Source organism: Solanum dulcamara, chromosome 9 (genome assembly GCF_947179165.1).
Source record: "Solanum dulcamara chromosome 9, daSolDulc1.2, whole genome shotgun sequence".
NCBI classification, from domain to species: domain Eukaryota; kingdom Viridiplantae; phylum Streptophyta; class Magnoliopsida; order Solanales; family Solanaceae; genus Solanum; species Solanum dulcamara.
Genome location: NC_077245.1, coordinates 66,309,148 through 66,381,236, shown reverse-complemented (window position 1 = coordinate 66,381,236; position 72,089 = coordinate 66,309,148). Strand labels below are relative to the sequence as shown.

At 36.2% G+C, this 72,089-nt stretch overlaps 1 protein-coding gene and 1 long non-coding RNA gene across 4 annotated transcripts in view; both read left to right on the top strand.

Moving 5' to 3' along the window:
• LOC129903107 (uncharacterized) overlaps positions 1–5,287 on the top strand; it is an 11,041-nt gene extending 5,754 nt beyond the window's left edge. The window contains exon 3 of the mRNA XM_055978599.1: positions 4,755–5,287. Coding sequence (XP_055834574.1) covers positions 4,755–4,978 — 224 coding nt within the window. The 3' untranslated portion in view covers positions 4,979–5,287. The remainder of the gene's footprint in view (positions 1–4,754) is intronic.
• A 23,642-nt stretch (positions 5,288–28,929) lies between these two features.
• Positions 28,930–46,099, top strand: LOC129903164 (uncharacterized). 3 transcript variants are annotated; one of them, XR_008770215.1, is made up of 5 exons: positions 28,930–29,132; positions 33,185–33,249; positions 38,755–38,819; positions 39,256–39,533; positions 45,803–46,099. It is a non-coding gene; the product is annotated as an uncharacterized LOC129903164 (long non-coding RNA). The 3 variants fall into 3 exon arrangements; XR_008770213.1 differs by lacking the exon at positions 28,930–29,132 and having other exon boundaries at positions 29,227–33,249; XR_008770214.1 differs by lacking the exons at positions 28,930–29,132; positions 39,256–39,533 and having other exon boundaries at positions 29,227–33,249.
• The last annotated feature ends 25,990 nt before the right edge of the window (positions 46,100–72,089 follow it).

Here is a 72,089-nt window from a genome sequence, read left to right as displayed (position 1 = left end):
TACTTTGAAAGGGACCTTCAGCCTCCAGGTGTGTTTCTATAGCCGGAGCCCTTGTTGGTGTACTGAGCTTTTTAAAACCTTATATGCATATTTTACAGTTTTTTTTATCTCATGACAGTCTATCCACTTGCTCAACTGGTCCCTACTCCCTTGTTGTTGTCCAGTATCTTGAGGAATCCAGTTATTCCGATTACCTCCCAGTCATTTAGTAGTCCCCTGAAGCTAAAATTCCAACCCTGCTGGCTCTATGTTACAGCAATAGAGGCATCAGGCTGCTGTGCTTAGTAGTACAAATCGGGGAAGCTGTCTTTGAACGGACAATTCCTATCCTGACATCCTTCCAGAAAGAAGTCTTTGCACCGCACCTTTATGCTGGTGTTGGGCATGAGAGTTTTCCATAGAGTTCTGATGGATCTCCACACCAACTCCATAACTACTGCACCTGAGATCCACAATCCCTCCCAGTGTTACCAAAAGGAAAAAGCGCAAAAAAGCTCTAAGGTCTGTTGGGGCTTTAAGCGCGAAGCGCTAATAAAGTGTGGGCTGTAATGAAAAAAAACATAAAGGGAGAAAAAATACAAATATATATGTTTAGTCTAACATTAATAACTTATAAGCATGAATGACAAATATATGAATAAAGAAATTGAAAAATAATTATAACAAATTGAAATATCAATTGTTTAGTTTATCTCTTCAAAAGAGGTTCATTGGCAAGGAAAAGTATGTTTAGAACCTTGATGATGACATTGAAGTGCACATTAAGCGAGGCGAAGCGCACTCAACACGTATTGAGCTTCTCTTCAGGGCTTATGCTCGTTGTAAGCGCGCCTTTGATAACACTGATCCCTCCACCCCATAAGTCCACATATCACTTTCCTCCACATATCACTTTCCTCTATTGAAAATCTCCTAGGCCATTTCATAAGTAAGCTTCTGTTATGAAGTCTGTTATGAAGTCTTAAGTTTCTGATTCCCAAACCTCCATCCCTCCTCCTAATTGTGAGGATTTTCCATTACTCATTTCAAGTTTCCAGAAACCAAAGTGATTTTTCCTATGTGAATGACCTAAAGCTATCAACTTTGATCCATTAATGTGTAACCCGCCCAAGTTTTAGAGGGTTGGGTCAGTAATTTTTTTTATTGGGTCAATTTGGGTTATAACCCAAGGTGACCCATCTTTTTTTTATGACAAGGGAAATCCGCGGCCGCTACCTTTTGGGTGCGCACAGGGTAAAACCCCCTCCTATGCAATAACTTGTAAATCACACAGAAGAGGTACCACACATTAAGCAAGCCCAGTGCGGCGAGTTCGACCCAGAAGACAAACCCCTTACTTTGGCTGGCAAGGAGTTTCGAACTTGAGACCTCCAACATGGAAGTCCCAAGCCCAAACCACTGGATTACCCGAAGAGTAGATGACCCATCTTTTAGATGGAAGATGGGTCAACTTGGGCTACCTAATGGGTCAATTAATCAACCTGTGAAAAGTAATGCTTAAATCTTCTAATTTTCGATTCCTGTGTGTTATACAGTGTTATCAAAGGCGAAAAGCGCAAAAAAGCTCTAAGGTTTGTTGGGGCTTAAAGCTCAAAGCGCAAATAAAGCATGAGCTTTAATGGAAAAAGGCGCAAGGGGACAAAAAAATATAAATATATATGTTTAGTACAAGATTACAACAACAATAACAACCCAGTGAAATCCCACAACGTGGGGTCCGGGGAGGGTAAAGTGTACGTAGACCTTACTCCTACCAAGGTAGAATGACTGTTTTCGAGAGACCCTCGGCTCAAAAAAAGCATAAAAAAGGTTAGATACGGCTAACGAATAACGCAAATAACGAAAGCGACACAGATAAAATAGAGTAATCAAAGTATAAAAAGTAATAGAGAGATAATAATAGAAGTCAGAGCACAAGAAATTATAGTGCGCTAATGCGCCTACTAATACGGAAGAATAACGAGACTATGTACTAGCCTTCTACCCTAATATGGTTCCTCCACACCCTTCTATCTAAGGTCATATCCTCGTTAAGCTGTAACTGCTCCATGTCCTATCTAATCACCTCTTCCCAATATTTCTTCGGCCTACCCCTGCCTCTTCTAAAACCATCCATGGCCAACCTCTCACACCTCCGCACTTGGGCATCTGTGTCTCCTCTTCACATGCTCAAACCATCTCAGTCGCATTTCTCGCATCTTATCTTCCACTGAGGCCACTCCTACCTTGTCCTGAATAGCCTCATTTCTAATCTTGTCAGTCCTGGTATGCCCACACATCCATCTCAATATTCTCATCTCGGCTACTTTCATCTTTTGAACGTGAGAGACCTTAACTGGCCAACACTTCGCCCCATATAACATAGCCGGTTTAACCACCACTTTGTATAACTTGTCCTTAAGTTTTGGTGGCACCTTCTTGTCACATAGCACATCGGAAGCGAGCCTCCATTTCATCCACCCTGTCCCAATACGATGTGTGACATCCTCGTCAATCTCCCCGCTGCCTTGCATGATAGACCCAAGGTACCTGAAACTACTTTTCTTTTGGATGGCCTGGTCACCAAGCCTAACTTCCGCGCCAACCTCCTGAGGTGTCTCACTAAACTTGCACCCTCATACATGTCCTTGATCACCCTAATGTACGTCACAGGTATACCTTTAGCCTCCAAACATCTCCATAGTATCTCTCGTGAAACTTTATCGTAAGCATTTTCTAGATCGATGAATACCATATGCAAATCCCTCTTCCTCTCCTTATCCACCAGTATCCTCATAAGATGGATGGCTTCTGTAGTTGAGCGTCCCGGCATAAATTCGAACTGGTTCTCTGAAATAGACACGCCTCTCCTAACTCTCATCTCCACCACTCTTTCCCACACTTTCATAGTATGGCTTAGAAGCTTGATACCTTTATAGTTGTTGCAGCTCTGGATATCCCCCTTGTTTTTGTATAGAGGGATCATTATGCTCGACCTCCATTCTTCGGGCATCGTTGCCGTCTTAAATATGACATTAAATAACCTAGTCAGCCACTCCAAGCCTACCGAGCTCGCGCTCTTCCAAAATTCTCCAGGAATCTCGTCAGGTTCGGCCGCTCTTTCCCAGCGCATCCTACGCACAACACCCTTAACCTCTTCGAGCGTAATACTCCTGCAACACCCAAAATCGTGAAGCCTCCCTGTATGTTCCAAATCTCCCAACACAATCTCTCTGTCCCCCCTTCTTCATTCAAGAGTTTATGGAAGTACGACTGCCATCTCTGTTTAATGAGGGTCTCCTCTACCAATACTTTTCGATGCTCGTCCTTAATGCACTTCACTTGATCCACATCGTGCGCCATTCTCTCCCGTGCCCTGGCTAGCTTGAATAATTTCCTATCCCGCCTTTCTCTTCTAGTTCAGCATAAAGGCATTCAAAAGCTGTCGTTTTTGCCGTCGAGACCGGCGACTTCGCCTCATATGACCAAAGAAATTGAAAAAAATCTATGATAGAGTGAAATATCAATTGTTTAGTGTTAGTTCTTCAGAAGAGGCTCATTGGCAAGGAAAAGTTTGCCTTAGAACCTTGATGACGACACTGAAGCGCACATAAAGCGAGGTGAAATGCTCAAACACGTTTTGAGCCTCGCTTTCAGGGCTTAAGCGCGCTTAAAGCACTCCTTTGACTACACTGGTGTTATATACTGACGACGAAGCAAGAAATCCAGAAGTATGCAATATTGTAATCATCATTTGTGTCCTTTTCCCACTCTCTCCATCTCTATGTAATTTATGAGCATATATTAGTCATATAAAATCTTTACTTGTGAAGAACGAGAGAAACATAAGTCACTGTCATAATCTTTTCTCATTTTCAGTTTTAATAAGTAATAGACAGTTAATGAACTAGCTATATTTGAAACATTTATAAAAGAGATTAATGTAATGCTATATAATCAGTAATAATAATTGGGCAGAGAATAAAAAGTATTGCAGTTGAAATTTTGTAATTTGGCCACAGAATTACTCAAATCAGAACTTGTGAATAAGTATTTGGGTTAGTTTTATAATTTGGTCCATTTATAAAGAAAGAATACTCAGATTTTGTTAGGCGGGTTGGGTTATGACCCCGTTATTTTATACATATCGACCCAAGCCATATTGACCCAAATAAAATTTGGGCGAGTTGGATTATGACCTGTTCATTGACTTGACCCATTTCGACGCGTCCAAATTTGACCGAATCCGCCCGTTTGCCACCTCCAGAATGACTGGTTGATACTATTATGTAAATGTAAAGAATAAGCACTGGGTTTTAGATGGCTTCAAAGTGGCTTTTTACCACAAGTGTCAGATAGCCACAAAGCAGGACCTATTAATGCATCAATTATTTTCACCAGGATGAAAGATTTGAGAAAAGCTTTAATGCTTCATGCATTGTTCTAGAGAGAGATCTTTCAACTATACGTCTGATGGGGATAGTATGAGGTTTGGGCCTAGCTATGAAATAGTAAATAGTGTCATCGTTATCACAACTATATTACATCTAAGGTGTATTCCCCTGACGTGCATTTCTAAGTGCTGGCAACATTGTTCTTTTCTTGCTACTATTAGCACTACGATTACTATCTTCTTTTCTTGTTGCATTAGAAGGCTGATATCTTCATCAGATAGCTTACTTATTATGCTTTTCTGCACTGATATTTTTTTCCTTGGTAGTCTAAGTGGATTATGAAATTATGATTCTACACTAACCATTATCAATTTGGAACAGGTGTGACCGATATGTCTCCCCATTCTATGACATTAGTGAGTGGATTCGTTGCTGTCATATCAGTCAATGTGGTTATTGCATTTTATATTTGTCTAGCAATGAGAGAACCCTCTGATAAACACGAGCCTGATCCTAAATTCCTGGCAGAGGCCCAAGCTAGTGTAAAGCAGTTGGGGCAAAATCAAGATGCGGACTTGTCGGACTCCCGAACAAAACAAGAGTGAATGAAGCATAAAGGTAGGCCGTTACTGTTCTTGAGCACATTGGAGTTTGGACACACAAATGCCACAATTGGAAAAGAAGGCAGAAATTTCCTTTTTAAATTAGAGTACTGCTAAGATTCTTAATGGTACAAAACTTGCAGTTAACTTTGTGGGAGAAAAAGGCACAATGATAAATTTTTTGACCTGGCTGAATTATTTAAAGATTTTGATCGTTTGCAGGGAGGACTTTGTTCCTAGTTTAAGTTGGTAATGTTGGTTTGTTATGAAGTACAAAATTCCTTATATATTTGGCTTGTCCTTTATCTTCTTCCTGCAATGTTTCTCTTGTTATTTATTTGTATTTATGCTATATCTTGCGCATGAGTATTTGTTTTGTCAGAATATAAGTAATCATTTGATACTTAACAGGCTCTCTTCTCTTGATCCATATTTTTGGTTACTGTGGCTACTTGCTTTATTTTTTGTTTGTAAAGGCATGTTTTCTGTTACATTTTTCTTCACTCAGTTGCTATCTTTCTGTAACATTTTTCTTCACTGTTGTTCGTAGCTCGTTTGCATTTTTAATGAATTGTGTCCAAAAGCTGTTGGTTTCTTCTTATTATAAATCGGGAAAAGGGCCTAGATCCTACACCCTATTTAGGAAAGGTATCTCCTGGAACATAGGTCATGGTAACAAAATTAGGCTCTGGGAAGATAAATGGATTGAAACTACATACGAGTACGGGAAGCTATCCAAGGGCCTATGGAAAAAAAAAAGAAACAGGCATAATGATAAACTGTATCCTCAAAAATAATTCCTGGGACTTCTCTTGCATATCCTTCGATATCTCGAGAAACATAAAGAATTCCATAGAAAGCACTTATATACAAATGTCCTCACTTAGAATAGACACTTGTTTTTGGAACAATAGCAACGATGGAAACTTTACTACAAACAGTGCATATAGATTATACCTCTTAGATAGTAATGAAACGTCCCTGAATACAACTTACTCCATTAATTGGATATGGAAAATAAAGGTTTTAAACAAAACAAAAGATTTCATATGGCTACTACTAACACAAGAGGCTCCCAACAGCCACATAATTAGAAACAGGAGAATTTCAAACTTTTAGAACTGCACTTCGTGCCCCAACATGGAGGAAAACACCCACCATATCTTTGTAAAGTGCCCGGATGCAAAGTATATCTGGAGTATTTCTTTAATATAAGCATTTCCTCTGATAATTTTAAGGACAATATACATAAAATATGCACCTCTACAACTTAGAGTACTACTACTTACCACCATCCGGTGCCCACAGCTATTCTAATGCCAATAATTCTTTGGAATATTTGAAAGAATAGAAATAGCAAACTATATAACAATAAAAACATTAATAGAATCCCTAGCACCATTCATAATATCTCTTTTCAAACCTTGGAATTCTATCATCTCGCTCAAGCCCCTAGCTCTAAATTCCCTAAGAAGAAAATTCCGATAACTTGGTGTAAACCTCCTGAAAGTAACTTTAAACTGAATATTGATGACTCTTTCAAACTGCAATTTTCAAACGGAGGGATAGAATGAGTAATTAGGGATTATGTAGGAAAGTGGATTGTGAACGGGACAGGATGAGTAACTAGGGATCATGTAGGAAAGTGGATTGTGGGGTTCATATGCAAAGTCAAGGGACAAAATGTTCTACACAAAAGCCTTTGCCTTGCTATATGGACTCAACCTTGTAAAAAGTAAAAATATAAAACACTTGCTTGTGGAAACTGATTTTCAGGTACTAATAAATACCTTATATAGCAACAACCATAAACACGCACCTATATGCAATGATTGTAGGTCACTAATCCTTCAGATGGAAGGAACTGTACTGAAGTTCAGTCCGAGGGAGGCTAACTCTGTAGCAGATCTACTAGCTAAATACGGAAGGAAAACAAAACGTATGGCCAGTAAGTAACAGCTCAATATTTTTGAAGCATCTCCTTCTTTTCTAATGAATGAACTCGAAAAGGATGCCATTGAAACTCTTAAGTCTAGAGTAGTTCCACTTTTGTATGGTTGATCCTGATTATTAATTAAATAAATTCTTCCGTTTTGAAGCAAAAAAAAAACTATGTCATTTATAGCTAATATACCCCTCGTTATGAAAATGACTCATATATATTCTTACTGTTACACAAATGATTCACATATATCCTTTTCCTCTAACGGAAGTGAAATAATTAATTTTAAATTTCTTTTTAAAAGTTTTTTATTTAAAAAATAATACATATAAAAGTATATTTGATCCTTCTCACACATACTTTATTTTTTTTGATTTTTTTGATTCAACGGCTAATTTGAATTTATTATTTTGATGGTCAAATTTATTTTTCTCACTACTTTTCTTGTGAAATTTATTATATATATCCCAATTTTTTTTATAGATAAAAAAACTCAATTACAATATAGCAATAAAAAAAATTAGTTTTAAATTACAATATAACCGAAAAAAATAGTTTAAATTTTTTTTCTTACTTTTTTCTCTTTTTTGCATTCACACTTCATTTTTTTTATTTCTCTTATTTTTACACCAAAGAATGAAAGAAAAAATAAAATAAGAATTAGAAACTCAATAATAATAATCAAAGAAGTCAAAAAATTATTCATGTGTGAAAAAGATTAAATATACCCCTAAATTTTTCTATAAAAAAATTCATGTATGGATATATTTTTTTTTTTTTTTTACTTTCTCAAAAAATAATACCCCATATATGATTTTTTTTTAAATTAAAAAAAAAGAAGTAATTTTTTCAATTTTTTTTGATGGAAAGGGTATATGTGAACCATTTTTGTAATGGTGGGGATATATGTGGGCCACTTTTGTAACAGTGGGGGTATATGTAAGTCATTTGTGTAATGATAGGGATATATATGAGCCACTTTTATAATGGGGGTATATCAACTCTAAATTACAAAATTGAGGGGTATATCAAAACCTTTTCTCTTATAAATATAAAATTTAGCTCTATTTCAATCCCTACAAAAGGTTTTACATTTACCATAAGCCCATTTGTTTATTGTTAAGATTAAGATATTTAAATCTGAATGGACGACTAAATAAATTAAAATATTGTCTCTAGATCTGAATATTGAATGAATAAAATAGTTTGTTTTTAAACATATAAATGGGCATAATTTATTCGTTTCTATTATAAATCAGTATGCATTTTAAATGAAACGTGAGTAGTTAAATATTAGAAAAATACCCCCTTCATCTCATTTTATGTGGCATCATTTGATTTGGCATATGTTTTAAAAAATATTTCTTTTAAAAAATTTGTGGTCTAAAACAATCCTTTGGTATTTGTGTGACATTTAATTATTTTATTAAGGGTAAAAGAGAAAATTTAAAGTTGAATTGTTTCTAATTATAGAAACATGACATTTTTTTGGGGATGGAATAAAAAAGAAAGGGTGCCACATAAAATGAGGCGGAGGGCGTATATATAATGAAATCATTATTTGAAAAAAAAGAAACATTTATGTTCTCTAGTGATGGTGGAGATAGTTTGATAGTAATGGAGGTGGTTGTGATCAGTGGTGGAACTAGAATTTTGATTTAGGGGTTCAAAATTTGAAGAAGTAGACACATGAACTTGACGAAGGGGTTTCAACATCTACTATGTATACATAAAAAAATATTTTTATTATGTATAAATACTATAATTTTTTTCCGAAGAGGATTCGAATGAAATCCCTGAAAAACATGTGGCTCCGCCACTAGTTGTTATGGTGGAGTTGGTTGATGTTAATAGTTGGTAATTGAAGAATGTGTGTTAATTCCCAATGATGTTGGTGGTGTTAGTTGCTATGATCGAGGTAGTAGGTAGTAAGGATTGGTTACAGTGGTGGTAGTGGATAGTGATGGCGGCTGTGACAGTTGGTATAACTATAATGATAGACGTGGTAAGTGTTGTAGCGACTGACAGTAATTGTTGGTAACAATGGTTGTTGTCGATGATGCTTTTGATGATAGAGTTGGTTGGCGACAATGGTGGTGGTGGTTGTTATAACAGGGGTGATTAGTGATGGTAGCTGATTGTTATGGACAGAGTGATGGTGGAATCATTCACATATAAAAAGGTCTCTTAATGATATTAAGACTTTGTTATAAATTCTAATGATTAAGATCTATTCAGTTCAATTACGTATTTAAATGTTAATACAAACAACTGAACTTAATTTTCTAAAATCTGAACCATTAAGATTTAGTCCGCCATTGTATACAAGCAAATAAGGCCAAAGACTACCCATCTGTCTCTCAACAGATGAGACCGCCCTTCTATGTCATCTGGAAGATATTCCGAATCCTTCACACAAGAGAAATCATGTTCAACAAGCGCTTTGCACCTTGCTTTGGATTCACTGATTTCCTTGCTTTGAGTGAAGACAGGTGACTTGCCACATCTAACCTCTTTCGTTGAAACGTTGGTCCCTGTTCTCAATTCAGCTTCAATTACGGAGGATTGATCTTGGTGTACTAAATGTGGAAGATTGTTACTTCGACAACAATCAATTTTCTAACCACAACTTATTTTGTCATACTAGAAGTTCTAACTAGAGGCAGGTCTTTTGAATGTAAATAGTGAATGTAAGTAATAAGGATTTTTTTAAGGTGTGGTTAGGAATGTAGTTTGAAGGTATAGTAGTGTAGACATGCTTAAGCTACTAACTATTAGGAAAGGAGATGCATACCTGACTTATCATAAGAATTAGCTTCTTTGATTCATTCTACTCTATGAGTGTGTTCTTTCAAGAATAGAGGTAATATTATTACTTCTCAACTAGCCTCCTTGATTCATGTCATGTGTGCATACCATTTATGATATAACATTGAACTACATATTTGCCTTACTTATATCCACTAAAAACTATGACTGATCATAGCCAATCATTGAGGGAATCAAGAATGTTCTGATTTCATTTTGATCAAAATCAATTTCCAAGTTGTTTCTCTCCTAAAAAATTATGGCAAGCATTATTCTTGATCATCTTCAAGGGAATTAGTCTTTTCTTTACTTTGTTGTCTTGCTCAGTCCCCCCTATCAATTATTTTTTACGTACAATTTTCAAAGAATGAGTTTTTTGTATAGTGATTTCTTGCGCACCTGGTTCACATGAATTTCTTGATTTGATACACTGCCATATGTTGTGTACGACTTATCTCCCATCATTAACATCCTCTTGCAAGCTCCGTCTATTCTCAAACAATCAGATTTATTGAAGATCATATGAACACTTTTTTTTTTTTTGTCTTAATTGAATATGAGTTTTGCACCTTTATTTTCAAACAATCAGATCTCTTCCTCCTTTATTAGGGCCATCCTTTATTACAACTTTTCACCCATCTTTGAATTGCTTCTATCATATTCTCTTAGTTTAAAGGTATGTGGATGAGGCAACAAGTTGAATATGAAGGCTTTCAGACAACTTTAGAAGAATGCTTGATAAAGACCTAACACTAGGAATAAAGTCTTTCTTTCATAACCAAATAAAATTGTCTAAGGTGAGGATCCAAGATCGATGGGTACAGAATTTGGTGGTACTTTTTATTGATCACAAATTGCTTGTTATCACACTGTACTCCTTTTGCAAGATCAACTTTTAGATTCGAAAAATCAAATGATGAAGGGAAAAATGAACTGTAGGATTGAATCGCCAAAGCATTGCTAAGACGAATAAATATGAATGACAAAATGAGGTCTTCCCCCTTACCTTAGTCAGACTGGCAGGTGGTAAACATAAAATCAAAAAGTAGAAAGAGAAATGAGACTTTTATTTTGATCAATTTTCTATTTCATATATGTTATTTTATTTTTGTAAAAAATGAATTTGTTTTCTTGTTGCATGAATATTAATTATTCAATTAAATGAGATATTACAATTATAACATACATTTTAGATTTTTTGAGTTAGTGGAGTCATATTTTTTTTAGTGAGATCAGAATTCTGGATAGCTTTAACATGAGATTTATTACTTTCTCTTCTTGGGGGATCATTCTTTTGATTTTGGAGCTTCCTTATTTCACAGGTCTTCAAGTTTTTCATGAGTTCATTCATAGTCATTGTCTTCAAATTTTTACCTCCATAATTACATTCATATTAATTTTCTAAGAGTCATTCAAGATATCAAGAAGTTTTTCAATCTTCTTTTTACCAAAAGGAATAACCTCGTTAAGAGAGTTTAATTCACCAAATGTCAGTAAATCTATTGAACAATTAATATTGCCTATTTAACAAGGTAATTTTTAATTTTTTTGACCTGACTTATTCCTTCATGTGTGGCCTGTGAGGTGTCTCACACTTTTTTGAAGTTTTAAAAGAAGAGATTCTATTATATTTATCAGATCTAATGCTGCAAAATAGGTATTTTTTTTTTGCTTTGAAATTCTTTTGGACTGCCTTGATATTTTTATCATTGCAACTTTTTCTTGCATTGGTAAGTCTTTTTTCCTTTATCATCAGTGGTGATGAGAATTTTTAACTTTCCAAGATAATGTCAAATAGCTCTAGGTCCTCTCCAATAATAAAGTCTATAAGGAATCATATGTTCAACGATAGAGATCCGAATTTAATAACAAAGATAACAGAAACTCCAAATTCAAGAAAAGAATTGGGCTAATACCCTAGGTTAAACTCTTACTAACTGAATTTAAATGTAGAGAGTGAAGACGAACTTAGTTCAACAATATGAATAACCTTACATATCTTAAACACTCTATAGAGATTCTCTCTCACTCTAAAGACACACTGGATATTCTTCTTCTTTGTGCACTCTTTTCTATCCAGTGTTTTAAAAGACACGAGTGTTAGGCAAGGCGTTTTATGCAGTATGGGGAGAGGCATAAGCCCCACGGATCTACGGAGCGTACATCTCAAGTATATTCAATTTTATAATTTTATTACTTAGAAAATAAGCAAAAGCAAATCTTTCAATGATTTTATAAATAAATTTTAATAATTAACCAATAATATAGAAACCAAATATCATAATTATTAGTTGAGAAAGGTATTCATAATTAATAATATAGAAAAAAGTATTATAATTACTATTTAGAAAGGTAACAACTAACAACACACAAAAAATGATAATAGACAAAATAATCTTTAAGATAAAATTATCATTCATCTTCACATTTACTAATATTGTATTAGTTATTGTTTATATATTTTAAAGAAGAAGAAAGATAAAAAGTGCAAGAGTAATGACAAAAAAAGTGAATAAAGTTGTCTGAAAAACATAGTGCTATAAAAGATCTATCCTATCATTTTCAGACACGATTATCTAAAAAATTATTATAGCAATGTCATTTTCTATACGAGTTTATTTATACATTTTAGAATAAATCACTACAACCTGAAAAAATATGATAACATAAAATATAAATATCATTACACCAATAATAAAAAAATATGATTTAAAACAAAAATGGATTAAAAACAAAAAAAAATAATTAACGTCTAGGGCATGGGTTTTTATGCTTAGGACTTGCGTTTTTATATCCGAGGCTTACGCCCCGAATTCTAGGACTTACGCCTTTAATTTGCGCCCCGGTGCATTTTTTATAAGCCCCGCCTCGGAGCTCGCCTCGAAAATGTTTTTTAAAACACAACTTCTATCTATGTGCGATTGTCATTAGAAACATCAATGTGATGTTGATAACGCTCAATTACACCTCTAGAAAAAGATATAGACGATCGTTAACAATATATTTTACCCAACTAAGAGTCGGGGTCAAACCCAGAGGGAATAGGTTGAAACAATTTTACTAGTTATCACTAGTCAGTTGTAGTTGCTATTTCCCGAAAATAAAGATGCATAATGTAAAAGTGGGGTTTTTTGATTATGATTTAAGAACAAATGACAAATTAATAACAAGTAAACAAGATTAAGGTTGTAAACAATATGAAGACTAGACTAGGATTGTGTTCCCCATCACTTGTAAGTTAACATGCTAATCGTATTCATGATATCGTTCAATATATTGCATGCAAAATCTAGCGGGTTGGGTAACATCTAATTCACCTCCCGGTCTTTTCTAGACGCATCTCATTCATTTCCTCCCGGTCTCAGAATGTATACTGTACTAACCCTCGCCCTGGATCGTAGAGTACTATCTCCTCCCGATCACAAGTAACTTAGATGGAGTTTATCCCTTCTTTCGAAGCCAGAATGTCTAAATTTCTGTTGTGAAGTCTTTTCCTAATCACTACCTCCCTCCCGGTCAAGTAAAAAATACAGGCAAGTTCTTAATGAGTGCACTCCTTAAGAAAGACTTTTAAATGAAAAAATCCCAATAAATGCAAAAACAATTCACAAAACATACTTGTTTACTTGATATTTTGATAGCACTTAATTACACCTTTCAAAAGAGATATAGACGATCGTTAGAAGTATATTTTACCCAACTTTACTAATACATGCAAAAATAATTCACAAATATCAATCCTACGTTTGCCTATTCTAGTTAAATTGTCATGGTTTCCACAACCCTATTTGTGGGTTTAGCCTTGCATAATTTTGATGGATAACTCAATAAAAAATGAATGAAACATGTATTAGAATGTTTACAAATAACAATGAATCAAACTCACAATTGAATAAGAAGATTTAGATTCAAACCACAAAATTAGAACTTAAAGAATCCGAATTGTGTGTTCTTTCTCCCAAATTTTTCCAGCAACTTTTGATCAATGAATCCAACTCTAAATTATAGTTTTTGGTCGTGTATTCTAGCCTTCAAAAAGTAGGAAAAACATGCAAAAAGTATAGGAAAAGTGTATCCTAGAAATATAAGACAAGAGGGTATTTATAGAAACCTAAAATCAATCCTAAACGAATTAGGAAACTAACTTGGTTTTGGACTCGGATGGTGCTGGATGGGAACCACCATGGCTCGTGGTGGCCTTCCTTGGTCATTTCCTTGGATTTTTGTGGCTTTCCAACCCACCACTGTACCCACCATAGCAAGTTGTGAGGACCACTGCTCGTGATGAGGCCCTTGGTGGTTGCCTTGTCCATGTTGCTTCTTGCCTTGGCTCATTGTGGTTGACTTGTCCATATCACCTCTTGGCTTGGAATTATTATGGCTGGCCACACCACCACGGTTCCCACCATGGCCATTGGTGAGGACCACGGCTCGTGGTGCGGCTTCCTTGGTGTGAGCCTTAGCCAATTTCTTAGCAGCCTTCCCAGGACGTCTTCTTCATGACTTGGGGGTGCTTTTCATGGCAAGTAATTTCTACCACGGTCCGTGGTGGTTGTCTTTATAGACATACTTGGTCAAAATATGTTGATTTAATCTCCCAAAACCCATTCCAAGGTCCTCCAAGCCCCAATGAAGTTCGTACTTTGAGTTTTCCTTTCAAGTTGTCGCGAAACCTTGCCAAACTCAAGTCAACCTAGAACTTCTTGCATATTTTCCTTTCCTTTTGACCTCACCTCAACATGAAGCTACCAACATCCTTCATGATCAATCATATTTCCACATAAACCAGGCCAAGTATCGTCAACCCAAGTGTACTTCAATTTCCCTGAAAACTAACTAAAAACACATATCAAACTAACAAAATGCGCTTGAGAACTTACAATAACTCCTTGTTTTGAGTGTCGTAAATATCGTATTTTGGTGACACATCAGATATGTCATATAATGTTCACTTCTTGTTCTCCCGATTCAACATGAATTAGTTCAAAAATTCAAGAACCCACTTCGAATTTGACTTGATTTGCATCTTCATGCGCTAAACTCTTCTTTCATAATGAAAACTTCTTTCCATGTGTATAAATATGGTAACATTTCCATAGAGATTGATTGTTACTTGCTTCATCATATTAGACATAGTTCTAATTCACTAATAAAAAATTGTCTAAAAGCAATGAATTGCGTCGCTTTTTTTTGTCAAAATCAACGGAAAAGCAACGCAGTTACTTTCGTCGCTTTTTGTCTTGGTGCTTTTCAAAAAGTGACGGAATACTTCACCATGAACAACGCAGTTCGTCGCTTTATTGTATTTTATTTTTAAAATTAATTTTGAAAATTGAGATGGATTGCTTCGCTTTTGTCAATTTTAAAATTTCTAAAAAAGCGACGGATAGTGTTGCTAAGCCCGTCGCTATGTTCTTCATTGTTCTTCATTACATATAACAAAGCGAAGGATTAGGAGACCCTTTCCATCGCTATTTCTTAAATTCTTTTGAAAAATGCAGAAAAAGCGACGGATGAAAGAGCCCTGTCCATCACTTTTTCTGCATTTTTTGACAGTAAAAACCTATATTTTCTGCTGCCCACCTACTCAATCAATTCTATATATATTCCACAACTTAATAAACATTTAAAAATGTAACATTAATAGTTTAAACACTTATAAAAGTCTTCCAAAGTTAGTCAAATATCCCAAACTTAATTAAAATATTCAAAAACTAAGGGAGTAATGTAGTTAAGGAGTGGGGGCTATGTATTCTTTATCCTTTGATAATCATCGCTAGAAGTGGATGCTCTTGAAGAACGGGATAGTCTATGAGCGAGGTTGAGCACTTGTTCTTTGATTTGCTCGATGATTTCGTTCATTCTTTTTGTTCAGCAAGTCTTCTTGCCTCAGACACTACTAATGCACATGTAAGTTCTGAGATTTGCCTCGACATCTCAGCTATCTGAACACTGTCAATTGCCTTGGCTTGGCGTGATGACCCAATACCTTGTAGACCTAATTAGAGTCATTGAACGTCATTTTGAGAGCCCATCCCGTAGATCCTGCCCTTATGCATTCCTTCTACCATTTTTTCTGTCCAAATTCTAGTAGACTCTTCTGGCGTGAGTTGGACCAAATGTCTTATCTCATTAACATACCATTGGTACATATCCTGCATTTTAAAATAAAACTTATCATCAAAAAGTATATATATATATAACTTAAATAACGTATATAACTTTGAGCAATCCTTTCCTCCACCTACTAATTCAAATCTGACTTATTGATCTTTTTCTTGACATGAGTCTTTTTAAATACCTCACTATGAAGTGGAGGGCGTCTGTCACGATCCAAAAATTTAGGTCATGATGGAACACATCCCAACACCCAACTTGATGTGTGAGCCTAAGAATAAAGCTCATATAAGACTCCCAAAGGGAAAGTCAGGCCACAAAATAAACAAAAACTGGACCCAAATAAAATATTCCAAAACCTGACGTCATAAGTATAAGAGCATCTAATACAAGGTCTGAATCTGGAGTACATCATAAGTATCTGAATATAAATAAAGACTACAAAATGAAAGATAGAACTAGTAGTGATTTAGATCCCGGGATCTCACCACTAATTTGGAGATATGAAGCCCACTAGAAATATCAGCTGCCAAGCGAAACACCCTAAGATCTGCATCAAAGAAAGACACAAAAGTAGGGGTGAGTACAATCCACATGTACTTAGTAGGTTTAACTAAATGAGTATAAGGAATTAATCAAACCTATAAAATAGATTAAGGAACGCTTCCACCTACACACAGAAAAGTCCCACTCTGGATACGCTGCCGCCAATTTAGATAGAACGACGCAAGTAAAGTAAACACATAAATATAGTTCAATATCATAGTTAGACAGATAAGTCAAGTATCACAGGTATCAATGCAATGCAATGCAATATGATGATGCAATGATGTAATGATACAGTGGAATCAAGGCTATCACACAACCTATCTATACACCTACTGAGCTGTGCTACCAAGCAGGACCCATGGGGGTCTTGTAGACCATATACCTCATCACAATCTCAATGTATCAACTACCACTCCACCCAACTCATGGCCAATGACTCATGATACTAATGTCTCGTTCACTTGCCACCTATCTCATAGTCAAGGATATAAAATATATCACATTTTCTTTCTCAAAAGGATTTCCACAGTTCTCAACTTTCCAATGATCAATAATAGTATGAATGAGGATGAATGTAATCACAATGTATAAGGCATGACAGTAATATTCAACTCAACATGTAGTACCAGATTCAAAGTTCTCAAAACTTAACCTAAGCATGATATTTACCCTCAGTAGACAGTAATGGAAAGGAAAATACATCAATTAAGTGTTCACCCTTTTCTAAAGAATAGACCACTTATCAGGCCTGCTTTAGACCCTCAACTTAATTCCTCAGATGGGAATTATCAGTCAAATAACCTCTACTCATCTCTACTCAGTCAAATCATAAATTAGATAGTCTCAATTACAAATAAAATATCACATAATACCCCTACATGGGCTACACAACACATATAAGCCTCCACACGGGCATCAGAATATCAATTATCAGTCCTAAACTACACTATGACCCCATCCCAAAATCTACAACATAGAACTTGACTAATCACTCCAACTCAACCCCAAGAAGGTTAGCCAAACCTATTTCAATTATCAAAACCGCACTCAAATGCTCTACTAGATGAATAACCTTTGAATTCAATGTTCAAAATGATAACCCACTATCAAGAGTGAAACATACGCGTCATAAGGAGTCGAATGACACTCATATTGATAGATTTCGAAATCGGGGGTAAAATAGTTCAAAAATTAATATCTTTCGAAAAGGGTCAAATCTGGAATTTATTGAATAATCATGTTCTACCCATAATAAGAAACTCATGGTTGAAAAACCCATAAAAATAGGCCAAGAAACAAGGTAGAAATCAATGAAAACTGAATTAGAAATTTCAAGAACGAAACCCCCAAAATCTCAATTAAAACTAGACTTATTCAAGGATCAAAGGAAGGAAATTCATAGATAAATGATGGAGAATTGAAAAAGAGACTTACCCATAAGATATTTTCAAGAAATCTACCTAAAATCATCTTCTCCAAGCTCCAAAGCGACAACAACGGTGGTTTTTTAGAAATGGGACTGTTTTCACGACTTAACACTGTTCATGCACAATTTGTTCATCGTGATCGCGAGCCACTTACTCTTGTGATCGCGAAACACTGGGAAAATACATATCGCGATCGCGTCCCCACCTTTTGCGATCACAATAAATAGAGGAGTGAAACTTCATGATCGCTTGGATAGTCTTCGCGACCACATAGAGTACATTAGATATGGTAAGTCCAAAAATGCTCTCAATTGGACCCTCAAAAATTATTCTGTGTCTGATAAAAATAAATCAGATATGCTATTATACTGAATTCGACATTCCAAACTTAATAGAATCGTTAGATTTACGAAAAGAAGTTATTTTGGCTAAAATACCCTCTCGGACCCTTTATAGGCCTAAAACTCAACTTTTAGCATAAAAACTTAAAACTACAATTAAGGTCCCGGGGCTCTAAGTCAATGCTCAACTAGACTAAACTTGACATTTTGAATGCAATGGAACTGACAAAATTCTCATCTGATGCTCGAATCTCAAAACATTGACCAAAGTCAAACCAACTCATTTTTAAACTTCACTTTTCGACTAAAGACCTCAAATTCACATATCAACCCCAAATCTGTTTCCAACGACTCTTCTAGACCAAATTCCCCATACCGGAGCTGATGGAACTGATAAAATCTCATTTTGAGACTCGTAGCTCCATTTAGTGCCAAAAACTATATTTTTACTTCTTAACTTTATAAAACTCAAGAATATGCCCATTTTACTATTTGTTAAGACTCTAACACATTCAACCACACAAACTAAACAAATAATACTCAAGGGCACTAATGATAGGGATAAAATGATAATTTCGTGCAAATTTTCAAAAATAACCCTCAAGGTCATTACAACATCCACCACTAAAGAGGATATTTATTTTCGAACATAAGATAAAGGAAAGTACCTGGAGTCTCAAAAAGATGAGGGTACCGGGCCCACATATCAGACTCTAACTCCCAAGTTGCCTCCTCAACAGTACGATGCCTCCACTGCACCTTGACCGAAGGGATATCCTTGATACTGAGCCTACAAATCTGTCTGTCTAGGATAGCTACCAGATTCTCTTCATAAGTCAAATACAGACCCAACTCTATCGCATCATAAGAGATTACATGGGACTCGTCCGGTATGTACTTGCGAAGTATGGAGCCATGAAACACCGGATGGGCAGTCAGCAATCTAGGGGATAAGGCCAACTCATAAGCCACCCCGCCCACTCTCCTCAAAATCTCAAACTGGTATGGACGAATCTGGTCTATCAAAGTAAACCTAGCCTCCACAAAGGCTAAAATGCTATGATGTGTAAAAATATCAAGTCGGACCAACTATTTAGCCAATGACTGAACCTCCCAAGAGAAAGGCCTGTTATCCACATGATGAAAGGCCAAACTACTATTACTAGGTGCTTTGCGACTCTGGGCATCCGCTACCACATTAGCTTTGTCCGGATGATAAAGAATGGTGATGTCATAGTCTTTCAACAACTCCAACCATCTACGCTGCCTCATGTTCAGATTCGACTGAGAAAAGATATACTTAAGGCTATAGTGGTTAGTACAGACCTCACAATGTACACCATAAAGATAGTGCCTCCACAGCTTCAAAATGAACACACCGCCGCCAACTCTAAGTCGTGGGTAGGATTGTTCTTCTCATATACCTTCAACCGTCGAAAAGCTTAAGCTATAACTCTACCCTTTTGCATCAATATGCCACTCAACCCAACTCTCGAAGCATCACAAAACACAATAAATGCCACACCTTCCTCGGGTAAGGCTAGAATTGGTGCTGAAGACAATAACTCCTTGAGTTTTTGAAAGCTAGCCTCACATTCATTGGTATAGTGAAATGCTATGGTCTTTTGAGTTAGCCTAGTCAATGGGGCTGCAATAGAAGAGAAGCCTTGGAAAAATCGACAATAATAGCTTTCAACCCAATAAACCTCCGAATATTGATAGCCAAAGTAGGTCTAACCCAATCACGAACTGCTACAATCTTGGTCAGATCAACCATAATACCATCCTTGGTCACCACATGACCCAAAAACTCTATAGACTCGAGCCAAAACTCACATTTGTAGAATTTTGCATACAACTTCTCTTCTCTAAATCTCTGAAGGATTGTCCTCAAGTTTCTAACATGGTCCGCTTCATTCTTGGAATGAACCAAGATGTCATCAATAAACACGATTATAAATGAGTCCAAATAAGATCGGAATACCCAGTTCATTAACTCCATAAAAGTAGCTGAGGCATTAGTTAACTCAAAGGGAATAACTAGAAACTCATAATGCCACCGAATGAAGTCTTCGGGATATGCAATTCCCGAACTCTCAACTGATGGTAACCTGACCTCAAATCAATTTTAGAGAACACTGATGCCCCTTGAAGGTGGTCATAAATCATCAATGCAATAAAGATTATACTTGTTCTTGATGGTGACTTTTTTCAATTGTCGATAGTCCATACACATCCTTATAGCACCATTCTTCTTCTTTACAAATAAGACTGGTGCACCCCATGACGATACATTAGGTTGAATAGACCCTTTCTTCAACAAATCTTCCAATTGTTCTTTTAACTCCTTCAACTCTGCCAGAGCCATTCGATAAGGAGAAATATAGATGGTCTTGGTGCTCGGCTCCAAGACAAACACAAAATCGATATCACTATCAGGAGAAATACCCGACAAGTCTGTAGGAAACACATCCATAAACTCTCTCACCACTCTCGTTGTCTCCAAAGGAGATAATTCCATAATAAGATCACATACATGAGCCAAATAAGACAAAAAACTTTATCCATCAAACGATGAGCACGAATATAAGATATCACCCCTTTCGGATTACCCTTCCACACCATGCTAGGCAAATCGAGATTAGCTAAGGTCACAATCTTGGCATAGCAATCTAGAATCACATGATAGGGAGACCACCAATCTATACCCAATATCAAAATCAAGCATATCTAATAAGATCAAGTCTGCCCGAGTCTCTCTACACGTAAATGTCGCTACTTTTCCCTTGTACACCCGATGCACCACGAAAGACTCGTCTACTGGGGTAGAGACACAATAGGTACAACAAGGGGCTCACACACATAATTGGTATCCTCGGTAAAATAAATCAACACATAAGAATAGGTAGACCAGGATCCAATAATACTGAAATAAAGGGATGTCAAACTGGGACGATACATGTGATCCCCGATATAACATAACATACTCTCCAATCACCACTACCACTCTAAGAACCACCACAAACCTATCTCGAGCACCATAAGCTCCAACTTTGGTACCCTATGAATAATCTCAATAGTTGAAACTGGTTTATCATGGACAAACTATGATCCTAGCTGAATAGATGGGGAATCAAACTTGGGGGAAATTCCTTGCCTCATACTCAAACTCATCACAACAAAACATCTTTGAGGATCGAAACCTCAGAGGATTACCAAAAGATCCACCAACATTATTTGTATCCTGAATCACTACATGTACTAGCCTACCTTGATATCCCTGGGTGCCTGGACCCAAATAACCTCTACCTCTAGATGAATGACCATTAAACTGACCTTGGTGATGAAACCTCTTGGCGCCACCCTGTTTAACATGTTTGATACTCTCGATTCTCCTAGCATGATCAATAATACTCTGAAAGGAACCACCCAATACCATAAGAGAGGTTGGGGCCTCCTGAAGATAACCAGTAAATTCCCTCACCAATTTGTGAATCCGCTCAAAATTGGTGGGAATACTTGACATGGCATACCGAGACAACTCATGAAAGAAAGCCTCGTACTCTGATACTGATAAAGAGCCCTTCTCCAATCTGTCGAACTCATCTCTACACTGATCATGAAGACTATATGGCATAAAACTCTCGAGGACACTTCAGTAAGAGGTGCAACACACTCTATATGCCTCTAAAATATCCAAATTGAACAACTTGTCCTGACACTCGATCAAAAAGTCAGAAGCCTTCTCACCGGTTATACCATCAAACTTAGGAGACAAGGATCTAATGAATCTCTCAAAACTCTTCTGCTCTGATGTAGACATAGCAACACTAGCACAAAAATAGGTTAAGCCATAGATCTTGGAGGAATGAAAAGTGGGGCTGAATGGATACCCATAATCTGAAATCCAAACACTCAAGGTATAACAAATCACTTCTCCACTTCTTTAGATCGATGCTCTATATTTTCATACTTATAAACGGGCTCAAGTGAGGCCTCACTAGATCATCCTCGAGAAGGATTTGTACTCTCAACCCCAGCCATTACCTTTAATGCGGAAAGAATAGAATAGAGGTTCACAATATTTGATATGAATAACTGGCATGAAAGGAATCAATGGAAGGAATTTCTCCTACTAGGTATATTGAAGCCTCTCGAAGATTAGTACAAACATCTACGTACTGATCCGCAAGACTCTACTACACACCCTGCTTTTTAACTTATGAGATCGGTGAACCTAGTGCTTTGATACTAATTTGTCACGATCCAAAAACCGAGGTCATGATAGCACATGTTCCAACACCCAACCTGATGTGTGAGCCTAGGAGTAAAACTCATATGATACTCCCAAAGGGAAAGTCAGACCACAAAATAAATAAAAATTATACTCAAATAAAATATCTCAAAACCTGGTGTCATAAGTATAAGAGCATCTAATATAAGGTTTGAATCTGGAGTACATCATAAGTCTCTGAATATAAATAAAGACTACAAAATCAAAGATAGAACTAGTAGCAATTTGGAAATTGGGATATCACCACTAATTTGGAGATATGAAGCCCACTTGAAACATCACCTGACAAGCGGAACACCCTAAGATCTGGATCAAAGAAGGACACAGAAGTATGGGTGAGTATAATCCATATGTATTCAATAGGTTTAGCCAACTGAGTATAATAAGTTAATGAATGCTTCCACCTGCACATGGATAAGTCCTACTCTGGCTACGCTAACACTAATTTATATAGAACGGCATGAGTAAAGTAAACACATAAATACAGTTCAATATCAAAGTTAGATAAATAGATCAAGGATCACAGGTATCAACGCAATGTATTGCAAAATGATGATGTAATAATACGGTAGAATCAAGGCTATCGCACAACCTATCGTATACACCTGCTGAGCTATGCTACCAAACATGATGCATGGGGGTCTTGCAGACCATATACCTCATCACAATCTCAATGTATCAACTACCTCGCCACACAAATAATGGCCAAGGACTCATGATACTAAGGTCTCATTCACTTGCCACTTATCTCGTGGTCAAAGATATAAAAGATGTCACATTTTCTTTCTCAAAAAGGGTTTCCATAATTATCAATTTCCCAATGGTTAATAATAGTATGAATGAGGATGAATGTAATCACAATGTATAAGGCATAGAGGTAATATTCAACTCAACATGTAGTACCAGGTTCAAAGTTCTCAAAACTTAAACTAAGAATGATATTCACCCTCAATAGACAGTAATTGGAAGGAAAATACATCAATTAAGTGTTCACCCCTTTCTAAAAAATATACCACTAATCAGGAATGCTCAAAACCCTCAACTCAACCCCTCAGATGGGCGTTACCAGTCAAATAACCTCTACTCATCTCTACTTAGTCAAGTCATAGATTAGATAGTCAATATCATATAAGGCCCCCCACGGGCTACACAACACATGTAAGCCCCCCCACGAGCATCATAAAATCAATTTTCAGTCTCAAACTAACTACGACCCCATCCTAAAGTCTACAACATAGAACTTGACAAATCACCCCGACTTAGTCCCAAGAAGGATATCTAAACCTACCTCAATTGCCAAAATCTCACTCGAATGCTCTACCAGATGACCGACCTTTGAATTCAATGCTTGAAATGATAACCCACTATCAAGAGTAAAACATACGCGTCATAAGGAGTCCAATGATACCCATATTGATAGGTTTCAAAATAGGGGTAAAATAGTCCAAAAATTGATTACTTTCAAAAATGGTCAAATCTGAAATTTTATTAAAGAATTACGTTCTACTCATAATAAGGAACTTGTGGTTGAAAAACCTATAAAAATAGTCCAAGAAACACAATAGAAATTAATGAAAAATGAATTGGAAATTTCAAGAACAAGACCCCCAAAATCTCAATTAAAACTAGACTTATTCAAGGATTGAATGAAGGAAATTCATATATAAATGATTGGGAATTGAAAAAGAGACTTACCCACAAGATATTCCTCAAGATATCTACCTAAAATCGTCTTCTCCATGCTCCATATCGACAATAATGGTGGTTTTTCGAAAATGAGACTATTTTCACGACTTAAGATTGTTCACGCACAATTTGTGATCGCGTGATCGCGAAGCACTCAGAAAATACACTTTGTGATCGCGTCCCCACCTTCTGCGATTGTAATACATAGAGAAGTGAACCTTCGCAATTGCTTGGATAGTCTTCTCGATCGCGTAGAGTAAACATTTGATGGGTTGCTAATGCGAGGATTACTTGATGAACACAAAGAAAAAAATCACCTGCACCAGAAACCAGATCACAGTTGAATGCTAAGTCCAAAAATGCTCTTGGTTGGACCCTTGAAAATCATTTGGGTTGTGATAAAACTAAACCGGATATGCTACTACACTAAATTCGACAATCTGTACTTAATAGAATCATCAGATTTATGGAAAAAAGTTGTTTTGACCAAAATACCCTCCCGTACCCCTTATAGGTCTAAAACTCAAATTTTGGCCTAAAAACTCAAAACTATGATTAAGGTCTCGGGGCTCTAAGTCAATGCTCAACTAGACCAAACTTGACGTTTTGAATGCAATGGAACTGACAAAATTCTCATCTGATGCTCGGATCTCAAAACATTGACCAAAGTCAAACCAACTCATTTTTAAACTTCACTTTTCAACTGAAGACCTCAAATTCACATATCAACCCCAAATCTATTTCCGACGACTCTTCTAGACCAAATTCCCCATACCGGAGCTGATGGAACTAACAAAATCTCATTTTGAGACTCGTAGCTCCATTTAGTGCCAAAAACCATATTTTTACCTCTTAACTCTATAAAACTCAAGAATATGCCCATTTTACTATTTGTTAAGACTCTAACACATTCAACCACACAAACTAAACAAATAATACTCAAGGGCACTAATGATAGGGATACAATGATAATTTCGTGCCCCAATTCTTTTTCCTATAAATAAAAATACAATTTTAGATGATATTAATCAAATGATATTTAAAGAACTAAATTTATATGAATTAAAATTTCAAATTTAGAAAATTTACCATCTCCCTTGTAATCGTTCCAACATTTTTTGCATCTCCGATGTCAAGAAGCCACCCTTTAAACTGCCTTTAGCTTTTTTGGCTTGATCGGACATGGCCTTGAATTCATCGATTTCCCAATAATGACACAACTCCTCAAAAATATGTGGTAACATCCAACTCATAGGTGTCATGAAATTTTGGGCCAACTTAAGCCAGCTAGATAGTCTAGCGATCGCTTTTCTCTCAATTGTGATTGCAATGACCATATAGTACTTCGGTTGTCAAGTACATAAATTCTGAAAAAAATAATTAGTAGCCTTAGATAAGTAATAAAGTATAATAAAAAATAGATAGGCTAATTAAATAAAAACTCTATAAGCAAACATATATATACCTTAAATTCATTAAACATGGCCTGTCGTATACTATTTGGAATCTCGTGCCAAGAGTGATAGGGCGTTATATAAAGCCTCCTAACACTCTCTTATAGAGTCCTAGCAGGTTGTGTAGAAGGATGCCACCTGCAAGATAAACATGTTAGTTCATAGATTATAAATTAACAGTGAAGAAATAAATTAAATAAAGAAAATTATGGTGATCCATTAGGCTCAATCATGACTCTCCTGAGCCTATCCTTCTGCCCAGGTGCTAGCTCAAACAGTTCATCGGGTGTAGAAACAGGAGGAGGTGAGTGTGAATATAATACACTAGGAGACACATAATGCTGAGTTAATTGAGGAGTAACAGCCATAGCACCTGACTCAGTACTCGTGTCTCTAAGTCCTATGGGAGACAGGTGAGGAGATTCCATATTTGAGGAAGATGGAGATAGAGATGGCATCGCAGAGGATATTCTATTGGTCGTGGTTGACGATAAGCCTCCATAGGTAAGATGGTGTAGCAATGTGGAGGTAAGAACTGTGATGAAGAAGAAGAATCATCTAGTCTTTGCTAATGAGGGTGATAATCTAAGGGATTTGCTGTCCCAAATGGAATAGCATATATATGCATATCAGTGCTGCACTGCTCTATATGATCCGGCGCAGATGAAACAAAGCCTGGTATATTCCCAGCCTCTATAGGCCTCCTATATTTCTTTTTCCTACTCGAACTAGGCTGGGTCACCCCAAGATGATTCCTACATCTATCACCATCATCAGACATCTGTATGTAAATTATAATATAATATATAAAAATGATTAAGTAAAATTTGTATTAAAGAAATAAATTAGCTTACATACTAGCTATAAGCTATTATTTTACCACTCTTCCTCATCGCTTGTTTCATTTTCGTTAATATTCTCCCATTATCCCTCCTCAGTTGTTTCTTTTTCATCGTCCCATTCTTCCTCCTCGAATGATTCATTGCATTTTTCATCCTTATTTATCTTTTCCTCAACATTTGCCATTATCTCATCATTAGAAACATCTTCTAATATGTGTTGAGGATGTTCTAATGTGGTTTCTAATTCAACATCAACTTGTTGTTGAACAAGTGTAACATCATTTTGGTACGCCAAATCTAACATATTTTTAATTTCAATTCTTCCCACATGATTTGTTTTTATTACAATCCACCAATCAGACTTGTATCTACGCAACATATATGGAGCATACTAGACTTGCTTTGCATTTTGTACAATTATAAAAGGATCATAACTTCTGTATTGTCTGATATGCTTAAATTCAATTATATTATGTTGTTGGTCCATCCTTGGGCCTCTATATGATGGGTCAAACCACTTATATCGAAACAATATAATTTTTTTGGCCAGCCTGAATACCTTACTTTAATAATCTCATGAAGAACACCAAAATATTCAATAGTCTGGACAGTACCATCAACATCACCTTGTATATAGACACCCTATTATTAGTTTTCTTAAACCTAGAAACTTGTTCAGTTTGAAACTTAAAATCATTCACACAATACTTATTCATTGTTTGAATTTGAGATTCAGGTCCAAGTGCAATTTCTCTTACTAATTGTAAATGTTTGACATTTGAATGTTTAGCGCAAACCTGCATATTATTGTTCAAAATAATACAATTTAGTATAAATTGAAAACATTATTATAGTTATTGATTCAATGTAAGCTTGCACACTTATATATACTTTTAGCCATGTTGGAAACCTCGTATATATGGCTTCATAGATGGTAATTGTACATTTAAATTTTTCGTTAGTTAATAAACACTTATTAGTATGAAATTTGATAACATACTTTAATACTTACTCGAGATATGGTTGAATCTTTAGACAATTAAATAAAATATATGTCTCAACTGATTGCATTTCCATACTAGTTAAGCCTCGATTTCCATGCTCTTTAAATCCCCAATAATTTTGATTAAAAATTGATATCAAGGGAAACAAAGGATCAGTATCACCTTTTGTAACTTTAGGCAATTGAGAAACTCTCTCCCAATTTTGATGCCCTGTGAGCAATGGAGGTGGGTGGTTAGTTTCAATCTTATTTTTCCTAAATGCATTTTTTATTTTTCTAAACTCATGGTCCATTGGCAAGAACTGACGATGATAATCAAACCATGTATTTTTTCTGCCATGCTTTAAAGTGAATGCCTTACTATTTTTCATGCAATGTGGACAAGCTAGCTTTCCAGCTGTCATCCAACTAGACAACATCCCATATGCAGAAAAGTCATTAATAGTCCACATTAAAGAAGAACACATAATTTTTTTTTGCTTAGTTGATATCACAAGTCATGACGCCTTCAAACCACAATTATTTAAACTCATTTATTAATGGATGTAAATAGACATCAATCAAATTTTTAGGATTAAGAGGATCTGAAATAACATAACTTAGAAAGATGTATAGACTTGTATGCATATTTTAGGAGAAAGATTATACGGAGTAAGAAATACAGGACAATAAGAATAAGGTGAGACAACATTAGAGAATGGTGTAAAACCATTTGTACACAAACCCAATCTAAGATTTCTTGGTTCACTAGCTAAATCAGGATACATGCTATCAAAATGCTTCCATGCTTCTCCATCAGATGGATGAGACAAGACACCCGTGGCCTTCTATATTCACGATGACATCTCATATGAGGGGCATACCTTATAAATGCGTACAACCTATTTAATCTATAAATAAGAGGTTGTAACGAACTGTTCCCATCACTAGGGATAGACAATGAGGAAGGATTTAGGGCAAGAAAACTTTGGTTAAAAAATTTAGCCTAGGCCAGACTTGGACGAATTCTAAGTAAGGTGAAGTCTAGGATGACCATATGAATTACGGAAGAGAGAATTTATGATTTATTTAGATAATATGATAGTCAATATTATACAGTACATTTACAACTTTGCAAAATCGTATTCGGGTAAGTAAAACTCCCAAAATCAGATTCGACATGAAGGTTATATTTTAATACATCTTGGAAAGGGGGTGTGTTGTGAAATGAGAGCTTGGAGCTCAAAATTTGAGCTCTCTATTTCCTTGCAACTTGCCAGAGCGGGATGGATCATGCTAGAGCGGGACAGTCGCTACGTAAGTCAGAAAAAATCGCAGAAATGGTCTTTTTCTGCAAAAATAGTTTCTAAGACTTCAGGAGGTGACCTAGGCAATTTTCATAAATTTCCCATGGATTTCCACACTTAAGGTAAGGATTTTACTCCCTAAATTCATCATTTGATTCCTAGAACCTAGAAACTGTGGTTAGTAATCATTAGGGGAGGGTTTGAACTAAAAACTAATGGTGAAAAATAGCCTTAGGGTGGGGTTAGGATCATGGGTTTGGCCTAGGATGTGAATTATGTTTTATTTCATGATAGTTAGGCCTGTTGATCTTTTTTATACATTTACTATTTTCTAGACCAAGAACGAGATGAACGAACTCGAAAAGGGAAAACTTTTGCACTGTAAGATTGTTGAAGCTTGAATTTAAGGTAGGTGATGGTTTTGTTTCCCGTATGTGTTTCATATACTTGCTAATCTGCTTCATGATATGCATATGTGTATATGAATAGGGAGACATGCTATATTATGTGTGAAATGATCACTTCTGGCATATTTTTTTGATAACTTGTTCTTGGTGATATAATGCTGTAAATACTAAATGTATTAGTGATTATGTATGATTTGATCGGGTGTCACATTATGACACATAAATTAGATCAGGTGTCACGTTTTGACATACATTTGGATCGGGAGTTATGCTCCGACACAAAGTTGATTGTTTGTAGGTCCCCTGACTGGACCCTTATGTGAAGTTATAGTATGTTAAAGTTATTGATTGTGTTCTTTCTTAATATGATTGGATGTCACGACCCAACCCCGTAGGCCACGATTGGGGCCCGACCTGGACCCCCCATATACCCAACTACCAGCTGTTATCAAATTGAACTATAAATAAAACAATATTATATAACAGAGCCCCATTGGACGACAACATTTTCATAAATCTGTAGCCCTTTTCTTTTATATCACAACATGACAGGGCGCGCAAGCCGACAAGGCTGCCATAACATAATAACATATATCATATATCACATAGACCCAGCTGAATCAAACTGACATATACAACCCACATATACATGTCTACAGACCTCTAAGAATATAAATGACAACATATGGCGGGACAAGGCCCCCGCTGTACCCCCGAATGGATAAAACAATTCTATACATCAGTGGACAATACCAAAACTAGGCCCCGAAACAATGGAGCCTCTTTCAGCTGAGCCGCATGGAATCCTAAGATAACAGAATCCCAAACCTGTATCTGTACCTGCGGTCATGAATGCAGCCCCCCGAGAAAGGGGGTCATTACGACATATGTACTGAGTATGTAAAACATAACATGATACAACTGGAAGCATATCTGAAGTAGAGAAGTAGGGGATAAAATGTCAAATCAGAAAACATGTACCAGAACTCTGTGAATCACAAAAACATGCATGCTCAAATTTTCAATATAACTGGCCCCGTCAGGGGTCCGGTGAATCATATATATAGTATCAGTATCAGGCCCCAGGCCATCGTCATAGTATCAGTACCAGGCCCCAGGCCATCATCATAGTATCAGTATCAGGCCCCAGGACATCATTATAGTATCAGTACCAGGACCCAGGCCATCATATATATACATACAGATGCCGGCCCTCTAGCGAGTGACTCGGTGAATAATACAGTGAATTGCACGAATCGGTTAACCGGCCCGGGACTCGGAGAAGATGTGTTACAGTATACACGAGTAGAGTAGTGAGAAACCAAACACAGCTTAAATCATTATCCAAGACTCAACTATATAAGAGGACTAAGTTATTGTCTAAGAATTCGAGTAACAGTATAGTCATTCTAGCCGCCCTCTAAATGCCATTAGGGGCTACACTAATTATATCTCGAGGTTCCTAGATATATACCAAAGTAAGACTATTCACTTAAGAGTTCCAGAGAAACAGTTTGACTATTATAGGAATTCAATATTTAGAAGTAATTAAGAGATGTTTCAGAATGGAGTTGCCTCGGAGTTCAGATCAGATTCAACTTACAACTAAATCAAGGACATGCCCAAAAGAAGAAAGAGAACAAGCTCTATATGATTTGTACTTTCCTTTAGGTGATCTTCATTATACATTTCGTACCCGGCCCTTCATGGGGCTCGGTGAACCACTATGGCATCGTAATCTCATTTTCGTATCAAATACATCTCAATGGAAATGAGAGATAGCTTCCCACACATTACATTCTGACATATAGAAGCCCTACTAGGCAATACTTAACCCTCACAGGAACTCTAATACTGAACAGTGGATAGGGGTTATGAGGCATACTCGGAATTCTGGGAATGGAATTATCCCCACACTTCATATACAATCCACTTAAGGCTAAACATTGCCAAAAGGAAAGAAAGATAGCTATACGAACTTATACCAAAACATGCCAAGAGAAAGCTCTACATACCTTGTCTGAATTATTCCTTATCCTGCTTGCCTCACCGTCCTTTGAACCTATTCAACATGAAAGTAGTATGAATATCAACGCCTTTTACTTTCCAGCACCCCAGGTTACATCTTAGTATTAATGGAATCTATTTCCTTAGTCGTTTCCCCGACAAGTTCTGTTATTCGCTAAGGCGTCGACGAAAATTAGGCAGCACCTCCCCTATAATGTGCCCTATCCAAATTTACAATTAGGTCCCTAAGACCTACATCCAACCAACAACAACAACCTGCATCAATTCAGACCAACAATATACAACATAAACTCCAAACGACTTATTCAAAAATACGGTAGCACAATAGGGCGTCTAGCCTTTATTTTGTAACGCCTTTCATTATACGCAACGAGGGGTCGTGTGGATTCAACTAGAAGCACCCTAACCCACATTAGAACATATTTAGTCCCTGCAACAACACATCAAACCTCTGCAGCAGCACCTCACACGAACAACACTATCCTTCGACGACAATTTAACTATAGCGATTCCAATTTAGTTTATTTCGAACGTCGAGCATTTCTACGACGTTCTTAATCTTCCAGAAGCATGCAAGGGGTGTAATACACCATATAACAATACCATAAACTCCAATTTAAAAATTAAAGGTCTTACCTTACGTTAAACTTGTCAAACTCGCCAAAACTATCCAAAATGTGAAATCTGGACAGCCCACTGTCTTATTTGTCGCTTAGTTTCGGAGGGGTAATTGAGGGAAACAGGATTTGTGTCCTCAATGAAAGTTATAGACATGTGTATCAAGGTCACAAATAATTTTTAATTACCTCTACAACAATTTTGTATGAAAATATATGACCAAAACACCAACAGCAGTCCGTGTAAGATTTCCAAAACCAAAATCTGGGCAGTACCTCCTCTACACTTCATCACCCTTTTTCGAGCTGATACAAGTAAAACTGGATTTTGGAGTCTAAATGAAAGTTATAGAACCATGAAATACCTTTCCAAAACATACTGAATCACCCGACACGAAGCTATACACAAGAAGTTATACCAATATTACTAACAACAGTCCCTTCCAAAAACGGGTTGGTTAATTAGTTGTTAACATTTTATCCTTCAACTTTCTCTTATTTCTTTCCAAGTGTAAACTGAAACCATGGTTCCGTAGGCATCCTAAGACACATGTATACACCCCCACATGGTTGAAAAACATTGTAGATAATTAATTCACGGAGGAAAATTGAAGAACTCACCTCAAAGTCTTCAAACCATGGCTGCCTCTTCCTCTCACGTTTTCTCTCTATTTTGGTTGCTGGAGTTTCAGCTTCAAATGGAATAAGAATGACTTAATAGTCATCCAAATCCACATATATACCCCTCTTTAGAAGGTGCCACGTGGCAGCCCCCTAGGACGCCACCTAGGCTCATGCGGCCTATCACACGCCACCACGTGGCAGCGGGGTCCACCCCCCCAAGTAGGTAGGTGAGTCACCTGCTTGCTTGAGGTGCTTGCTTGTCACCTCCTTGCTTGACTTTCGTAAGTTCGGAAACTAGTTTTTTCTCCCTCTCGTAGGTTCGTAATCTTGTCTTATTTTAAGAGCCTATGTAACCCATGCTACACAAGCTTGGTATGTACTCCAATAGCTTAAGTATGTAAGACTTCTAACTTATTAGTTTACGTAGATAAGTCGAGTTCTACGACTCGTTACTTGGCCTCCAACTCCTTCCGACTTCTCTTGACCCTATTTCCAATCTTCCCTACCACGGGGTGTCCCATTCTCCCTTCTTAGAGTTGTTCAATAGGGTCGTAACTTAAGTAGCTCACATACTAGCTTCTAAGTAACTTAAGGAACATTCCGAGTTCAAAGATGTGGGGTGTAACATTAGAGATGAGATTGGTTAATTTATTCTGTATATATACTCTGTTATGTTGAGTTTTCATTTCTATGATTTGCTTACTGGCTAACCGTGTAATTCTATCAGTACACCATTATTTTTGTGTATGGATACTACTCTTTCTCTCACTTTTGTTGAGTACAGGGCATATTCAGCCGACTATGGAGAGACCTCACCTAGAGGAATAGAAATCTTGTTCAAATCCAAGGGTGAGCTATTCTGTCATGTTGTCGTTGACTTTCTCATTTGTCTTAGTCCTTCATCTGGGACTCAAATTTTCAGACAACTGTTTTAGTATTATTACTTTATTTTGGGAGTGTTTCCCCTTTTCTATAATGATATCTGGTTAGAGTTTTGATATGGACGAGTTTTAGTTCCTAGATATATTTACTTTCGCATATTTTGGATTGATAACTGGTTGGTTTCTGAGTTATGTGAACTTAATTTATTCTTGTTTTACACCTATTTTGCATCTTTAAATTTGGGATTACTTTGTGATTAGTGTTGTTGGGCTGTTTAGAATGGTTATCCCACCAGAGAGTTAGTGTGGGTTCCAGTCATGGTGGGTCGAGGGCATGAAAAACTTGGTATCAGAGACTAGGTTTGTTGATCTCATCATACAAAAATGAGTCTAGTAGAGTCATACAAAACTGTACGAAGATGTCTATACTTTTCTTCAATAAGCTATAGGACTTTAGGAAAAGATTCGTAATCTTCTTTCCTTCGTGCTATAACTTGTTTCCAATTGGTATCTGGTGATCCAAATTGGTATCTAACCTCTTTCACTCTCTTGTATGCATATGGTTAATACTCGTTATAATGGTGTATAGACTATATCTCTAGTGTATCCAGAGGAAGAGTCTACTATTTGAGGGAGAGGATGAGGTAGAGGTAGGAGAGGGAGGCAAGGCAGGGGCAGAGGGAGAGAAACACCTGCTAGAGTGAAGGTTTTGATTGAGGAGGTGCTAGTAGGTGAGACTCCTCCTGCTCCCCAGAATGAGTTAGAGGGAGAGGTAGAAGTTGGAGAGAAAGAAGAGCATGCTAAACGGGAGGAGGACACTCAGACGGGCTGTTGATTTCCCTCTCTTGACCCATACTAGCCCAGCAGATCATCCCATTCTTGAGTGGGTTGGCCTGTACTCAAGCCATTCCCACCATGCCTGCATCACTAAATCATGTTGCTCGTCCTGTTGCTACTGCAGCTGAGCGAGTAGATGATGTGGTAGACACTGATATATTCTTCAGACCACTCATGGGTACAGTAATGACTAGTACTGAGCATGACATGCTCACCAAGTTCCTCAAACTCAAACCTCCAGTCTTCTATGGTACTAAAAATGAAAATGTTTATGAGTTTATTCTTGATTGTTACGAAAGGTTGCACAATCTGGGTATAGTGCACCAACATGGAGTAAAGTTTGTGACTTTTTAGTTATAGGTGAGGCCAAGAAGTGGTGGAGGGCTTATGTGAAAATGTGTTGCCTCTACTCACTTAGGTTCATTTCCATGCTCTATTTCTAGAAAAGTATGTGCCCCGTACCTTGAGGGATAGAAAAAAGGATAAGTTTATGGACCTTGAGCAGGGAGGGTTATTAGTGGCTGCTTATGAGGCCAAGTTTTATAAATTATCTAGTTATGCTACTCAGCTGGTCACTACAGAGGAGGAGAGGATCTGGTTATTCGTGAAGTGGTTAAACCCCAAGTTGTAGATACTGTTCATCCATATGACTTCTTCTAGCAGGACATTCAATAAAGTCATAGACTTTGTTAAAATGGTTGAAGGTATGAAAAGAGATGGGTAAGCCAAAGCTTTGGCTAAGAAGCCCAAGAGCACAGGAAATTTCTAGGGATCCTAGTCTAGAGGGTCAAGCAAGAAAGAAGGCTAAGTTTATGGCCCTTAAGAAGGGAGGGTTTTTAGTGGCTGCTTATGAGGCCAAGTTTCATGCATTATCTAGGTATGCTACTCAGCTAGTCACTACAGAGGAGGAGAGTATCTGGTTGTTCGTGAAGGGGTTAAACCTCGAGTTGCAGGTACTGTTCATCCATATGATTTCTTTAGCAGGAGATTCAATAAAGTCATGGACTTTGTTAAAAAGGTTGAAGGTATGAAAAGAGATGGGCAAGCCAAAGCTTTGGCTAAGAAGCCCAAGAGCACAGGAAATTTCTAGCGATCCTAATCTAGAGAGTCAGGCAAGCCAGCGATTGCAGCTCGGCTAATTCAGTCTGCACTGCATGCTTCTATTAACACTTTTTCAAGTACTCCACAGCACCATCCAGCCCATGAGATCCAAGGAGAATCATTCTCAGGTAGTCGCCCATCTTTTAATCGAGGTTGTTTTAATTATGGAGAGTTGGGACATATACAAAGGGATTACCCTTACCCCCATAGGACATTTTCAGCACCCCAATAGGCTAGAGCAGTGGTACCAACAGCTGGGGGGACCAACGGTAGAGGATGTCCACAGGTTGGGCGAGGAGGAAATTCGAGAGGCCGTAGGGGATGAGGTAATAGTAGTGCAGGTCGAGGAGCATCCCAGCCAGGGAAGGAGGTAGCCCATCAGGATAATCGAGCTTAGTTTTATGCATTACCAGGCAAGATCGAGGCAGAGGCATCTGACCCAGTTATCATAGTTACTATTCTTATTTCTGATCGGATGGTTACTATTTTATTTGATTCGGGTTCTACTTATTCTTATATGTCTGTGAAATATTCCTTGGATTTTGATTCACCGTGTGATATATTAGATGCCCTTGTTCATACTTTTACCTCTGTTGGAGAGTCAGTTATAGTAACCCATGTATTGTGCTTGTTCTGTTGTGTTTATGTATACCAAAATTAGGTTGAATTAGTGATTTTAGACATGACAGATATTTATATGATTTTAGGCATGACTTGGTTATCCCCCTACTTTTCTATACTTAATTATAATGCAAAAACTGTTGCTCTAGAGATCTCAAAGAGGGAAAGATTAGAGTGAGAAGGGGTGTACAAGCCAAAGCCAGCTAAAGTTATATCTTTTCTAGGCTAGAAAAATAATGGGGCAGGGTTGTTTGACTTATTTGGCCCATATTCGTAATGTGGATGTAAAGTCTCCTACTAATGAGTCTATTCCAGTAGTGTGTGAATTTTTGAAAGTTTTCCCTTCAGACTTTCCTGGTATGCCTTCTGACTGAGATATAGATTTCTGTGTTGACTTAGAGCCGGGTACTTGTCTAATTTCCATTCATCCCTACCGTATGGCTCCAGCAGAGTTGACAAAGCTTAAGGCTCAGATTCAGGAGCTTCTTGACAAGGGGTTCATTCATCCTAGTGCCTCCCCTTGGGGTGCTCCGTTGTTGTTTGTCAAGAAAAAAAATGGTAGTATAAAAATGTGCATTGACTACCGACAACTGAATAAGGTTACCATCAGAAATAAATACCCTTTGCCTCGTATTGATGACCTTTTTTGTTAGTTGCATGGTGCTTCAGTCTTCTCAAATATTAATCTCAGGTCTGGGTATCATTAGTTAAAAATCAGGCCCGAAGATATGCCCAAAATGGCTTTTAGAACCAGGTACGGGCACTATGAATTTTTAGTGATGTCCTTTGGATTGACCAATACACCTACAGCCTTCATGAATTTGATGAATAAGGTGTTCAAGCTATTATAGTGGTTATAGATAACATATTGGTATATTCAAAGAGTGAACGGGAATATGTAGATCATCTCCAAATTATCTTAGGTGTTGTAACACCCCAAAAATTTCTATGCTAAGACCCGAACCATTCTTCAATACATATAGACTTGAACTCAATGACTTCTAATTTTACATATGAGTTAAAATCAATTTCTAAGTATTTGAAGGGTATTAGATGCGGTTTAGGGTCATAATGGATCTCTAAAACCAAACTAAGTCCAAAAAATTTCTATCAATTAAATTTTCAGACGAGTCCGTATAAGGTTCAACTTTAAGAGACCATATCTCTCAGAATATTAAGAGTTAGGTGGTCTATGGCCTATCAAATTAAGGGGATTTGAGTTTTTTTTCCAACGTCACCCAGTTTGCCTCATTTGGAGTAAAACTTTATGGCCATTTTAGTAAAGTTGTTCAAACAGAAGAGGACCATGACTCGTGGTGGCCTTCCGTGAAACTCAATACGGTCCATAGTGGCCATCTATGAAAGCCACTTTTCCAAACAGTTTATGCCCTTGGATTATTGGTGAGCACCACGACCCGTGGAGGTCTTTCGTGAACCTCAGTAAGGTCTGTAGTGGCCGTTCGTGAAAAAGGTTCAGAGACTTTTCTACAACACATTCCAAAATAATTTTTCAAGTCTTTTACCATGAGACCCTACCATGGTCCGTGGTGGGCATCACTGACCGTAAGCAGTTTTGGCCAGATCTTTAAAGGGACATTTTAGTCTTTTCTTGCATTTTAACCCAAAGTGGTGTCGTTTTGAGGGGAAATTTCAGCTATCTAAAGACCCTATACCCTTCAAAGCCCTCATTTTCTTTCACTCCAACTTACCAAACACAAATTCTCTCTTCTCAAACTCTCCCAAGAGTTTCAAGCCAAGATAGGGTTCATCTCAAGGAATCTTCAATTATCCTTTCTTCCTCAAGTATTCTTAGGAATTTTGTTTCCCTCAAGGTATGTGGTTTTTCATCCATTGGTCCTTACACCCATGGAGCCCAAATATTTTCTGAAACTATCTTTTAAATTTTAAATGATAAAATATAATAGGCTTTTACATGATGACTTTAAATGAACAAATTATGATATATTTGAAGTTATGATGTTAGTAAAGTGCCTATATGAAGGCTTGAAAAGAGTTATAAGGCATATATGGTGGGTTCATTTCACAAAAACCTTTCAATGCCTTTATGAAAGTAAATGCTTATGAAAGGGAGTCTTTATGGAAAGATTGATTGATGAGAGGGATTCTTAGCCAAAGTAAGGTTTCAATGTGAAAGGACAATCCTTACATTGAATCAAATGAAATGTTTAAGATTATGATATGACATGTATGACATCTTTATATGCCGTCAATGCTTTTGAACATTTTTCCAAAAGGTAGGTTCGATTAGCATGGTACCCAAAATACCATCACTGAGTGTAGAGATAATTTTCTTATAAATCAAGTTCATTAGTAGGATGGTAAATAGGGTATGGTAGCCGTGATTATATTGTAAACCAAAGGTTTTAATGAGCTATTCCACCGATTGATGTTTTAATGTTAAAATTATGTAATGCATACGCTTATATTGATGTTTAAACATTATTCAATGGGATTTGACCTAGCATCAAATGTAGCATGTAGATGGAGACTCGATCGAAGGGGTTCTTAAGTAAAGTCTCATATTGCATTAACTATGTGCCACCATAAGAACCTTTGTCGACTAGGCCTTTGTAGCCATCAAATGATAAAGTTAAAGTTAAAAAAATGTTTAAAGTTGATCGGAGTTCTACCTGTCAAGTAATCTCTCCATGCCAACGTAGGGGGATATGTTGGATTCCATGTAATAGCTCGTATGGTCTTAAATGTCAGTTATGGTTATCTCCCCACAAATAAAGGTTTTTAAATATTATGCACATGATTGATTATGCTTGCATTGCATTATGTTTCATATTATGCTAATGTCTTATTGTTTCTTTAAAGTCACGCATGCCTACATACTTAGTACATTAAAAGCACTAACACATACTTTTGCCTAAATAATATCACTATGTAGGGACCGGTGTTCCTCTTTGATCTCCTTCACGTGGATAGCTTGGATTAGTTTAAAGATTTCTTATGGTGAGTTCCCATGTTTCAGGAATAACATCCCTTTTATTCTAGCTTATGTAATGTACAACATTAAGACTACTATTAAGGCATTTCTTGACACTTATTTTGAGGGTGAGCTAGGGACATATCTTAGCCCCTGCTAAGTCTACTAGTAGAGGTATGTTTGGACACAAATGGAAAATGTTTTGAAGTTGTAATGACTCTTGTTCTATGATATTTCCCTTAGTCTCGTTTCCTCTTTTTATTTTAGCTTGTTATTATATGTCATTACCTATGAAAAGCTAAATGAATGCTAAGAGGCTTGAGTGAGGTACCTCCGGGTGTCTCATTCGCCGTGTCATATTTAGGCCCTAGGCTTGAATTGTGACAGGTGTTTTGGAAAGAAAAAAGTTGTATGCAAAATTATCTAAGTGTGAATTTTGGTTGCATTTTATTGACTTTTTAGGCCATGTTGTTTCAAAAGAAGGAGTAGTGGTAGATCCGCAAAGATTAAAGCAGTTCACAACTTGGCTAGGCCTTGTTCCGTGACCGAAGTTAGAAGTTTTATGGGACTGGACAGTTATTATCGTCACTTCATGAAAAACTTTGCTTCTATTGCTACTCACTTGACCAGGATGACTAAAAAGGAGGTGCCATTCGAGTGGGCTAACAAGTGTGAAAAGAGCTTCGAAAATCTCAAGACTCTTCTAATCACAACACTAATTTTGACCCTGCCGGTCGAAGGTAAAGACTTCATTATTTATTATGATTCTTCACATTCCGATTTAGGTACTGTGTTAATACAGGATAAGAATATTATAGCATATACCTTGCGACAATTGAAGGTGCATGAGAAGAACTACCCGACTCATGACTTGGAGCTGGTAGTGGTAGTGTTTGCATTGAAAATATAGAGACATTATCTATATGGCATCAAGTGTGAGGTATTTATTGATCACCGCAGCTTACAACATATGTTCACCTAGAAGAACTTGAATTTGAGACAACGAAGGTGGATGAAGTTGCTTAAAGACTATGGTGACACCATCCAATACTATATAGGTAAGATAATGTGGTGGCAGACGCATTGATCCAGAAACTGATTAGCAAGGGCCATCTAGCCTATTTGGGAGCTCTTAAGCGGCCTCTTGCTAGAGAAATTCAGGCTTTGTAGGTCAGATTCATGAGGCTAGGCATCTCAAATAGAGGTGGGATAATGACCGAAGTTGATCTAAGGCCCACTTTTATAGAAGAGATCAAGACCAAGCAGTTTGAAAATGTTAACTTAAATGAAATTATGTGAAAAGTGTTGATGGGCAAGACTCAAGACTCAAGACTCAACACTTGATGTAGGTGGGGTGCTTCACTTTAGGGGAAAGATTTGTGTTTGCCGGATAGATGGACTAATTCAAAAAATTATGTCTGAATCTCATAGTTTATGATACTTTATTCACTCAGGAGTGATTAAGATGTATCAAGAGTTTAAACGGTTACATTGGTGGCCTGGTATGAAGAAAGATATAGATGAATATGTAGCCAAGTGTCAGAACTGCCAATAGGTAAAATATGAGAACCAAAGAGCTACAGGTTTTCTTCAAAGAATGTCCATTCCTAGGTGAAAGTGAGAAATAATAGCCATGGACTTCGTGGTGGGACTTCCCAAGACTTTGGAAAAATATGACTTCATTTGGGTGGTGGTTGATAAGTTAACAAAGTCAGCACACTTTATCCTGGTTTTGGGTGGTGGTTGACAGGTTAACAAAGTTAGCATACTTTATCCCAGTTAGAGTGGACTACAATGCACAATAGCTGGCAGGAATTTATGTGAACAAGATAGACAAGATGATACGGGATATTTACAGCTTCACGGAATTGCATTCGGGCGAGTAAGACTTCCAGAATTGGATTTGACATGAAGGGTATATTTTAATACGTCTTGAGAAGGGGGTGTGTTGTGAAATGGGAGCTTGGAGCTCAAACTTCAAGCTTTCTATTTCCTTGCATCCCGCTAGAGCGGGATTTATTCTACTAGAGCGGGACAGTCGCGACTTAAGTCGCCCATGGATTTTCACGCTTAAGGTAAGGATTTTACTCTCTAAAGTCATCCTTTGATTCCTAAAACCGAGAAACTATGGTTGGAATCATTAGGGGAGGTTTTGAACTAAAAATTAATAGTAGAACATAACCCTAGGGTAGGGTTAGGATCATAGGTTTGGCCTAGGATGTGAACTATGTTAATTTCATGGAAGTTAGGCCATTGTGTTGATCATTTCTATGTATTTACTATTTTCTAGATCAAGAACAAGAGGAACATACTTGAAAAGGAAAACTCTTGCACTGTAAGGTTGTTGAAACTTGAATTTGAGGTAGGTGATAATTTTATTTTCCGTATGTGTTTCATGTACTTGATAAAATGCTTCATGATATACATATGTGTATATGAACAGGGAGACATGCTAGATTATATGTGAAATAATCACTAGCTGGCCTGTTTTTGTGATGAACATGTTCTTGGTGATATAATGCTGTAAATACTGAATGTGTTGATGATTTTGGTATGATTAGATCGGGTGTCACTTTCTAACACATAAATTAGATCAGGTGTCACATTCCGACATACATTTGAATCGAGTGTCACGTTCTGAGATTATGTTGATTTTTGTAGGTCCCCCGACAGGACCCTTTTGTGAAGTTATAGCATGTTAAATATATTGATTATGTTCTTGCTGAATATGATTGGAAATGAGAGTGATTAACTTATTCTGTATATGTATATATATATGTAATATATATATATATATATATATATATATATATATATATATATATATATATATATATATATATATATATATATGTTAAGTTTTCTTGTCTATGATCCGCTTACTGGCTAACCGTGTAATCCTACCAGTACACTATTATTTTTGTGTACTAATACTATTCTTGCTCAGCCTTTTGTTGAGTACAAGACATATTTAGCCGACTATAGAAAGACCTAGCCTAAAGGAATAAAAATCTTGTTCAAGTCCAAGGGTGATCTATTCTGTCATTCTGCCATGGACTTTCTCATTTGTCTTAGTCCTTTGTCCAGAAATCAGATGTTCAGACAACAATTTTAGTTTTATTACTTCATTTTGGTTGTGTTTTTCCTTTTCTATACTGATATTTGGTTAGAGTTTTGATACGAATAAGTTTTAGTTCTTAGGATGTGTTTACTTCTGCATATTTTGGGTTGATAACTAATTGGTTTATGAGTTTATGGGAACTTAACATTTATTCTTATTTTACACCCGTTTTGCATCTTTAATTTGGGATTACTTTGCAAATACTGTTGTTGGGCTGTTCAAAATACTTCTCCCACTAGAGAGTTAGTGTAGGTGCCAGTCATAGTGGATCGGGATCGTGACAGAGGTAAATAATGCATCTCCTTAATTGGGACCATCTTTCCAGCTAGCGTCCTCTTATAAAGAGCATGTCCACAAAACTTACCATTTTCTAGTTCACTATCAGTACTGTAGAACAACATGCAATCATTAACACAATAATGAATTTTATCATACGATAATCCTCACTTGGAAACTAATCTCTTTACTTGATAGAAGTCTTAGGTATGTTAAACTCTGGATTAACCAGTTCATAGGACTCCAATCTGAGGAACACTCCAATCTGATTTAATATAATATCTAACGACAACTGACAAAGCAGAATGCAGACTCCCTTCACATAATGGACGACTAGCCTCTTCTTATTGTTGATAGAAGCGTCTTGCTTGTTCATTAGGAGCTTCATCAAAGTATTTCTTGGGTTCCATCCCACCTTAAACCCCAAAAACATCATTGACCATTTCATGAACTCTATCATGTTGAAACGTATCATGTGCAACCCTAGCATGTTCAACCCTAATTTGACCATGTGGTGAAAATACATTATATTCACCAATGGGCAAAAAATTATAAAATATATTATTCAATCTATCTGTTCCTCCATGATCAATCCATACAAAATATCTAGGCTTAAATCTATTACCATACAAATGAACCATAAATGTATCTGGCTTAAAATATTTCAAGCACCTACATTCACAACAAGGACACCTGACCAATTTATTTCTCTTAAAAATATCAAGTGTCATTGCATGATCAATAAAACTTCTTACACCGTCAATAAATTCAGGTTTCAAATCACCATCAACTTCATAATGCATGTTATACATCCACAAACGATGATCCATCTATAAAATTATGTATATTCAAGCTTAATTAGTTCATAAAAACTACAATTCATTGAGATTTCTAAAGTTCACAACCTAAGTTCAAGTTCTAATTAATTCAAGTTACAATTAAGTTCACAACCTAATTAATTCAAGTTATAATTAAGTTCACTACCTAATTAATTCAAGTTATAATTAAGTTCACAACCCAATTAATTCAAGTTATAATTAATCCAAATTCTAATTAATTCATGTTATAATTAAGTTCACAACTTAATTAATTCAAGTTATAATTAAGTTCAAGTTCTAATTAAGTTCAAATTATAATTAATTCAAGCTATAATTAAGTTCAAGTTATAATTAATTCAAGTTATAATTAAGTTCAAATTATAATTAATTCAAGTTATAATTAAGTTGTAATTACAAGTTCTAATTCATGACATTCATGTCAGATGATTCTAAGTTAAATAAGTACAAAATTCTAAGTTTCAAGTATATACAAATTAAAGTTCTAAAATCGGATTATTCAAGTATCTAAAGTTCAAGTTCGTGACAACATAAAGTTCTAATTAATTAATTCTAAAGTCTAAAAGTTCAAATTTATCCAAACCAAAATAATTTATAAAGCTCTAAAATCCTAAAATTCAAGTATGTAAAGTTCAAGTTAATCACCACATGAAATTCTAAGTTCTAGTTACTTCTAAATTCTAAACAGTTCAAACATATACAAACCTAAAAACTTTCTATGTTCAACTTCAAAATTCCTAAAGTATAAGTTCTTGACTTTGAATATCTAAGTTAACTCTAATTAGCTTAATTAGTTCATAAGAAATAAAATTCAACAAGATTTCTAAAGTCAAAAAAAATTCAAGTTCAAATTTCTAAGTTCTAATTCTAAATTCAAGTTCTAAGTTCTAAGTTCTAAGTTCAAGTTCTAATTAAATTCAAGTTCTAAGTTTTAATTAGCTCTAAAGTCTAAAGTTCAAAATTTATACAAAACAAAAACAATATCTAAGTTCAACTTCAAAAATCCTAAATCTCAAGTTCATGACTTTGGATATCTAACTCTAATTAGCTTAATTAGTATATGATAAGTACTACAATTCAATAAAATTTTAAGTTCAAAGTTCTAAGTTCAAGTTCTAAGTTCTAATTTCAAGTTCTAAATTCAAGTATCCAAAGATGATCTACAACAAAGCTTATGTTTTCGAAGCACCTCCTTCCTTTGTAAAAAATGCACTCGAAAGAGATACGCTTCGAACTATAAACCCATGCATTAGTTCCATTGTATGGATGAACCTTCTTACAATTAAATAAAATCCTTCTATTTCTAAGCAAAAAAAAAATATTCTAAGTTCTAATTAGATCTAAAGTCCTAAAATTTAAGTCCAATATTTTACTGACTTTATGTAATGACCTTCTCTCATCATTATGGATAAGCTAATAGGGAAGGAATCTAGGCTAGAAAACCTTAGGTAGTGACTTCGAAAAATTTGAGCCTAGGCCAGATTTGGACGAATTCTGAGTTAGGTGCGGTCTATTTGACCCGGTAATGAGTGGGAGATCAAATATTTTATTTGATTATTTGAGTTGATATCCAATATGTTAAGGAGCCTATAAGGCTTTACGAAATCGCAATTGGATGAGTAAAGCTTCCGGAATTGATCTTGGCACACATGGTATAATTTAGAACGTCATAGGGAAAGGGTGTGTTGTGAAATGGGAGTTTGGAGCTTAAATTCTAAGCTCTTTGTTTATGCATCCTGCTAGTATAGGGCTTCTATGGCCGAATAGTCCTGCTGGACCAGGACAGAACATGACTTAAGTCAGAAAAAAGTCCAAAAATGATTTTAGTCATTCCCACTTTATTCTTAAAAGACCAGAAGAGACCTAGGGAAATTTTCTACTGAGTTCCACCACAATTTTTGTCAAAGGTAAGTAAATTACTCCCTAAACTTGTAATTCAATTACTAGAACCTGTAATTGTTGGTGGTGATCATTAGGGGAAGGTTTTGCCCTGAAACTAATGGTGGAAAGTAGCCCTAGAATGGGGGTTAGGATCATGGGTTTGGCCTAGAAAGGGAATTATATTCTAATTCATGTTAATTAGGTAATTTTGTCATACCTTTCTATTTATTTATTGTTTTGACCAAGAATAAGCTAAACAAAACTAGAAAGGGAAAGCTCATGCACATTAGAGTTGTCAAAAGCTTGATTTGAGGTAGGTGATGGTTTGTTCCCTATATGTGATTCATGTACTTTCTAAATTACTCTACTGTATACATATGTGTATATGAATAGGGAAGAATGCTATAAACTACGTAAAATGATTACTTACTAGCCATGACTTGAAATAATCCTGTTCTTGGATGCTATGACAATTTAACTATTCATTGTGATTGTGGCTAACTTGTATGTTTGGATTGGGTGTCACAATCCGACACACATTTGGATCGGCTTTCATGTTCTGACATATATTTGAATCGAGTGTCACGTTCCTACACAAACCTTAGACTGGGTGTCACGATTCAACACATAAATAAGTGTTTGTAGTTCCCATAAGAGGACCCTTATGTGCAATTACATAATATTGTTAGTTATGAGCTGATATTGGTTAAGTCTATTTTGCATAGATATAAATATGTATATGCTTATTGTGTTGTGTTTACTTATCCATGACTCGCTTACTGGCTAGCCGCATGATCCTACCATGACTCGCTTACTGGCTAACCGCATGATCCTACCAGTATACTATGGATTTTTTGTACTAATACTATACTTGCTCTGTCTTTGTTGAGTATAGGGCATATTCAGCCGGTTGCGAAGAGACCTCACATAGAAAACCGCTAGGTGACCAGAGTTCAAGGGTGAACCAATTCTTTCAGGCTACTATGGGCTCTTCTATATCTTAGTCCTTCACTCAAAGCTTGACTCTCAAAACACTTGTTTATTTTATGACATTGGGGACGCATCCCTTTTCCTTTAGACTGATTTTTTCATTAGAGCTTGGGTACATCAATTTTCACATTCTAGGGATATATTTCTTCATGTTTAGTTAAGCTGACTGAGTTTATGGGGAATCAACACCCTTCTTCTTATACTTAATCTGTTTAGTGCCTTAAATTGCTTTTCTCTTGTGAATGTTGTTAGTTTGGGCTGTAAAAAAACATGGTTTTTCCACCAGAGAGTTAGTGTGGGTGCCAGTCACGGCGATCGAGGTCGTGATACTTCAATTTCAACTATCAAACTTTCAAACATCCTATATTATATTCAAGTATTTCAATTAACTTCTAACATAAAAACTTCAACTAATTCTAACTTCCAATTTCAAAACACTTTAATTTCAATTAAAAGATACCCAATTTACAATCTAATTCAAAAAACTCCAATTCAAATTTAAGCCCAAAATCAAAATTATAGCAATTCATTCACTAATTCACAATTCAATATACAAAAAAACCTATGTTAATAACATATATTCAACAAACTAAATAACAATCACACATTACTCCAATTTTAAAAAAAGAAATAGCGTTAATATCCCTAACCTTAAAACCAAGAGTGAGAAACATATAGACTGGGATGAAGGGGGACTGATGAGGCAGCGGTATGAGTGGGAGGACTTTGGCGGCGTTGGAATGGAGGGGTACGGTGGGTGGCTACGGAAATATGGGCTGGTTCGGAGGTTTTTAGAGAAGGGAGAGGAGAATAGAAAAAATAGAGAGAGAGAAATAAGAAAAACCCAATCTGGTTGGGGAATATTATAAAAAAAGCAATGTACAGCATCGTTGTGTCCATCGTATTTTAAAAATGTTTGACTATTAATTTGACCCAAAAATCGACGGACAATACGATACAGTCCGTCGCTATTTAAAAAATTAACCAAGTCTTTTGCCAAAATGCGACGGATGTATCGATGCCGTCCATCGCTATATTTAAAAAAAACAAAAAAATTAAAATTAATTAAAAGCAATAGACGGCGTCGTAAATAATATTTTTTTATTAAAAGCGATGGACAACGTCGCTATATATGTAAATTTATTTTTGGCGCAAAAATTCGTCAAAATAAATGACGGATATGGAGTCACTGTTCGTCATAATTTTGCTTTTTGTTCCGTAGTTTTTTAACAACTTTTTAGTAGTGAATCCTTCAAGAATTCTTCAATGTAGTTGAAATCAAATTTGATCAATAATCTTCTTCCAGTCTATTGTGAAGGACCTAATTTCTTCCTTTTTTGTAGTGTACTTTTTTAAACAACTCTTGTAAAAGATATTTTAAGGAGTTATTGCATAATAGTGTTTTTTTAAATCTATAGCAATTGAAGTATAATGCTTTGAAGAAAGTGTGTGGTCTTGAATTTTGAATATAAAACCTGAGTTTAAATCAAGTGGTTGTTGTAAAAAAAGTTGAATCAGCGACATGCCCTTTAGTTACGGGGGATATATTACCCTCCTAAATTTTCTCTCCTTAATTCTTGCAACCTTATGTGTTGACGTGGAAGTACGATGTGAAAACACTTACCTCAAGTGAGTGAGAATCTAAAAAAGGCTCTAACCAATACAAAATGGCGATGTGTCAATCCCAAAGTTGATTTTGCAAGAACTTAAAAAAGTGTGTTCATTTTTGGGTCGAAAAATATAATAAAAACTAAGCTAAATCTATACCAATCAAGCTAAAATTTCAATTACAACTTAACAAAAATATCACCATGTTTGCAATAAATTTTAAAGTGGTAGAAAATAAATCTCAATCACAAATAAAATATGAAGAAACATAATATTATTGATAAAATATGTGTGTACAAATCTCCTTAATTCTTGCAACCTTATGTGTTGACGTGGAAGTACGACGTGAAAACACTTACCTCAAGTGAGTGAGAATCTAAAAAAGGCTCTAACCAATACAAAATGGCGATGTGTCAATCCCAAAGTTGATTTTGCAAGAACTTAAAAAAGTGCGTTCATTTTTGGATCGCAAAATATAATAAAAACTAAGCTAAATCTATACCAATCAAGCTAAAATTTCAATTACAACTTAACAAAAATATCACCATGTTTGCAACAAATTTTAAAGTGGTAGAAAATAAATCTCAATCACAAATAAAATATGAAGAAACATAATATTATTGATAAAATATGTGTGTACAAATCTATTTGTTCCCTTGATTCTTCTCTCTAAATTTATCCATGGTTCGAGGGTCATTGGCTAAACTTTAGCAGCAAACGGACGGTGAACAAGAGATGGTATTGTGGGCATGGTGGGGATGGCGCCAGTGCCAGCTATCCCACTTAGGAATGCCATGATCTGTTGGGCTAAGATTGGATTTAGAGGGGGATACCAACAACCTCGGTTTGGGTACCATCCTTTTGTTCTGCCCGCTCCTATTCCTCTCAAACTTCTACCTCCCTCTCAAACTCATTCTAAGGAGTCGGAGGGTCTCACCTACCAGCATCTCCTCAATAGGGACCTCTACTTTGACAGGTGTTTCCCTCCCTCTGTCCCTACCTCACCTATTTCTCCCTCTCCCACACCCTCAAATAGCTATATATTTTTTGGTCTCAACTGGAGCTACTAGCTTGACACAATTGTAACGTGTGTTAACCATCTGTACAAGAGATTGAAAGTGATTACATACCAATTTGGATCACCAGATACCAATTGGAATCAAGTTATAGCACGAAGGAAGGAAGATAGTGAAACTTTTCTTAAAATCCTGTAGACTCTCAAAGCAAAGTAAAGATTTTTTGTACCATTCCGCAAGACTCTACTAGACTCATTTTGATACAACAAGATCAATCAACCTAGGCTATGATACCAACTTTTTCAAGACCCCAACCCGCCGTGACTGGTACCCACAATACTTACTTCAGTGGGAGAACCATTTCTACAACCCAGCTTATCAACTTAAGAAAAACCTTACAAAAGCAGGAATATAATCAGAAAATAATACTGAGTTCCCATAAACCCAGCCAATAATTTTAATAACTCTAAATATGCGGAAGCCAACACATTCTAGGAGCTGAAAGTCATTCGTACCAAATCTCTAAGCAGTGTCAATGTAAGAAAGGGGAGAATGCTCCCCAAACAGAAGTCAAAATACTAAACAGTGTCTAAACATTGGAGTCCCGAAAGAAGGACTGAGATTAATGAATAAGTCCATGGCAGCATGATAGAATAGCTCACCCTTAGACTTGGTACAACTTCTAATCCTCCAACTGAGGTCTCTTTGCAGTCGGCTGAATATACCTTGTACTAAAAAAAGGGCAGAGAAAGAGTAGTATTAGTACACAAAATAATGGTGTACTGGTAGGATCACATGGTGAACCAGTAAGCGGGTCATAGACAAGTAAATTGAATATAATAGGCATATACATATACAAAATAAGTCAACCATATATCAATATCACAACTCAATGTCTTCCACATGCTATAATTTCATACAAGGGTCCTCTCAAGGGACCTACAAACAATCAACCTTATTTTGAAACATGACACCCGATCCAAGTATGTGTCGAAACGTGACACCCGATCCAAATACATGTCATAATATGACACTCGATCCAAATTATTTATCGAAATGTGAAGCCCGATCCCAAGATATCACAATCTTAAGAACATTCAATGTTTACAACATTTATACTACCAAGAACAGGTTCATCACAATAACAGTCCAGCAAATGATCATTTCACACATAATCTAGCATGTTTCTCTATTCATATACACACATCCATATCATGAATTAATTTAGCAAGTATATGAAACACATACGGGAAACTAGACCATCAACTACCTCAAATTCAAGGTTTCACAACCTTACAATGCAAGAACCTTTCTTTTTCGGATTCGTTCTTCTCGATGTTGGTTTAGAAAATATTAAATATATATTTAAGGATAAATACAATGGCCTAAATATCAAGAAATATAATAAAATTTCACTCCCTTGGCCAAACTCATGATCCTAACCTTACCTTAGGGCTATTTTTTACTATAGATTTTCAGTTCAAACCCTCCCCAATGATTACAACCTGTACTTCTAGTTTCTAAGAATCAAAGTATGAATATAGGGAGTAAAACCCTTACCTTAAGCATGGAAATCCGTGGAAAATCAATGGAAATCGCCCTAGGTCACTTTTTGTGGGTTTAGAAACTGATTGTTGCAGAAAAGACTATTTCTGATCTTTTTCACGATTTAAGTCGCGACTGTCCCACCCTGGCAGCCCAGGTCTGGCAGGATATGCGGAAATAGTAAGCTCAGTGTTTGTTATCCAATCCCCTATTTTATAACACACCCATTTTCAAAGATGTATTAAAATAAACTCTTCACGCTAACTTCAATTCCGGGAGGTTTGCTCGCCCAAATACGATTTCGAGAAGCCGTAAATGCTCCATATCATCTTGGCTATTATCCCGTCCTGTAAAATTAAAAATTTGACCTTCTATCATTCACGTTATCACCCTTGACTTCACCTGACTTAGAATTCATCCAAGTCTGACCTAGGCTAAAATTTTCCAAAGTTACTATCTGAAGTTTTCTTGCCCGAAATTCTTACCCATTGGCCTATACCTAACGATGGGAATATGTCATTACAATAGATACCCGGCTACCTAATGATGGGAATATGTAGTACCTGTTTCGTCGAACAGTTGAGGATACTTTTCTCACATGTCTTTCTCAGTCACCCAGGTAGCTTCCTCTACCGAACAATGTTTCCATTGCAGTTTAACCATCTTGATCTCCTTAGTACTCAATTTTTGTACGTGATGATCAAGAATTGCAACTGGCTTTTCCTCATACCGAAGTTCCTTATGGGTGAACACGTGCTGTAAGCTGTAGTGATCAATAAAAAACCTCACACTTAACACCGTACAAATAATGTCTCCAGATTTTTAGTGCAAACACTACTGCTACCAACTCCAAGTCATGAGTTGGGTTATTTCTCTCATGCATCTTCAATTGTCGAGAAGTATATGCTACAATATTCTTATCCTGTATCAACACAACACCCAAACCAGAATGTGAAGCATTACAATAAACAATAAAATCTTTACCTTAGATCGGTAGGGTCAAAATTGGTGATGTGGTCAGGAGATTTTTGAGCTTTTGGAAGATCTCTTCACACTTGATAGTCCACTCGAATGGTACTTCCTTTTTATTCAACCTGGTTAAGTGAGTAGCAATAGAAGTAAATTTTTTTATGAACCGGCGATAGTAACTGGCCAGTCCTAGAAAATTTCTAACCTCTGTCACAGAACTAGGCCTAGTCCAATTTTTAACTATCTCAATATTTTATGGGTCCATTATTAATCCTTCTTTTGAAACAACATGGCCTAAAAAGTCAACAAAAGGCATCCAAAATTCACACTTAGACATTTGACATACAACATTTGTCTTCCCAAAACTCCCAACATAATTTGAAGATGATCTGCATGTTCCTGTTCATTTTTTGACTACACCAATATATCTTCTATAAATACTATCACGAACAAATCTAGGAACATTTTGAACATCCCATTTATCAATCTCATAAAGGATGAAGGTGTATTGGTCAACCCAAAGGACATTACTAAAAATTTATAGTGCCCATACCTGGTCCTAAAAGTTATTTTGGGCACATCCCTAGGTCTAATTTTCAATGATGATACCTAGAACTAATATCAATCTTTGAGAAGACTGAGGCACCTTACAACTAATCAAAAAGGTCATAAATAAAAGGAAAATGGTATTTATTTCTGATGGTGACCTTATTCAACTATCGATAGTCAATGCACATTCCCTTACTGTCATTCTTTTTCTTCACAAACAACACTGGAGTACCCCAAGGGGAAGCACTGGGATGAATGATCCCCTTATTAAGAAGCTCCTGAATCTGAGCCTTAAGTTTTCTCAACTCTACCAAAGTCATACAGTAGGGAGGAATGGAAATTGAATGACTACCAGATTCTAAATCAATGCAAAAGTCTATGTCTCAGTAAGAAGGCATACCAAGTAAGTTTGAAGGGAAAACTTTTGAAAATTCACATACTACTGGAATAGACTCAATAGAAGGAGACTCTACCTCCACATTCCAAATATGGGCTAGTAGGCCAAACAATCATGCCCCATCATTTTTCTAGCAACAAGAAAGGATATGAACTTAGCTGGCTTAGGCTTGTACACTCCTTCCCATTCTAACCTTTCCCTTCCTGGGATCTCTAGAGATACATTCTTTATATTGTAATTAAGTACAACAAAGTAGGGGGACAATAAATTCATGTCTAAGATCACATCAAAATCTATCATGTCTAGGATCACTAAATCAACCCAAGTTTGGTATCCCATAAATATAATAGAACAAGAACAATACAAATGTGTGACTATGACAACTCTCCAACAGGGGTAGTAACATGAACAGGAGCATCCAATATAGCACACAATACATCAAATCCCAAGGCATATCTTATAGAAAAATAGGAATAAGTAGAACCCGGATCAAATAAAACAGTAACCATCCGGTCATATACAAGAATAGTACCCGTGATAACTGCGTCAGATGCCTCTGCCTTGGTATTTCTTAGGAATGCATAAAAATGAGCCTGGTCATCCTAACGGGCCATCTTCTTGCCTGGATGGGCTACTCCCTCACTTGCACAACTATTGCCCCAGCCCCCACAGCTTCTTAGATTTCCTCCTCTTCTACCTTGCGGGCGTCCTCTGCCACCATTCCCTCCAGCTGCTAGGACCAATGTTTTGGTATGCTAGGGTGCAGAAACTGTCCCACGGGGGTGAGGGGACTCTCGCCGTATATGGACTGCTCTCCATAGTTAAAAAAACTACAATTAAAAGATAGGCGGCTACTTGGAAATAATGTTCCCCAGCCCTCATGGCCTGATGCTGCTGTGGAGTACCTGAAAAATTGCTAGTGGAATGGAGCAGCACTGACTGAATTTGCCGGGCAATAATCACTGGCCTATCTGACCCTCTGGAATAAGACCCCTGGAAGTTACCTGGACTCTTAGGCCTTTTAGCCAAAGCCTTGCTTGCCAATCCTTCCTCACACATTCAACTTTCTTAACAAAATCTGTGACCTCGTTGAAGTTCTTGCCAGACAAATTCATATGAATAGAAAGTACGTACAACTCGGGATCCAACCCCTTCACAAACAACCTGATCCTCTCCTTCTCAGTAGTAACCAGCTGAGTAGCGTACCTGGATAGTGCATGAAATTTGGCCTCATAATCAGCCACTGATAATCCTCCCTACTCAAGGGCCATAAACTCATCTTTCTTCCTTTTCCTCAGGGTGCGGAAACACAGGTGAACAACACTCCACACAGTCCCTCCACCACTGCTTGGCCTCTTCCTGTAGCTGAAAAGTCACAAACTCTACTCTATACTGATACACTATGCCGAGCTTGTGTAGCCTCTCATAGCAATCAAGAATAAACTCGTAGACATCCTTATTTTCAGTACTATGAAAAACTAGAGATTTGACCTTGAGGAATTTGGTGAGCATGTCATGCTCAGTATCAGTCATCACAGGACCCATTAGTGGCCTGAAGAATGCATTTGTGCTTACTACTTCATCTGTTGGCTGAACTGCAGCAGGAAACAGAAAATCAATAGGAGCTGGTGCTATAGGCATGGTAGGGATGTCGTCAGTACCAGCTAGCCCACTCAAGAATACCATGATCTATTGGGCTAAGATTGGATTCAGAGGGGGGATACCAACAACCACATTTTGGGTACCCTCCTCTTGTTCTGCTCGCTCTTGTTCCTCTCCAACTTCTACCTCCCCATCAAACTCATTTTAGGGAGTCAGAGGGGCCTCATCTGCCAGTACCTCCTCGATAGGGACCTCTACTCTAGCAGGTGCTTCCCTCCCTCTACCCCTGCCTCTCCCTTTGACATGACCTTAAATGACTGGCTCTTTTTTAGGCTCTACTGGAGCTATTGTCCTGACACCATTGTAACGTGTATTAATCATCTGCATACAAGAGAGTGAAAGCGATTAGATGCCAATTTGAATCACCAGATACCAATTGGAATCAAGTTATAACACGAAAGAAGGAAGACAGTGAAACTTTTTCTAAAATCCTGTAGCCTCTCGAAGAAAAGTACAGACATGTCCATATTGTTCTGCAAGACTCTATGTAGAAACCCTATTGGGAGGATGCTACTATCTAAAAAGAGACCGTATATAATACTCATGACATTTCTTTTAAAAAAAACTTCCCATAAGATATATTTACATAATCTAGTAGTAACATTTAGCCCATTTAAACATAGTTAAAGGTGTAATACTATAAGTTTGAAGCTTTTAGATTCTCTAATTTATTTTCTCAAGTCATGAGTAGCACAAATGTACTCATAATAAACAAATCAAGCCAAAAAATATATCACGAGTATCAAGTTCTATATTTAAAAGTTTAAGTGCCAATAATTTATACAACCATATTTACAAGATTTAGCCCAAGTTTTGCCCAGTATGTATGTCATGCCGTCACACCAAATATGATCAAGTATGAAGAAAGACTGGAGCTCTGTATGAAGAAGGGTAAAAACCCAATAATCAAGAAAACCAAGAACCATATTAAAAATGGCTTCCTAATTCATACTCAAAATGGACAACTTCCATACTTAAAACGAACTAAAAATCCATAATCAAGATGACAAAGGGTCCGAATCAAGAGGCATGCTAATAGTGACAAAGTCACAGCCACAAGAAGGACAAAGTCCACAAAAATGTCAAGTGATTGAGAAATTCGTACAAGTGGGCAAGACAAACAAGTGTCTTGCAAATCTTCAAAGATACCAACATAACAATACAAAATTTCAGGAAATAACAAACGTACCAAGATAGGCTTTCAAATATACTAGCAGGTAACAAGAGTACAAGTACAAGTTTATACACAAACCTCAGCCTTTTAGCATGCAACAATCCTATACAACTTCAAGAGTTCAAACCGTAGACCAACCAATGTATCAAGTTCCTAAACTTGTACACGATATGAACAATCTTGAAAATACCATTAAATGCCCTCTTTAACCAGAATATCCATAATATTGACATAAAATAAGATTTATCATTAAAAGTAATCCTAGAATATTTTCAACTGAATTATGTTACCAAAATAGTAAATTCAGCAAGCCAAGTACCTCAGGTTGTATCTAAATTTTGAAAATAAAAATGACACAACTGGACTTTATATCCTTCATGAAACATTTAGATCTATGGATTAAGTTTGAAACCCAAAAGAAATCACCAAAAAAAACATTTTGTACAAAAAGATATCATCAAAACACTAACAGTTATACATGAGAGATTTTAAAATCAAGAATCTAGACAAAACTTATCCTATGTTTCATCCTCTTTTTGTCGACTTAATAACAGTAGATCTAGGCTCAAACATACAAATAAGAGTTGTAGGTACATGTTTTATCTTTCTAAAACATATTTATTTACTAAAATCAAAGGTCTACACAACAAGATATTCAAAAATTACTACTAGGTATACACTCCAAAAAATGGATTTGAACACTTACCACAAGTGAGGGGTTGCTTTTGAGTTCTAGTTGAAAGGACAAGTTTTCTTGTGAATATTATGCTGAAGAGAGGGTTAAAAGTGTCTCCTTAGATTTAAGAATTCGAAATTGAGAGATAAAGTATAATAGAAAGTCTTTCAAAGTGATACTTATCACCTTACACTTACTAGAAAGGTGACTGCCCCAAAAAATAAAAGTGGGCAGCCCAAAAGCATACATATATATATATATATATATATATATATATATATATATATATATATATATATATATTTATATGTAAGCACCTTTTTATTTTAAGGGTAATTATAATTAGTAGATTACATAAATATCCCAATACTGTCACGACCCGACCTAGAGCCTAGTCATAACACGGCGATCGAAATCCCGAAAGGCTCCAACCAAGCCTCTTGTACATATCATAAGCATAGATAAGGTAAAATATAAAAGCAGAAACATCATAAGAGAGTCTAAAACATGAATAAAAATCTGAAAATATCTTATAACAACATAGACTCAAACATATGTCCAAGTAGATGCCTCTAAACATGAGTGTGGGCGGGGGCTAAGACCTGTCCTTAGCTCACCCTCAATATACAACGCAAATAAAAGTATTCTGAAAAGGAAATAGTAATCAACTTGAAAATAGTCCCTGGTCAATGAGGACTCACCAAAACACCGTCGGATGGAGAACACCTACTAGTTACATGGATGATTAGGATCTTCAACATCAACCCCTACATTATGAGACAATATAGGCAAAAAGTATGCATTAGTACGTTGGAATGTACTAAGTATGAGGGCGTGACATGCAACGTAAATCATGAAATGCAAAGGTCAAGTAAAACACATGATAAGATGGAATACGTAAAGTCATGAGTAAATCTTATTAACCAAAGCATTTAAAAAAATAAATTCAAAATCATAACATACTTAAGAGATCATACTTATGTGGGATAGGAACCATAACCAACAATGAGACCATGCGAGCTGTAACATGGAATTCGATGATACCCACATCGAGAAAGAGGAGGCTACTTTGCCAAGGTAGATACTGATCATGAACATGTGCTATTTGTGGATCCATTAGCTAGGCCATAAAGACAACCTACGATGGCACGTAGTTTATGGTACATGAGGCTGCTACTAAGGCTTTTGGTAGGGCCCCCACCTTAAGTCCACTCGGTGCTAAGTCAAATCCCATGGAATACATACATAACAACAACAACAACAACAATAACAACCCAGAGAAATCCCACAATGTAGGGTCTAGAGAGGGTAAAATATACGAAGACCTTACTCCTACCAAGGTAGGACGGTTGTTTCCGAAAGACTCTCGACGGAATACATACATAAAATAAGAGCATAATTTCATATATCATAGTAATGATCATAGGTTTGAAATCATAGAGTAGCTCATTTTCATTACATACTTGTAATGTGAGAATTTTCCTTTCATCATTACAATCATATTTGCATTCACCTTACTTCATAACTTGCATGAAATTCATACCTTGAACTTAGAGTAAAACTCAATTGAATAGTCAATTGACTTTGAAAATCATGTAATTCACTTGAAAACGTACATGATCATAAACTTTAGATCAGCCCATCATGATTCATATAGATAATATCCTTTGGAAGTATAATTCAAAATACTCATAATTTACATCATGAACCCTATAAATCAAAATAGGAGATTCATGGAAAAGCTCTTCAATTTAATTCAATAAACATCAATTTATATCAAAATAGACTTATGATCATACTTTAAATCAAAATTCATGCAATTGGAATAGATATCACAAAACCCATAAAATACCATACTTTAATTTGATAGAAAACCTTGACAAATTGATTGGGCTTCATGGATGAAAGGATCCACGAATCAATACCCACATACCTTGAGTGAGAACACCAATTAATTTGGAAGAACTTGAGAGTTTTGATGGAGAGCTTGAGTGAATTTACTTGAAGTCTTCAATGGAAACCCTTGAAAGCCTTTTTGTAGAGAGAAAACTATTTGATAGATGAATTATAGAAGAATGAATAGAATTAGAGCTTTATGTTAATTTATAGAATTGAATTAGGTCCTAAAAACGTTTAGGTTCATTAACTAATAATTTGGGAAAGGTCTAATATGCCCTTTAAAAAAACTCACTTCGGCCAAAAAACCTTCCCAGGTCCGCAACGTGGTTCTGTCGCGGACCCTACTATTTTATGGATTTTATCAAAAATTCATCTTCCGATATATGGGTCCTGAAAATCCACCGAGACCATTTTCCTGTAGGTTTTGACCCCCTGATTTGTAACATTTCCTAAAAACGTTGTATACAATATTTCAATTCTCGCCTAAAAATGATACAACTTTTGTATTTTGGACATAACCTTTTATAGGGTTGTACAAATTGGGTGATTCAAATTTTTGAATAACCAAAATATCATTACCTACAACTTTTTTGAATACCATAATTTATGTTTCGGAGGTTAAGTAGGTCAATTAAATTAATTATTGTAAGACAGTGTGTTGTGACGAAATGAAGTGTTTATAGAAGAAAATTCATATCTCACTGTAGGATGCTTCAAATTGGTTGATTCTTGAACTACATGAAACTAGACTTCTATATCTACAATTCGTATGAAGACACCAAATCCTAATAAGGAATTTATCTTTTTCAAACGTAGCTCTGAAAAGGAGTATTCTGTCAAAAATAACTCATTTCACCTACCATGGAAAGATCTAGATACATTTGACATCACTCATGACATAAATTATCCTCCAATTAACATCATCCATGACATTATAATTTTCCATTAATTTTTCAGATTTTTCTTAATAATTATTTTATTTATTGTTAGGTCCCTCTTTCCCACATATAAATACCCACCTTATTTCCTCATTTTATTCATCAAGCAAGTCTTCTCTCTATACACTTCTTTACACATTCTCAAATATAGTTTTAGTTCTTTGTAGTGAAGAAATATTATTCTGGTGATTCATATACTCCGGATAGTACACAAAACGTTCCGGCGAGGAGAAAAACTAGGACTCAAAAGTGTTCATTAAGTCTTTCGGTTTCGACTAAAGCTTCGGATTCCAGGTATGTAAGGCTTCAATAAGAGTATTCCTTCCACTCTCATGTCTAAATTATTTTGATGATATGACAATTTATATTCATTTTCTTTAAGTTCTACTCTAAGTTATGTGGTGTTTATTCATGGGTTCTTCCACCCATTTGTCCAAAAACTCTTTCAATTAAGTCTCTTGATTTCAAGTAATATTTTCTTATGATAATTCTTATTTTTACTTAATAGTATGAATCATGGTTAAACTAATGATTATTGCTCTATTTTGATGCAACATAATTTCATATGTATGAATTGATAGTTTATAAGTAATTCCTCTATTTATCTATTTAAAGGTTCTTGAAATTCATGGTGGGTTGTTTAAATCATGTTTTTTAATTAATGGATTTCAAAGTATTTATGTATATTTATTTACATACATATTTGCAAGTTGAAGTGATTTGAACCTATCTAGTTTTACTATGTTTTTAATAAAGTTTGACTTGAAAGCTTTGACTCCAAATGAATGTTTATGAAAGCAATATCTATGATCAAAAAGGGGTCTTATGAAATGAAAGAATGATGAAATGATATGAATGACGGATTCTTTATGCAATAAGGACAATTCTTGCATATTTGAATTATCAAATATTTTAATGAGCTATTCTACCGAATATGATGTTTGAATTCTCAAGTTATATGCTATGAATATTTTAAAGTATTAAACTATTCCGTGGGATTGACTTAGAACTGAATGAGGCATTGAGGTGGGATTCGGTAAGGGAATCCTAGTAGCAACCCCTTGTCTCATTAACTATGTGCCAACATAGGAGCCCTTGTAGGCTTAGGCTAATGGATCCATAAATAGCCCTTAAAGTTAAAGTTAAAGAAATGAATGAAGTTGACGGAGTTCTAACTGGCAAGTAGTCTCCTCGACTAATTATGTTGGATTCCATGTAATAGATCGCATGGTCTTAAATGTCGGTTATGGTTATTTTCCCACAAAATGAATGTTTTAAAGGATATCTATATGATTTATTATGCATGCATTACATTATGTTCCATATTACATAAATGTTATAATGTTTCCTCAATGTTCATGCATCCTTACGTACTTAGTACATTCAAAGTACTAACGCATACTTTTTTGCCTACATGATATCATCATGTAGGGACCAGTGCTCCTCCTCGTTCTCCTCCACGTGGCTAGTTGAGATTTCGTTGAAGACTACTTTTAGTGAATTCCCATGTTCTGGGAACAATACTCTTTTATCTTTCTAGCTTATGATATGTTAAAATATTTTACTATGACATTTATTCTATTATGATTGAGGGTGAGCTAGGGACTTGTCTTAGCCCCGTTAAATCTAATAGTTAGAGGTATTGTTGGACATATGTAAGTTGAAGATTTACTATTATGATTTCCGCTTGTTTATTTATCATCATTACCTATGAAAGGCTAAAAGAATGCTAAGAGCCTTGTTTGAGGAACTTTCGGGTTCCTCATTTGCCATGTCATGTCTAGACCCTAGGCTTGGGTCGTGATATGATCAATATTCCGAACTCGAATTTCCCAAAAAAATTAAGGATAACGTGTTACGTGAGCGGCTTATTTTCAAGGCATTCTTAATGCACTTATGAGAATTTTGAGGGATGTTACAAATACGATCCCCTAAACTACAATCGCAATCTATGGTAAGCAAATTTTAAAATCTCGCAAAATTTCAAGTTCATAAAAAGTGAGTAAAACATAATATATTTAGTGAGGAGTGTTCCATCAAAGTGTGAATACTATCTTACATAATTAGGGGAGTTACACTCTACTAGACTCGTTTTGATACGATGAGATCAACGAACCTAGGCTCTAATACCAACTTTGTCACGATCCCAACCCGCCATGACTGGCACCCATAATACTTACTCCAGTGGGAGAACCATTTCTACAAATGAGCTTATCAACTTAAAAAATAAGTATTAAAAACCTTACAGAAGCAGGAATATAACTAGAAAATAATACTGATTTCCCATAAATCCAACCAATAATTTTAATAACTACGAAGATGCGGAAGTCAACACAATAGGTAGTAAGCTGGTCATAGATCACACGGTTAGCCAGTAAGCCGGTCATAGATAAGTAAATTCAACACAATAGGCATATACATATACAAAATAAGTCAACCACATCTTAATATCACAACTCAATGTCTTCCACATGCTATAATTTCACACAAGGGTCCTCTTAAGGGACCTATAAACAATCAACCTTGTGCCGGAATGTGACACCCGATCCAAGTATATATCAAAATGTGATAACCGATTCAAATTATGTGTTGGAATATGACACCCGATCCCAATATATCACAATCACAAGAACATTTAATATTTACAATATTTATACCACCAAGAACAGGTTCATCACAATAACAGGCCATCAAATGATCATTTCACATATAATCTAGGATGTTTCCCTATTCATATACACACATACATATGATGAATCAATTTAGAAAGTATATGAAACACATATGGGAAACTAGACCATCACCTACCTCAAATTGAAGCTTTGACAATCTTACAATGCAAGAGTCTTTCCTTTCCGGGTTTGTTCTTCTCGATGTTGGTCTAGAAAACATTAAATACATATTAAGGATCAATACAATGGCCTAACTATCAAGTAATATAACACAATTTCACTCCCTAGGCTAAACTCATGATCCTAACCTTACCTTAGGGCTATTTTCCACCATAGATTTTCAGTTCAAACCCTCCTCCAATAATTATCACCTGTACTTCTAGTTTCTAAGAATCAAAGTATGAATCTAGGGAGTAAAAACCTTACCTTAAGCGTGGAAATCCGTGGAAAATCAATGGAAATCGTCCTAGGTCGCTTCTTATGGTTTTAGAAACTGATTGTTGTAGAAAAGACTATTTCTGGTCTTTTTCATGATTTAAGTCGTGATTGTCCCGCCCTGGTGGGACAGATCCCGCTCTGGCGGCCACGCTCTAGCGGGATATGCAGAAACAGTGAGCTCGGAGTTTGTGCTCCTAGACCCCATTTCATAACACACCCCTTTCCAAAGACGTATTAAAATAAACTCTTCATGCCAACTTCGATTCCGAGAGTTTTACTCGCCCGAATGCGATTTCGCAAAGCCGTAAATGCTTCGAATCGTCTTGGCTATCTGCCTGTCCAATAAAATTGTAAATATGACCTCCCATAATTGACGTGATCACCCTAGAATTCACTTGACTCAGAATTCGTCCAAATCTGGTCTAGACTCAAATTTTTTGAAGTTACTATCCGAAGTTTTCTGGCCCGAAATTCTTACCCATTGGCCTATCCCTAACGACGGAAACATGTTGTTACATCTATCAACAATCTTCAAATTCGCTCAACATCTCCAATTCTTTTTCAAGTTCATACAAGAATAATAACAATAACATTTATTTTTCTCAGTTCGATCTGGTTGAATGTGTTATACTTTGAAATTAAGAAGAAAATAAAGATAAAGCAAATGAAATAGATTTTAAAAATGTGTAATTCGTTGCCTACTTGAGTCTCTATGCCACATCAACACATAGTACATTTTAAAAAAGTTTCGGGGGGAGGGAAATAGAATTCCCATAAAGATAGAGTGTAGCGTCGTTGAAAATTCAGTCATAGGTGGAAAGGAATAGGGCTATTTATATCTTTTCCCAAAAAAGTTTGCAAATATTGATAAATCACCGTTATTGTATAATGAATTTGTTAATTAGATTTAGTGGTTTAATAAGTTGATGATTAAAATTTGTTTGTTATGATATTTGAATCTTATTTCAATTTTGAGCTCATATGTGCCTTCAGTTCATGCATAAATTACTGAAATTTACATGCTTTCAACTTGTGTGTACTGTGAAGTCAGATTTTGATAAGCTGCCAAACTTTTAAATGTAAATATCTGAACTTCAAACATCGCATATTTAAATTTGATTTATCCGTCAAACTTTAAATACCACATATTCATTATAATAAAAATAATTTTTAGCGGCAATAAATATGTATGTTAATAAAGTGTTAAAATTTTTACTGATATTAGTTAATTGTCATTGAATCAAATGTTACTGTAGGCATTAGAGACATTTACAAAGAATACTAATTGCCTCAAAAAAAAATATTTTTAACTGTAATTAAATTATCACCGTTAAAAATTATTTTTGATGTAATAACCTTTAGTTATTTAAAACAAATAATTTCTAATAAATTAGTAACTCCGAAACTAACCTAAAGTGAGGTATACATGCATTTCCTCCTCTAAATAGGGACATATATCATGAATGCCTCAACCATCAAATCGTATTAATAAGTCAGCTTCCCTAATGTAAAAATAATCTATTTGTATTATTACGATCCACGATGTAAGTAGACACATGAACCCACGTTCTTTTTTACCAACTTCCGAAGCATTAATTGTTCTATATTTTGTTTTTCGACATCAAAACATATTAAAACTACACCAATATTGTTTACATTTTTTTTAGTCGATTTTTAAAAATTGACATATTTTATATTTACTAATAATTTAATTATTATATTTATTTTAATTTTAATAAAATGATATATAATCACATAAATTTCTATATTTATTTTAAATCATAAAATTTATTTTATTTTAAAAAAAAAATTCTATATCAATTTAAATTGCATCATATAAATTTAGACAAAAATAATATAAAATAAAATCGAAACAATGACTTTGCGCGCCGCTTATTGGTCCTTCTGCAACACAGCACATATTGACCCCCTAGGGAGCCGTAGCGACCTAACACATTGTATAAGTTTCCCAACATTTTTAATACACCAAACTACTGATAGTACATGGCATAATAGCAGCTTACTAAAAATATAATCTTAGATAAAAGATAAGAAAAAATACGAATTAAGTAGAATATTATTAGATGTATTCTATACCTCATATTAATTATTTATATTCTTAAAAATATTTATCTCACTTATTTATTAATTTATAAACTTAAGATAAAATTTATTACATAATTTTCAGGATTAATCTTATTTTAAAATCCAAAAAGTTGCTTAATTGTTAATGTTGTTATTGATGGATAAAACACATAAATATTAAAAAAAGTATATTAAGGGGTAAACAAGTAAAAGTATTATTTTTATTTATTTATGATTGTTTAAGGGAGATGTAAATGAAAAAGTAGACAAATAATATATGCATGAGAGAGTAGTTCATCATTCTCTCGCTTATCCTTCCAAACTAGTAATCATAGTATTACTTTTATGGATAGTTTAGTATAGTGTATTAGCAAAAATAATGCATGCATTAACTTTGCGTATTAGTACTATCTTGTTTGATACACTTTTCCACCTATTTATAACTAATAATTGTATTAGTTAGCATTAGTTATACACTCTATTGTGTATTAAGGTATGTATTACTAATACATGAAAATTTATGGTATTAGTAATGCAAGAGTTTTTAATGCATTCATTAGTATAGTTAAATATACAATTGTCCCTAAAAACTTTTTCTACATCTTTTTCACCATATTTATGGAGGTTTTTTTTGTAAATACATTTATTTTTAAAAATTATGTAATACATGCTATTTTTAATACACAAAACTAAACAATGCATAAAAAATAATTCTGCATAACTAATACAAGCATTATTAATGCAAGCATTACTAATACACTCTATTTAACATTGTTCTTATTCACTCTACCAAATGACCCCATAGGTGTCACGACCCCGATCCGCCGTGACTGGCACCACACTAACTCTCCGATGGGAGAACCATTTTTTACAGTCCACACCAACACACTTGTGAGATATAACAGTCAAAGATTTGGGAAAGCAGGAATAAATCAAGAATTATATTGAGTTCCCATAAACTCAGAAAAACATTCCAACAGCAAACTAAAAATGTAGAAACATCCTAAGAACTAAAAGTCATAGTATCAAAACTTTAACTAAACAAGTCTAGACATGGGAGTGCAATTCCCAAAACAAATCATTAAGAATAGCAGTTGTATGAACATCTAAGTCCCGAAAGAAGGACTAGAATATATGAGAGAGTCCACGACAACATGATAAAATAGCACACCCTTGGACTCGAACAAGATCACTACTCCTCTAGGCGAGGTCTCTCCGTAACCGACTGAATATGCCCTGTGCTCAAAAAAGACAGAGTAAGTGTAGTATCAGTACACAAAAGCAATGGTGTACTAGTAGAATCACGTGGTTAGCCAATAAGCGGATCATAGAAAAGTAAACTCAACATATCAAGCACACATGTATAGAAGAAGTTAACCAATCTCATATTCAACGATATTCAGCAAGATCACAGTTCAATAACTTCAGCATAATATAACTTCACATAAGGGCCCTCTTATGGGACCTAACAACATTCCACTTTATGTCGGAACGTGACACCCGATCGAAGGTTTGTATTGGAATGTGACATCTGATCCAAATATGTATCAGAATGTGACACCCGATCTAATTTATGTGTCGGAACGTAACCTCGATCCCAACATACAACAACCACAATTTCATTCAGTATTCAACATTATGTCAACAAGAATAGGTTCATCACATAACAGGCCAGCAAATGATCATTTCACATATAATATAGCATGTTTCCTTATTCATATACACATATGTATATCATGAAGCAATTTAACAAGTATATTAAGCACATACGTAAAGAAAAACGATCACCTACCTCGAATTCAAGCTTCCACAACTCTAAGGTGCAAGAGCTTTCCCTTTCTAGATTCTTTCTGCTAGTTCTTGGTCTAAAAAAAGTCACTTATACACAGGGATCAATAAAATAGCCTAATTCATAAGAATTATAACATAATTCCCTCCTAGGATAAGACCCATGATCCTAACCCCACCCTAGAGCTATTTTCCACCATTAGTTTCAGTTCAAACCCTCCCCCAATGATTACCAACCATAGTTTCTAGGTTCTAGGAATCAAAGAATGAGTTTAGGGAGTAAAATCCTTACCTTAAGTATGAAAATTCGTGGGAAATTGACAAAAATTACCTTAGGTCGCCTCATGTCATTCTAAAAATTATTTTTGCAGAAAAGGACCATTTCTGGAGTTATTCTCGACGTAAGTCGCGACTATCCCGCTCCGACAGGACCCATCCCGCTCTGGCGGAATATGCAGAAATAGTGATCTCAGAGTTTGAGCTCCAAACCCCCATTTCGCAACACACCCCCTTACAAAGACGTATTAAAATATACCCTTCACGCCAAATTCAATTTTGGGAGTTTTACTCTCTCGAATGCAATTTCGAGAAGCCGTAAATACTCTGTATTATCTTAGCTATCAGCTTACCCATTTTGTAACAACCCCTAAAATGTTGTATGTCGGTATTTCAATTCTCGACAAAAATAATACAGCCTCTGTATTTTGGGCATAACTTTTCATAGGTTAGTCCAAATTAGGTGATTCAAATTTCTGGGTAATCACAACATCCTTACCTACAACTTTCATGAAGAACATAACTTCAAATTCGGAGTATAAGTAGGTCAAATAAATTAATCTTTGCAAGATATAGTGCTGTGACGAAATTGAGTGTTGATAGAAGAAAATTCATATCTCACTGTAGGTTGCTCCAAATTGGTTGATTCTTGAACGATATGAAACTAGACTTCCATATCTACAATTCTTATGAAGAAACCAAATCCTAATAAGGAATTTATCTTATTCAAACGTAGCTTCGAAAATGAGTATTCTGTTAAAAAGAACTCATCTTACCTACCATGGAAACATCTAGATGCATTTGACATCATGCATGACATAAATTGTCCTCCATTTAACATCATCCATGACATCAATATATTCCATTAAATTTTCAGATTTTTCTTTATAATTATTTTATTTATTGTTAGGTCCCTCTTTCCCACCTATAAATACCCACCTTATTTCCTCATTTTATTCATCAAGCTTTCCTAAGCATTTCTTCTCTCTATATACTTCTTCTCAAATATAGTTTTAGTTTTAGTAGTATAAAAATACTACTCCGGTTATTCTTATACTCCGGGTAGTACACAAAACGCTCCGGCGAGAAGAAAAGGCTAGGGGTCCAAGAGTGTTCAAATTCGGAGTAAACCTTCGGATTTAAGGTATGTAAGGCTTTCATAGCATTGGATTGAGTTCGTCCATGCGCCCAATATTTAAATTTATTATAATTGAGTTATAGTTGAGTTTTATTCAAATCTTGAATTCTAGATGAATTAATTCTTTTTCTATTGAGTTTGATATATTTATGCATTAATATTATTATTATTGTTATCTCTCATATTATTGGAATTATTGTTCATGGCTACTTTCCCATGAATTCTAATTGATTTGATGTTCATGAATATTTTTACATATGTTTTGAGTAAAGATGTTGGCTTTTTATTATTTTTATTGATAAAAAGAGAGTTATATGAATTAATACTATATATGTATTTTATTGAGTTTTGAAAGAGTAAAAGAGTTGAATTTGAATGAATTTGAGAAAATGATATTTTGAGCAAGATGGTTTGATGAGATGTAAATGATGTTTTTGGAAGTATAATGATTGATGAACATGAAATGAGATGAGTTTGATGATTTAAATTAAAGTCCAATGAGACTAGATGATGAGTTTAATATGAGCACATATTTTGGGAGTAGTATTGAGCACCGAGTTGGGTAAGAGTTTAATTGACTCAAACCCCAGAACTACGTAGCCAGCGTAGGATGGAGGCTATGCCTCTTAAGTCCCAAAAAGAGGACTTTGATGAATGGATCCAAGATGGTGATGTCCTTTACCCTGGCAAGGTATTGGATGGATGTGGCAACGACATCGCTTCGTTGTATCATCGCTAGCTCATAAGTGATGGTTGTCGGTTAGAGAAACTCCCAACTGAGTAAGCATTGCTTATTACTATTATTTTTATTATTATATTTTAAACTTGCATTACATATTCATGTTGAGATGATGTTGAGTTCTGAGCTGAGTTTTCTTGAGAGGAGTTTCTTGATATCTGTCCTTACCTTCCTGCCATTTTACATACTCGTACATTCCACGTACTGACGTCATTCGACCTGCATCGTTTTATGATGCAGATACAGGTGTTAGAGATCCTCAACAGGCGCATCGTTGAAGATCATTTCTTTTCAGCTATTTGGTGAGTCCTTCTTGTATTCGAAGGAACTCCTTATCCTTTTATTATTGTTGAGTGTGATGTTTCTTTTGAGGTAGCCATGGACATGTCATTGGCACCATCTAAGAGTATTAGAGGCTTCATAGACAGAGTCTGATGATGTAATCGGAGTAGTTCTCCTTAGAAACTACTTCTTCTAAGAATTATATATTTTTCCTTTGATTATGACAATCCCACATTAGTATTATTAAGTCTTCCGCTGATGAACAAATGAGTAATAAGACCAAATGGTTCTCTCGGAAGCCAGAGATGGTTTCTGAGTGCCGGCCACGCCTAGGGTACCCTCTCGGGGCGTGACAAACTTGGTATCAGAGCACAGAGTTCAAGAGTCCTAGGGTGTCTATGAAGCCGTGTCTAGTAGAGTCTTGTTTATGGGTGTGTCGTGCACCACACTTATAATCAGGAAGCTATAGGACATTAGGAATTATTTCACTTCTTTCATAATCTGAGTTCGTGCGATAGAGTTTAACTCTATAAAAGCTTTCTTTCTAATTCGTGCGTTTACACGTTTCAGACATGCCTCCTAAACGTTCAGCTAGTCAGAGGAACGCTCCCAGCACTGAGGTTCCACAGTCAGTGATGCCTCCACGGAGAACTAGGGGCCGACCTGCAAGGTCTACTGAGGTACCCCAAGTACCTACTGTTCAGACCACTCCTACTTCTGAGGATGATTTTCGAGGAGCGATTGCTATGCTCACCCAGTTGGTGGCTGCTCGAAATAGTAGCCAGAGTTCACCAACTCCTAGCTCTAGTTATCAAGAGCCGTCTGCTGCCACGAGGATCAGAGATTTTCTGAGAATGAATCCACCGGTCTTCACGGGTTCTAACGTTGATGAAGACCCCCAAAATTTCATTGATGAGATGTGGAAGATACTAAAAGCGATGCATGCTACAGAGATTGAGGGTGTTGAGTTGGTGTCTTATCAACTCAAGGATGTCGCAAATGTCTGGTATAACCAGTGGGAAGAAAGTAGAGGTGAAGATGCAGAGCCTGCTCTTTGGGATGAGTTTGAAAGAGCATTTCTTGATAACTTTTTTCCCCAAGAGCTACGTGAAGCAAAAATTAAGGAGTTTGTGAACCTCAAGCAAGAGAGTATGACTGTGAAAGAATATAGTTTGAAGTTTATTCAATTGTCCAAATATGCCCCAGAAATGATTCCCCATATGAGGTCTAAGATGAGGAAGTTTGTCTCTGGCCTAGGCAAACATGTAAAGAAAGAATGTAAGGCAATGCTAATGATTTCTGACATGGATTTTTCTAGATTGATGGTGTATGCTCAGCAGGTTGAGGATGATAAGAAAAAGGACCGAGAAGAACACCTAAGCAAGAAGGCTAAGTCTGCTGGGCATGAGAATGAGCAGAAGCAAGGAAAGGGTAACAAGTCTTTCTTTCAGAAAAGGTCTTCCAATTATGCACCTTCCCCGACAAATACTTTTACACCTAATACCAGGTATGATCAAAGATCTCTAAGTCACCAAAACTTCCGATCTCAAGGTTCTCAGTCCCAATTAAGTATGGCTCAAGGTTCTAGAGGGAAACCACCATGTGCTAGATGTGGAAGGCTCCATTTGGGAGAGTGTCGTGTGGGCACCAATGCTTGCTACGGATGTGGAAAGATAGGTCACTTCCAGAATGAGTGTCCTTCAAAAAGGCAGGGAGATGGAAGTAGTAGAGCTCAGTTTTCTTCTGCAGCTCCACAGAATAGAGGTAATCATAGAGGTGCAGCTTCAAGTGCAGGTGGGGGAACCAACCGCCTGTATGCTATGGGTAGTCGCCAAGACCAAGAAAACGCACCCGATGTTGTTACTGGTATGCTTCGAGTCCTTTCTTTTGATGTGTATGCATTACTTGATCCAGGTGCTACATTATCTTTTGTGACTCCTTACTTGGCTAGTAAATTTGAGATCCTTCCTGAGTGTCTTCTTGAGCCTTTCAGTGTGTCTACTCCTGTTGGTGATTCTATCTTAGCTGAGAGGGTCTATAGAAATTGTACTGTGTCAATCTATCATAGGGATACCATGGCTGACTTAGTTGAGTTGGACATGGTTGATTTTGATGTGATTCTTGGTATGGACTGGCTTTATTCTTGTTATGCTTCGGTTGATTGTAGGACCCGAATTGTCAAGTTTCAATTTCCAAACGAGCCTATCTTAGAGTGGAAGGGGAATTCTGTAGTGCCTAGGGGTAAATTTATTTCCTACCTTAAGGCCAGAAAATTAATCTCTAAGGGATGTATATATCATATAGTTCGAGTCAAAAATATTAATGATCAGACTCCATCTCTTGAGTCAGTTCCCATTGTGAATGAGTTTCCTGAAGTCTTTCCTGAGGATCTACCCGGAATTCCTCCTGATAGAGAGATAAACTTTGGTATTGATATCCTTCCTGATACACAACCTATCTCTATTCCTCCTTATAGGATGGCTCCTGCTGAGTTGAAAGAGTTGAAAGAACAACTGAAAGACCTCCTAGATAAGGGGTTTATTAGGCCAAGTGTCTCACCCTGGGGCGCTCCTGTCCTATTCGTGCGAAAGAAAGATGGGTCCCTTAGAATGTGCATTGATTACCGACAACTAAACAAGGTCACCATTAAAAACAAGTACCCTCTCCCCAGAATAGATGATTTATTTGACCAACTTCAGGGTGCCACATGTTTCTCTAAGATAGACCTCAGATCAGGCTATCACCAGTTGAAAGTGAGAGAATGTGACATCCCGAAGACGGCTTTTCGAACCCGCTATGGTCATTTTGAGTTTCTTGTTATGTCCTTTGGATTGACAAATGCTCCAGCAGCTTTTATGGACCTCATGAACCGAGTATTCAAGCCATACCTAGATACGTTTGTAATTGTCTTCATCGATGATATTTTGGTCTACTCTAGAAGTAAGAGTGAGCATGCTAATCACCTTAGGATTGTCCTTCAAACTCTTAAGGAGAAGGAGTTGTATGCTAAGTTTTCAAAGTGTGAGTTTTGGCTTGAGTCTGTAGCATTCCTAGGTCATATTATATCTGGGGATGGAATCCAAGTTGATACTCAAAAGATTGAGGCAGTTAAGAACTGGCCCCGACCCACCTCTCCAACCGACATAAGGAGTTTCTTAGGTTTGGCTGGTTACTACAGGAGGTTTGTTGAGGGATTTTCATCCATATCCTCACCATTGACTAAGCTGACTCAGAAGAAGGCTAAGTTTCAATGGTCTGATGCTTGTGAGAAAAGTTTTCAAGAGTTGAAAGCTAGATTGACTACTGCTCCAGTACTATCCCTACCCGAAGGAATGGATGGTTTTGTAATCTATTGTGATGCTTCAAGAGTTGGGTTGGGATGTGTATTGATGCAGAAAGGTAAGGTCATTGCCTATGCCTCCAGGCAGCTTAAGACTCATGAGAGGAACTACCCCACTCATGACCTTGAGTTGGCAGCTGTGGTATTTGCTCTTAAGATTTGGCGTCACTATCTTTATGGTGTACATGTGGATGTGTTCACAGACCATAAGAGCTTGCAGTATGTATTCAGCCAGAAGGAGCTGAATTTGAGGCAAAGGAGATGGCTAGAGTTGCTCAAGGATTATGACATGAGCATTCTCTACCACCCAGGTAAAGCAAATGTAGTTGCTGATGCTCTTAGCAGGTTATCTATGGGAAGTACAACTCATGTGGAAGAGGAAAAGAAGGAGTTGGCAAAGGAAGTGCATAGACTTGCGCGTTTGGGAGTTCAACTTATTGACTCTAGTGAGGGTGGTACAATAGTACGAAATGGAGCCGAATCATCTCTAGTTGCAGAGGTGAAAGAAAAGCAAGATCAGGACCCTATTCTTCTTCAACTGAAGGATGAGGTTCACAAGCAGAAGGTAATGACTTTTACCAAAGGGGGAGATGGAGTGTTGAGATATCAAGAAAGATTATGTGTTCCAAGTGTTGATAGTATTAGGGAGAGAATCATGAAAGAAGCCCATAATTCTAAGTATTCCATCCATCCAGGTTCAACAAAGATGTATCATGACTTGAGAGAAGTATACTGGTGGAGTGGAATGAAGAGAGATATAGCAGAGTTTGTGTCCAAGTGCCCAAATTGCCAACAAGTTAAAGTTGAGCACCAAAGGCCTTGTGGAGTGGCTCAGAATATAGAGATACCGGAATGGAAGTGGGAAATGATCAATATGGACTTCATTACCGGTTTACCACGAACCCGCAAACAACATGACTCTATTTGGGTGATTGTGGATAGGATGACCAAATCGGCCCATTTCTTGCCGGTTAAGACTACGAACACTGCAGAGGATTATG